Source organism: Ovis aries, chromosome 3, assembly GCF_016772045.2.
Source record: "Ovis aries strain OAR_USU_Benz2616 breed Rambouillet chromosome 3, ARS-UI_Ramb_v3.0, whole genome shotgun sequence".
Taxonomy (NCBI): domain Eukaryota; kingdom Metazoa; phylum Chordata; class Mammalia; order Artiodactyla; family Bovidae; genus Ovis; species Ovis aries.
In genome coordinates, this window is record NC_056056.1 from 206666090 (window position 1) to 206734170 (window position 68081).

Here is a 68081-nt window from a genome sequence, read left to right on the forward strand (position 1 = left end):
TGCCATGTGGGCCCTCTCCATTCCCCAGAGGAAGAAGAGGCAATCTATGTGGTAAAACCCTTGTCATTCTCTCCCCTCCAACCCCACCTAAAAGAAGATGTCCTGGCCTAAAAATAATCCTTTCTTTTCTTTTGCTAATTTCCTTTTGTACAGCTCTGAATATTCATTGGAAGGACTAAGGCTGAACCTGAGGCTCCAATACTTTGGCCACCTGAAGCAAAGAGCTGACTCACAGGGAAAAAACCCTGATGCTGGGAAAGACTGAGGGCAAGAGAAGAAGGGGGCAGCAGAGGATGAGATGATTAGACAGCATCACCGACTCAATGGACATGAATCTGAGCACACTCTGGGAGATATCGGAGGACAGAGGAGCCTGGGGTGCTGTAGTCCATGGGGTCGCAAAGAATCAGACAGGACTTAGCGACTGAACAACAATAATGCCTTGGAGCATCTTTCTGGTTGCTAGATGGAGTGCTGCCCAATTCATTAATCACCTCACAGAGTCAATTCAATCATCAGTTTAACTTGGTTACATTTTATTTTTTAACAAGAGAAATCAAATTGTTTGACTGAATGAGTTCTGCTTTCAGAGACAGCAGAATGCTGTTCCACGACATCATGGAGGATTTCTTTAGTCTCTTTCCAACTTCTCTCCTGGGGGAAAAACAAAGACAGAAGATATCATGATACTCGGAAAGTCTTCACAGTTATAGAGGAGCTTTTTTCTGTCTAGGAAAAAAAAAAGAATCTCACAAAACACGGGATGGGATTATTAGCAAGAGTGTTATCTCAGGGAAGTAGAATCAGGTCATCTTTACTTTAGCTTTAGTATTTTTATCTAAAAAGATATATAATTAATAATTAGAAGATTTTTCAGCTAAGAAAAATAAAACCAGTGGTTTTAAAAATCACATAGAACCCCTTCACACAACTACCACTATTAACTTTTTCTGGTGTGAATGATAGAGATGATTACTCTTTTTTCCAGGAGTTCAGGACATGGTGTACAACTATACCTCAATTTTTTTAAATAAAAGAATTCAGGACAAAAAAGGAAAGTTCATTTTCATCAAATAGAAGCTTCCAAAAGATAATACTAGTAACTCAGAGGGACTCCTTATCTTTTAAATCTTACCACCCAACCCCCAAAGCCCACCCTTCTCTCTTTTGGGCTTACCTCATTCACAGGAATCAGAATACTGAATTGTTGCCTGTTCATCTGTAAAATTAAATAACATATATCAGTATATTGCAGACCTCATACATTCAGAGAGAAACTACATGAAAGTTATCGGTTTAGGACTCCCTGGTGGTACAGTGCATAAGAAGAATCTGCCTGCCAATGCAGGAGACACAGGTTCACTCCCTGGTCCAGGAAGATCCCACATGCCAAAGAGCAGCTAAGCCGGTAGGCCACAACTACTGAGCCCGCGCTCTACAACCCAAGCTCCACAAGAAGAGAAGTCATCGAAATGCGAAGCCCACACACCACAACAAAGAGTAGCCCCTGCTCGCCGTACCTAGAAAAAGCCCACACACAGTAATGAAGACCCAGTAGAACCAAAAATAAAATAATTAAGATAAACAAATTTTAAAAGCTACTGTTTAAAAAAATCCATTTAGAACAAAAGTTACCGCTTTAACCCTTTCCAAAAGATTTCTATAGGTTATGAGCATTCGGGCTTCCCTGGTGGCTCAGACGGTAAAGCGTCTGCCTGCAATGCGGGAGACCCTTGTTCGATTCCTGGGTTGGGAAGATCCCCTGGAGAAGGAAATGGCAATCCACTCCAGCACTCTTGCCTGGAAAATCCCATGGACGGAGAAGCCTGATAGGCTACAGTCCATGGGGTCGCAAAGAGTCGGACACGACTGAGTGACTTCACTTCGACTTCATTTCATGAGCGTATTCAGAATACAGCAAGTTTTCAATGACTAATATTTGCATGCTTGCAGTAAATTATTCATCTAAGCAAACATATTAAGAATGGTTTGTCCTTAGAGAATATTGTTCTTTTGGTCTATGGACCACATTGTATAAAATATGTCTAGTTCAGAAGACTTTTTAAAAATGGCATATAACTGAATCAAAGTGTGTTAGGAAATCAGATAATGATATGCACTTGGCTTGGGAAAGAGAATTTGGAAAATTAAGAGAGAGATCGTGAAGAAGGAGGCAGAAATATGTCAGGAGATGCAGGTAAATCTCGGGCCTCACCTGGCAGGTAGTAATCATAGACTTTGATGGTTGCTGGTTTGAGGTTAGTGACCAACACACTTTGGCTGATGGTGAAGGTATAGGTCTGAGTTTCCTTCCCGAGCTGTAAGACAGACAAACATCCCATTAATACAAAAGTGAAAATAACATCTCTGCGATTGAAAAACTCTTGCTGAAAAAGACACAGATGTAAAGAACAGACTTTTAAACTCTGTGGGAGAAGGCGAGGGTGGGATGATTTGAGAGAATAGCATTGAAACATGTATATTATCATATGTGAAATAGATCGCCAGTCCAGGTTCAATGCATGAGACAGAGTGCTCATGGCTGGTGCACTGGGATGACCCTGAGGGATGGGATGGGGAGGGAGGTGGGAGGGGGGTTCAGGATGGGGAACACATGTACACCCATGGCTGATTCATGTGAATATATGGCAAAAACCACCACAGTATTGTAAAGTAGTTAGCCTCCAATTAAAATAAATTTTAAAATGGAAAAAAAAAAAAGACTCTTGCTGTCTTCACATAGATTTCCTGAAACCCTTCTACCTCTGCTTCTTGCCACTCCCAAAATTGCCTCTTGCTGTCTTTCTGGCTCTTTCTTCTCAGCATCTTACAGTTTCCTGGTCCTTCTGTAAAATGGGTCCACTCTTGGTCTGGTCTAAGCTACAGCTCCTCTACTAAATTAAGTGCAGTGGCCAAAGGAACAGAAGCTTCCATTATCCTTCAACAGCTTTATACACACAATTGGTTTTCTCTCTTCATTCAGCTCTCTGATCCAATGATATCTCCTCACAGAGGCCTTTCCTGACCACCTGACTTTAAAACAAACAGTCACACTGGACTTCTCTGATGGTCCAGTGGCTAAGACTCTGAGCTCCCAATGCAGGGGGCCTGGGTTCGATCCCTGCTCAGGGAAGTTGAAGTAGATCCCACATGCCTCAACTAAGAGTTCACATGCCGAAACTAAAGATCCTGCATGCCACGATGAAGTTCAAAGATCCTGAGTGCCACAACTAAGACCCAGTGCAGGCAAATACATAAAATAAAATAAAAGTCACATCCTGGCTTAGCCCCACCACACTCCTACATAGCACTGATGACTACTAAAACTATTCCTAAATATGTATGTTTGTGCATACATATGTATTTTTTAATTTTCATATTGTTTGTCTCTCCATTAGAATATCAGCTCCATGAGGACAGGAGTCATTTCTATGACTTTAATTGCAACATCTCTATCATGTTGAAGAGTATCTGGTATATGTTGATTGCTCAAAAACTGTTTGTTGAATAAATGAATGAATGAAGAGTTCAAGACAATTGTATAAATTAATCTAATAGAAAAAATAAGATTTATGTTATAAATTTAGACGTGAAGTTATAAATACTGAAGTGGAAGAAATTTTGAAAGAGATTTTTTACGTATGTTCTCTGTATTTAGTCATTCAGTTCTGTCTGACTCTTCAAGACCTCATGGACTGTAGCCTGCCAGACTCCTCTGTCCATGGGATTCTCCAGGCAAGAATACTGGAGTGGGTATTGCTGCTGCTGCTAACTCGCTTCAGTCATGTCCGACTCTGTGCGACCCCAGAGACGGCAGCCCACCAGGCTCCTCTGTCCCTGGGATTCTCCAAGCAAGAATACTGGAGTGGGTTGCCATTTCCTCCTCCAATGCACGAAAGTGAAAAGTGAAAGTGAAGTCGCTCAGTTGTGTCTGACTCTGTGCGACCCCATGGACTGTAGCCTAAAAGGCTCCTCCGTCCATGGAATCTTCCAGGCAAGAGTATTGGAGTGGGTTGCCATTGCCTTCTCTTGGAGTGGGTACAGAGCTTCTAAAAACATCGTCTGGGAATTCTCAGGAATGCCCAAGACTATCTGGCAATTTGTGAGAGCAGAATTATTTTGGGAATAATACTAAGACATTATTTACTTTTTTCATTCTCATCCTCTTTCACTGTACTAGTGGAAGGGGACTACTTGATGTGTGATATTTCGACAGATTGAATGCCAAAGCAGACTGGAGAATTTCACTCTCTCTGATTAAGCTAGATATTAAAGCAAAAATGTAAAACAATCTGCTAGTCTCACTAATTTTTTTGTTGTTTTGGGAAATACATTTTTCATGAAATGTTATATTAAAATGTTGTGAGCTTATTACTATTGTTTTTAAATAGCTTAATAAATATTTTAATGTTTTTCTCATTTTTAGTTTCTAATAAGATAAATGTCTAATAAGATAAGACGTTATCTCTTCTAATAAGATAAATAGATGTAACCCACGCTATCATCAGCTCTTTGAGATCATTTAAGCTTATAGAGGACTCATTATCAGAGAAATGCAAATCAAGACCACAATGAGATACCATTTCACACCAGTCAGAATGGCTGCGATCCAAAAGTCTACAAGCAATGAATGCTGGAGAGGGTGTGGAGAAAAGAGAACCCTCTTATACTGTTGGTGGGAATGCAAACTAGTACAGCCACTGTGCAGAACAGTGTGGCGATTCCTTAAAAAGCTGGAAATAGAACTGCCTTATGACCCAGCAATCCCACTGCTGGGCATACACACCGAGGAAACCAGAATTGAAAGAGACACATGAACCCCAATGTTCATTGCAGCACTGTTTATAATAGCCAGGACATGGAAACAACCTAGATGTCCATCAGCAGATGAATGGATAAGAAAGCTGTGGTACATATACACAATGGAGTATTACTCAGCCATTAAAAAGAATAATTTGAATCCGTTCTAATGAGGTGGACAAAACTGGAGCCAATTATACAGAGTGAAGTAAGCCAAAAGAAAAACACCAATACAGTGTACTAACACATATATATGGAATTTAGAAAGATGGTAATGATAACCCTGTATGCAAGACAGCAAAAGAGACACAGATGTATAGAACAGACTTTTGGACTCTGTGGGAGAGGGAGAGGGTGGGATGATTTGGGAGAATGGCATTGAAACATGTATACTATCATGTAAGAAACAAATCGCCAGTCTAGGTTCGATATAGGATACAGGATACTTGGGACTGGTGCACTGGGATGACCCAGAGAGACGATATGGGGACAGAGGTGGGAGGGGGGATCAGGATTGGGAACACGTGTACACCCGTGGCAGAGTCATGTCAATGTATGGCAAAACCAATACAGTATTGTAAAGTAAAATTTAAAAAAAATTTTTTAATGAAAAAAAAAAAAGAGTATAGAGGGGTCCTGAAAAAACATCTTTGGTACCACTGTTCTCATCAATCATTTAGTTATCATAAAGATTTGAAGCAAATGACTAATATACACCAAAAGAAAGCTGGGATAGCAGACTTAATATCTGATCAGATAGAATCTAAGGCAAAGAAAAAAGAGTGCACGTGTGTAGAAATCTAAGGCAAAGATATATATAATGTAAATGAAGGACAGTATATACTAATGAAAAGGAAACTGAAAAAAATATGTTCATAAAACATACAACCCTAATTATATAATCAAAAAAAATATCAAGAAATGACTGACAGAATAGCATAGCTAAATGGATAAAGGACCAATCAACCACTGTAATTGCAAATTTTGACAAATTTCCAAAAACTGATAGATGGAGCAGAAAAAATAAGCAGGGATAACAAAGGCATGAACAACAGAAATAATCATTTTGGACTTTTAGATCTAGATCAAATCCGTACGCAAGAGAAGAGAAAGAAAAAGAGAAAGTGATGTCACTCTGTTGTGTCCGACTCTTTGCGACCCCATGGACTGCAGCCTACCAGGCTCCTCCATCCATGGAATTTTCCAAGCAAGAGTACTGGAGTGGGTTGCCATTTCCTTCTCCAGAGGATATTCCCGACCCAAGAGAAAGGACCTGGATATTCTTTTGTAGCACACAATGAACATTTCCAAAAACAGACCACATATTAGGTCACAAAAGAAAACTCAGTGCATTTTAGAAGCTCACTATCATGATCTCAGACCATAGTGGAATAAAATTAGAAATTAGTAACAAAAAAGTAGCTTTAAATATCCCATGAATTTTCAAAAAATTAAAATATAAAGTAAGTAGTTAAGGAAAACAATGAATGTCAAAAATCATTGGACAATGAATATACTTAGAGGGAAACTTATAGTTTAAATTAATCAGAAAGTGAGAGATTAAAAATAAACAAATTTAGCATTCAATTTAAGAAGTTAGAAAAAGAATGACAGAAAATATCCTTTTCTCCTGTCTTCAGCCCAAAACAAAAAAGGAGTTCCCTGGTAGTCTGGTGGTTACAACTCAGCGCTTTCACTACATGGACCCGGGTTCAATCTCTAGTCCAGGAGCTAAGATCCCTCAAGCCTTGGGCCCCAAATAATAATAATTTTTTAAAAGGAAGAAATTAATTAAACAGAGCACCAAAACCAAATAATCAAATAACAAAGAACAACAGAGAAAAGATATAAAGCCAAAAGTAACTTTTGTCAAACATGAATAAGAGTGCCCTCTGATGATACTGGTAAAGAGAAAAGGGGAGAAGATACAGAAAAAAGGAAATGGTCACAGATGTAATCATGATTGGCTTTTAGACCATCGGACTTGATGTCTCGAGTTAGAAGCTGACTGACAAACCTGGCTCGGTACCCAGGCCATCTGGCCACTGCAGTCTTAGGAATGGTGTTGTGGAAATTAGTGTCCCCAGGTTCAACTCCCACCTTGACTCCTGACAAAAAGGTTGAGTTGAGAAGCACACCTACTCGGTCACTTCAGCCTCAGTCTCCTTACGTAGAAGGAGGGGTGGTATGTGAGACTCAGGGAAGGTGTGTATGGAAGCATCATTTAAACTACAGAATGATGATTTCAGGGTTGTTCCTGATACGCTAAGCAGTGCGTGTGTATGTTAGTCTCTCAGTCATGTTCAGCTCTTTGTGATCCCATGAACTATAGCCTGCCAGGCTCCTCTGTCCATGGAATTCTCCAGGCAGGAATACTGGAGTAGGTTGCCATTCCCTTCTTCAAGGGATCTTCCCAATCCAGGGATCAAACTCAGTTCTCCTGCATTGCAGGCAGATTCTTTACCATCTGACCCACAAGGGAAGCCCCAGAGTTGTTCACTCACCAGAGTTGTTCCAAAAGAAACTATACAGGGCTTACAAGTGGTTGTGAACACTTACCCTCTCAGGTTGCTCAGCCTCATGTGTGTGACACTAGTGTATGTACATTGGAAGGGAAGCTGAAAAGACACATAGCAATTAAGCACTTTGGTTCAGTTCCTGACCCCATACCTCTTCCAAGTAGATGTTGAGTGTGTCAATTTCAGATTCAACCTTCTTCACCAGTGGTTGCTGGAGAAGCTGAATAAGAAAGGATGGGAAAAAAGAGAGAGACTGAGAGCCAGAGCCTTTCTTATCCTCTAGGGTCATCTTGCAAAGCTCTGCCATGGTTACAAAAGCAATATATGTTTTCTTAACGTGGAAAAACATAAGAAAAAGGAACCAAGACAGTAACTGGCTCCATATCACACTGTTTATGTTCAGGCACTCAGTCATGTATGACTCTTTGCAATCCCATGGACTGCAGCATGCCAGGCTTCCCTCTCCTTCACCATCTCCAGGAGCTTTCTCAAACTCTTGTCCATCGAGTTGACGATGCCATCCAACCATCTCATCCTCTGTTGCCCTCTTCTCCACCTGCCCTCAATCTCATATACTCAATGCATCTTTGTAGCCCATTTAGAAACTATAATCATGAGTTAGTTGCATGTATAAACCATCATGCCCAACTCAACAGCTTTTTAATGATGATTAAATGCTATGATCATTAGTCCCCCTTCAAAACTAGAAAACAGAAGCAACTTACTAACTGATTGGTGCCCTCCACAGGACTGAATCCAGAAAGCATTTTGACCTCCACAATAGCCATATTGGAAGAGCTGCGACTCCCCACATAACTGAGGGCAGAAAGGAGCAAACCTGTGTCAGCCCATTGTCTTCCCTCTCAGCACCCTGTGTATTCACAATACACACACACACACACACACACACACACATACACACACACACACATACACACACACTCCAGCTCAGCCACCCCATCCTAGATGCCCCCCAAACCCTCTCTGCTCTCCTCACCTGGTTTGGATCGTTAGCACCAAGGATCCAAGTGAAGTATGTTGCTTACACTGAGTGTTCCTTGTTTTCACACTAAGACTAAAGGCCTTCACACTTATCGGACGGAGGATATTATATCTCAGCACTATCTAGGTGGAGGAAACAAAAAACAGTTGGAGAAATCAGGGTTGGGGAGAATTTTTAAAGATTGTATGGTTTGAATGACTTTCCTTACAAGTAAGATAGAGAAGGTTCTGCTGGAGGTCGAGATACTCTCAGACTCTCCTCTCCAACTCACACTAGTCCTGCTGGAGCTTGGCTTTGTTGTTGTTTAGTCTCTCAGTTGTGCCTGACTCTGTGGCCCCAGGGACTATCGCCCGCCAGGCTTCCCTGTCCATGGGATGTTCCAGGCAAGAATACTGAAGTGGGTTGCCACTCCCTTCTTCTAGGGATCTTCCCAACCCAGGGATTGAACCCATGTCTCTTGCATTTCAGGTGGATCGTTTACCACTGAGCCACCTGGGAAGCCCAGAGCTCTGCTTACCTGCGCATAAACACAGCCCTCGCCTGAGGCCTCCAAGGTGTACACCCCAGGGATATGGGGCAACATCTTCTGCTGAAACACCAGACGGTTGGCAGCTTGAACATTGAAGGTGTGCTGGAAATTCTGAGCGGATTTCACTGCCACGTTGACTTCCTTTGACTGCACGTAGGCAGTGGCGGCATACTTGGCAAGAGCTTGGAGTGCCACCACGGTGTCCTGACAACAATAGGCACGTACTTACTGTTTTGTGAGCCACTGGAAGTAACTTCCAACAACCCTCAAGCCTAGACACCTGATTAGTGCTTGCTAGTTTGAATGATACCTCCTCTCAGACTCTAAGATCCACATTCAGCCATGCTAGGAAAGCTCATAGAGCTTTAGAAATCTCATAGAGCTCATAGAAATCACATCTTACCTGCATAGAAAATCACCATTAAGTTATTATCAGACATCATAGGTTGTTAGGCTTAATTTCATATATTCATACTCAGCAATGAAGCCTAGCTTCAGAACAGGTTATTATTAGGAGTGAGTGGATCATTGTTTAATATCGGTTTTGCAGTCTCCTTATTTGGGGGGGTGGGGGGGAACAGCAGTAGCTTGATAGCCCTAAAAATCGCATGTTCTTCCAAGTTATTAAATTGCATGAAGATCTTCTGTGACACAGGGTATCACAGGATCCTTGGAAAATCCATCCTTGAAGGACAAGCTTTCTTAGCCATTGTGTGTGTGTGTGTGTGTGTGTGTGTGTGTGTGTGTGTGTGTGTTAGTCATTCAGTCATGTCTGACTCTTTGCCACCCCATGGACTCAAGCCCGCTAGGCTCCTCTGTCCATGAGATTCTCCAGGCAAGAATACTGGAGTGGGTTGCCATTCCCTTCTTCAGGGGATCTTCACAACCCAGAGATTGAGCCCAGGTCTCCTGCACTGCAGGCAGATTCTTTACCGTCTGAGCCACCTGCGTCCCTTAACCATTATGGCATGTGACAATCTTTTCATCATCTGGGAATCAGGCAGATCCTACTTTGTAGTATATACAACTTTTCCTAGCTTTCCTTCTAGATGGTAAACTTTTTAAAGACTATGTCTTACCAGATTTCCAGTACCTGAAATAGAAGAAGGAGGTATGCCCATAAAGTCATGCCTTTATGCTTACAGACCCCATAACTGGCTTTCCAATTTGTGACTATGTAAATTTAGCCATAATTAAACATGTCCTCTTTACATGTACAACATGGATCTTGTGATGTTCCATACTCTACAAAGTAAGACTTAAATACGTATAGTACTATTTGTGTGCCCATGTGACTTAATTTTATGAATTCTTCTATGTCTTTTTCAAACATGATTTTCCCCCTTGCTGTACAATGATTAGTCCCCAGACCTAGAGGGCAAGGGTTATTGTTTTTCCTCTCTCTCCATGTGGGATCCAATCCTACCTGATAAAGGGCAGAGGACCAAGCTATTTACCTGAGTGGAAGAGAAACCCCCATATGCATTTTGCTGCTTGCTCAACCAAGCCACTATGCTGGTGGCCTTGACTAGCTCCTTTTGAGTCAGGTCGTCTTTGCTAAGCAAGGTCAATAATACATAGGCTGTGAGTTCCACATCGACAGCCTCAGGCTGAGACCAAGGGCTGGCATCTGAAGTCGGAGCAGGTTTCTGGCTCCAGTGAATGGATTCTCCTGAGGAGAAAAACGCATGATTAGCAAAGTCTTGGAAGGAAATGACTCCCATTTTCACTTTGTAAATGTGTGTGCACCAAGTGTGCCAAGTTGCTTCAGTCATGTCTGACTCTGTGTGACCCCATGGGCTGTAGCCCACCAGGCTCCTCTGTCCATGGAATTCTCCAGGCAAGAATACTGTAATGGGTTGCCATTTCCTTTTCGAGGGGATCTTCCCCAACCAGGGATCGAACCCGTGTCTCCTTCATTGGCAGGTGGATTCTTCACCCCTGAACTACCTGGGAAGCCTCAAATCAGAGAAAGTAATAACCAAAAATGAATCACCAGTCAGAAAAAAATATTTCTCAAACCTTCTGACTTACTGGCCATAATGTATATGCAACAATTTGTGTCTGTGTGTGAATGTGTGTACACCCACACATAATTCCCTTGGGTAAAGCTGGGAGCATCAGTAAATGCCTCCAGCAATGATAACATATGGGAGAATATGCATAAAAACACTGAGAAACCACAGAAGAAATGCTAATGAGAGCAAGCAAGTAGATGATGAGGTCAAATCCCATCTCTATGACAGCCACAATGGTAAACTGAAGATAAAGAACAGCAAGTAGAAATGAGGAGTGGAAGCTAGAAGTCTTATTAAATATAAGTTTAGGGACTTTCCTGGTGGTCCAGTTGTTATGAATATGCCTTGCATTGCAGGGGACAAAGGTTTGATCCCTGCTCAGGGAACTAAGGTCCCATATGCCACAGAGGAACTAAGCCCACATTGCAACTAGAGAGTCCGTGAACCTCAATGAAAAATCCTGCATACAGCAACTAAGACCTGACACAGCCAAAAAATAACATTTTAATATAAATATATAAGTTCAGAGATAATAAATACATAGCCCAAAGGAGGCAATCTAAGCGGAAGAACAAAAGAAAACATGTGAGCCTACAAAGCAAGCTAATGAGGAAGAGACAGTCACATTAAGTTGATATATGCCTGAGCGGATATAACTCCTCCCACGGTCTGAGATCCCCATTCCAGGACTGGAGTTGCTTATACACAGGCCAAAAACCTACCCAGGGCCCTGATGAGAGGGCAGTTCAGCAATGACATTTGTATAAATGAAAGCTGAGATTAAATTTCTGCCTGGCAGTATAATTTTAAATAAAGAGCTAGGTAAATAAAATGCATTAATATTTTATTTACAAGATCTGTTAGAATATCTAATTATTTTTGGCCATGCCACAGGACTTGCGGGATCTTAGGGATCTTAGAGTAGTAAAAGTGTGGAGTCTTAGCCACTGGACCAATAGGGAATTCTCAGAATATTGCAAATTATTCTTAAATATATCCAAAGTTTGAGAAGGACCTCCAGAAATCTCTAAGTTCATCTTACCCCATCAACCTCAGTGGCTTTACACCAAAGAACTGTTAAACTGGGGATTCTCCAATGCCAGTACATTTTCTGACCAGCTTCTACCATCTATTTTCTCTTCATGTTAAAAATATAACATGCTTATTGAGGACTTTCAGGGGTTTTCCCACAAAACTCTTAGTAGTGATTTCATGACTTAACTTTTACTAAAATGAATCCTAGAACTGAACATATGTGGGACTATGGAGACTAGGGAAATTTTTCACATCTTTTCACAATTTCAAAAAAACTGGGACTTCCCTGGGAGTCCAGTGGTTGGGACCCAGAGCTTTCACTGTTGTAGACCTGGGTTCAATCCCTGGTCAAGGAACTAAGATCCTGCAAGCCATATGTCATGACAAAAAATAAAAAGGACTTCCCTGGCATCCAAGGGGGTTTGATCCCTGGTCTGGGAAGTTCTGCATACCATGCAGTGTGGCAAAAAAAAAAAAAGCAAAAGCTAACAGGACCAACATACCTGAGACAATAGCCTGTTGATCTAGCTTTCCAAGAAGAATGTTTCTGATGTCTGTGTCCCCAGCCAGAGAGAATGTATAAGCAAGGAGGGCCTGTGTGTACAGGTTGGTGGTAGAGGAAACGGAACTCTTGAGACACTGCAGCCCCTGACTCACCATTGGATCCTGAAAAGTAAAGATGAAGAACTGAATTTAGAAGGCATTCCTTTAAAAAGTGGAGGTGATAAGGAATATCCTCTTTTGAGTTTAAAAGACTCTCAGTTCTCAGTTCAGTCACTCAGTCATGTCTGACTCTTTGCGACCCCATAAACCACAGCACGCCAGGCCCCTCTGTACATCACCAACTCCTGGAGTCCATCCAAATCCATGTCCATTGAGTTGGTGATGCCATCCAACCATCTCATCCTCTGTTGTCCCCTTCTCCTCCTGCTCTCAATCGTTCCTAGCATCAGGATCTTTTCAAATGAGTCAGCTGTCCGCATCAGGTGGCCACAGTATTGGAGTTTCAGCTTCAACATCAGTCCTTCCAATGAACACCCAGGACTGATCTCCTTTAGGATGGACTGGTTGGATCTCCTTGCAGTCCAAGAGACTCTCAAGAGTCTTCTCCAACACCACAGTTCAAAAGCATCAATTCTTCGGCACTCAGCATTCTTTATAGTCCAACTCTCACATCCATACATGACCACTGGAAAAACCATAGCCTTGACTAGACGGACCTTTGCTGACAAAGTAATGTCTCTGCTTTTCAATAAGCTGTCTAGGTTGGTCATAACTTTCCTTCCAAGGAGTAAGCATCTTTTGATTTCATGGCTGCAATCACCATCTGTAGTGATTTTGGAGCCCAGGAAAATAAAGTCTGACACTGTTTCCACTGTTTCCCCATCTATTTCCCATGAAGTGATGGGACCGGATGCCATGATCTTCGTTTTCTGAATGTTGAGTTTTAAGCCAACATTTTCACGCTCCTCTTTCACTTTCATCAAGAGGCTGTTTAGTTCTTCTTCACTTTCTGCCATAAGGGTTGTGTCATCTGCGTATCTGAGGTTACTGATACTTCTCCCAGCAAACTTGATTCCAGCTTGTGCTTCCTCTAGCCCAGTGTTTCTCATGATGTACTCTGCATAGAAGTTAAATAAGCAGGATGACAACATACAGCCTTGACGTACTCCTTTTCCTATTTGGAACCAGTCTGTTGTTCCATGTCCAGTTCTAACTGTTGCTTCCTGACCTGTATACAGGTTTCTCAAGAGGCAGGTCAGGTGGTCTGGTATTCCCATCTCTTTCAGAATTGTCCACAGTTTATTGCGATCCACACAGTCAAAGGCTTTGGCATGGTCAATAAAGCAGAAATAGATGTTTTTCTGGAACTCTCTTGCTTTTTCCATGATCCAGTGGATGTTGGCAATTTGACCTCTGGTTCCTCTGCCTTTTCTAAAACCAGCTTAAACATCTGGAAGTTCACATTTCACGTATTGCTGAAGGCTGGCTTGGAGAATTTTAAGCATCACTTTACTATTGTGTGAGATGAGTGCAATGGTGTGGTAGTCTGAGCGTTCTTTGGCATTACCTTTCTTTGGGATTGGAATGAAAACTGACCTTTTCCAGTCCTGTGCCCACTGCTGAGTTTTCCAAATTTGTTGGCATATTGAGTGCAGCACTTTCACAGCATCATCTTTCAGGATTTGAAATAGCTCAACTGGAATGCCATCACCTCCACTAGCTTTGTTCGTAGTGATGCTCCCTAAGGCCCACTTGACTTCACATTCCAGGATGTCTGGCTCTAGGTGAGTCATCACAGCATCGTGATTATCTGGGTCATGAAGATCTTTTTGTACAGTTCTGTGTATTCTTACCACCTCTTCTTAATATCTTCTGCTTCTGTTAGGTCCCTACCATTTCTGTCCTTTACTGGCTGGAGAGGGACAAAACTAGGTAAGTTTCTCTAGAAATAGGCATGATCCAGAGAGTATCAAGCAGAGGAGCTAGAGAAACTCACATCTGTGGTCTTGCCCATCTCCAACAATGCAGCCGTGATGTAGGCAGTCAAGGAGACCTCATCATCAACTCCACCCTGGAGGGAGACAGGGAGACAGGAAGTCAAGGCCGCAGCCAGCACGTGCAAGAACTGTGTGCAAACTACAAACTACAAAAAGGTGTCCCCTCTAAACAGATGAATTAGCAGATGCAGGGAACAGACATGTGGACACAGGGGTGGGGAAGGGTGGGATGAATTGACAGAGTAGCATTGACATATAATACACTGGTTTGTGTGAAATACATAGCTAGTGGGAAGCTGCTGGATAGCACAGGGAGTTAGCTCAGTGCTCTGTGATAACCTAAAGGGGTGAGATGGAGGTAGGAGCGTGGGAGGGAGGTAGAAGAAAGGCTCAAGAGGGAGGGGGACATATATACTCATGTACCTAATCCCACTGTTGTACAGCAAAAACTACCACGACACTGTAAAGCAATTATCTTCCAATTAAAACAAAATTATTTATTTAGTATTATTTTTTACCTGAAGGATAATTGCTTAACAATATTGTGTTAGTTTCTGCCTTACATCAACATGAATCAGTCATAGGTATACATATGTTCCCTCCCTCTTGAACCTCTGTTCCACCTCCCACCCCATTCCACTCCTCAATTTTTGAATTAAGAAAATAAAAAAGTGCTCCTTTCCAGAGGCTGACTGGACTTCAAGACTCCAGGACAAACAGTGGGTGGGGGCGGGGAGGAGGACTGGAGGGACATCAGTGACCCCCAACCTCCAACAGTGACCTTCAAGTAACCTTCAAGAAGTAACATGAGGTCTTCAGCTCTGAGTGGTATTTAGGAAACCCAAGAGAAGGGGTTAGGAAGCATAACAGATTTAAAAAAAAAAAGAAGAAGGAAGCAGGGGATAAGAAGAATCTGAGAATTTCTTATTCTCAGGTTTTTACTGAATCTGAGCCTCCCCAGATGAATGTTCCCCTCAAGTGGCACAAAGCTCAGCCTCTTTTCCAGGAGACATTAGGTGACACCTGTCCTTGATTAATGACTTTCACAGAATATTGGTTTTTTCTTTAAAAAATATGTAATCTAAATTATGATCTTTGCTCAATAGATAAAAGAACAAACACTTAAAAAGGTGAAATAGTTTGTTCAAGAATATACAACTAATAAGCTGAAGGGCTGGGATTTGAGCCCAAGGAGTTAAAGTCCAGAGCTCCCACTAAGGACCAAACCACCAAACTTGACAAGACAAATGATGTGTTTCTTGACAGACTGGCCAGCTCTGGTAAGACAGGAGGAGGAAAAACCTCTGGAATCTTGTTCTAGTCACATCCAGGCTTGTACTATACACATGGGGGACACTGCAAGGACCTTGCGTAAGGAATACTAATGAATCATACACAGCTTTTGTTTTCAACACTCAAGATTTTTAATCCAGGGCCTGGAATAGCAATAATGATTCCTTCAGGAAAGTTGGTTCAGTCTTTCTTTCACTGGGTCTGTTCTGAATTGAACAAGAGCTGCTTACACCACAGCACCTCACCCTGTGTTGGGAGGGGTCAGGCAGTGCAGTGAATGGAGGTGAGAAATGCCCCTGGAGTCCAACTGCTGGGGTTCAAATGACAGTCCTGTGCCCACAATCACCTTGGGCACTTCACTTAACCCCCGCACCTAGTTTCTTCATCTGTAAAATGGGATTAAAAATGGTATGCCAGGACTTGTATGTGCATGCTCAGTTGCTTCAGTCGTGTCCAACACTTTGTGACTCTATGGACTATGCCCCACCAGGTTCCTCTGTCCATGAGATTCTCTAGACACTAATACTAGAGTGGGTTGCCACGCTCTCCAGGGGATCTTCCCAACCCGGGAATCAAACTCACATCTCCTGCATCACAGGTGGATTCATTACCCACTGAGCCACCTGGGAAGCCCCATGCTAGGACTCAGCGTATTGATTTGTTGTAAACATTAAATGGGCTTCCCAGATAGCTTAGTGGTAAAGAATCTGCCTGCCAAAACAGGAGATGCAAGAGACACAGGTTCGATTCCTGGGTCAAAAAGATCCCCCAGAAAAGGAAATGACAACCCATGGGAAATCCCGTGGATTGAGGAGCCTGGCAGGGTTGCAGTCCATGGGGTCGTAAAGAGTCAGACACGACTAAGCAACTAAACAAGAACATTAAACATCAAATAAACGGAGTACATAGCGCCTGGCAGAGAGTAGACCCCCTTGCAATAAAAACTGGGCTGGGGACTTCCCTGGTGGTCCAGTGGTTAAGTATCTGTCTTCCAATGCAGTGGACTTGAGTTTGATCCCTGGTTGGGTAACTAAGATCCCAAATACCCTGAGGCAACTAAGCCTGTGCTGCAGCAAAAATCCAGCCCAGCCAAAATAAACAAATAATTACTTTTTTTAAATAGAAAAATTATTTTTAAAAGAAAAAAAAAAAAAAGAGGTATTGGGCTGCCTAGGAATCCCCACCAGAGCAAATGGCTTTGCTTCAGACTTAGGGAGTTAGTAAAATGCTCAGAGACCTTCTAGTCCAATGGTCCTCAAACTTTAGCAAGTATTTGAATCACCCAAAGGGCTACGTTAAAATACAAATGCTGGCCCACATTCCCCAGAGTTCCTCTGACTAGGTCTGGGGTGAGAGCTGGAATTAGCATTTCAAACAAGTTCTCAGGTGGTGCCGGTACTGCTGAACCTGGGGAGTGCACTTTGAGAACCATGTCCTAGTACATATTCTCATTTCACAGACATGGAAGCTCAGGCTCAAACTGGCTAAGAATATTGACAAAGGTCACCCCTTAGCCAGGCCAGAGACCTAAAAAACCAAACCCCGGGCCAGCACTCTCTTGATTCTGTGCAATCAAGTTCTGTCAAGTTCTTCTCAGGGACTCCAGGCCCCTGGGCAGGCCGCACCTTCATAGCTGTGTGAAGGAGATTTCCCACGTTGTCGTAGCAGCCACTGGAGAGCTGGTTTCCTGCCATCCACTCAAGAGCATCCTGGATGTTCTTGTCGTCAATGAAGATGAATTGCTGAGCCTGGGCAAAGCATTTGGTGACAAAGGCTGTCAGCCTATATGGGTAAAGAGGGAAATGTACATTAAGGCAGATTTCTAGGTGAGGGTTCAATGTGTTAAGTCAATTCAGTTGTGTCCAACTCTTTGCCACCCCATGGACTATAGCCCACCAGGCTCCACAGTCCATGGGATTTTCCAGGCAAGAATACTGGAGTGGGTTGCCATTTCTTCTTCCAGGGAGTGCAACAGTTCTACAGTTTGTTCTGGTGTGTAGTTCCAGAAGAGGAGTTGAGAAAACATAATGCCATAGGAAGCCTGGAAAAGGGAGGTCTCACTTGGCCTTCATGGGGACAAAAACTGGTAGGTACAAGGTGAGGGAGAAGGGTAAAGGATCTGACCATACATGAAGCTGAAATAAATAGTATTAAAGTGGTAGAGGAGGACTTCCCTGGTGGCACAGCAGATAAGAATCCACCTGCCAATGCAGGGGACACGGGTTCCATCCCTGGTCCGGGAAGATTCCACATGTCACAGTGCAACTAAGGCCCATGTACCACAACTGCTGAGCCCACACCTGGAGCCTGTGCTTCACAAGAGAAACCCACACGCCACAAGAGAAACCCCACACCGAAACTAAAAAAAGCCCACAGAGCAACAAAAACCCAACACGGCCATAAATAAAAAAATAAAATTAATTTAAAAACTATGTTTAAGTAGTAAAGGATAGAAAGCAAGAATGGGGTGCAGGGGAGGGTAGAGGAATAATTCCAAAGGGTTCTGGAATTATTCTCTGGGGAGCAGAACTCACTGAGAATTGGGCAACATTACCATGTGTTTCCATTTCCATCTTGCTCCCCAAAGGCGCTGTAGGAGCCATTTCTGTGTTTGTACATCAGTTCCCTCTGGTACCCTGGGAAGCCAGACGTGGTTTTAGAGGAGAGTGACAACTTCAAAAAACACTCCCATGGCTTGCAAGGATGAGGGACACTTCAGACACCAAAATTCCCTGTGTCTTAATAACCCACCCATAGGCCCCAAAGCAAGTGTCTAGGAAGAAAGGGTGAGCCAGCTCACCCAGCTTCAGGAAGCCCACTGCTCGAGACCAGATTTCCTCCGTCAGCAGCTCTGTCTTCTCCAGGTACTGCAGGACATAAATGATAGGCGCGAACAAGACCATGTTCTGCTCCCCACAGCCACTTGGCATCTGCACCAGGTTGTCCAGGTTCTGCAGGGCTGTGCCCATGACGTCTCCTGGGGTCCAAAAGGAGAGGGAGAGAAGATGGTGGGAGAAGCAGGGACCCTGAAGAGTTATCATTCAATGAATACGTGTGTGCCAAGTCACTTCAGTCATGTCTGACTCTTTGAGAACCCATGGACTGTAGCCCACCAGGCTCCTCTGTTCATGGGATTTTCCAGGCAAGAATACTGGAGTGGGTTGCCATGCCCTCTTCTAGGGGATCTTATCTACCCAAGGATGGAACCCACGTCTCTTATGTCTCCAGCACTGGCAGACGGGTTCTTAACCACTAGCACCACTTGAGAAGCCCTCCAAAGAACACATGTTACTTACCATTTTGTGAGTCATTACTCTTGACCCCAGGTACAACAGTCTCCACCTCGAAGTGCCCGTAGTCAGTGGGGCAAGCAATTACAATACACTGCAATTCTTTTGTTTTGGCTTTTTCTTTCTTTCTTTCTTTCTTTCTTTCTTTCTTTCTTTCTTTCTTTCTTTCTTTCTTTCTTTCTTTCTTTCTTTCTTTCTTTCTTTCTTTCTTTTTTTTTTTTTTTTGGCTATGCTTTGGTTGTGGCATGTGGGCTTAGTTGCCCAGAGACATGTGGGATTTTAGTTCCCTGACCAGGGATTGAACCCAAATTCCCTGATAGCTCAGTTGGTAAAGAATCCGCCTGCAATGCAGGAGACCCCAGTTCGATTCCTGGGTCAGGAAGATCCCCTGGAGACGGGAGAGGCTACCCACTCCAGTATTCTTGGGCTTTCCTTGTGGCTCAGCTGGTAAAGAATCTGCCTACAATGCAGGAGACCTAGGTTCCATCCCTGGGTTGGGAAGATACCGTGGAGAAGGGAAAGGCTACTCACGCTAGGATTCTGGCCTGATTGTATAGTCCATGAGGTCACAAAGAGTCAGACATGACTGAGCAACTTTCACTTTCACGTTTCACTGTCCCTGCACTGAAGGTGGATTCTTACCCACTGGACCACCAGGGAAGTCCCACAATTTTTTTTTAATATTAATATTTACTTATTTATTTGTCTGCTCTGGGTCTCAGTTGCAGCATTCAGGATCTTTAGTTGCAGCATCTGAACTGTTAGTTACAGCATGTGGGCTCTAGTTCCCTGACCAGGGATCAAACTTGGGCCCCCTACATTGGGAGCTCTGAGTCTTGGCTGCTGGACCACCAGGGAAGTCCCTACATCACTATTCTAACTTATTATAAGCAATTATAACATAGTACTATAACATTAGGTATGTACAAGGTACTAGAGTAAACAGACAGGTCCATAGGCCACCTGAAGGAGTACAAGGCTTTAAAACGCTGATGAGGGATGTAACAAAACCTGCAATCCTTAGTCTCAGTCTCTAAGTGCCTCCACTGCAGATAACTACATCACCTTTCGAATCACCACGTCTCACTCAGACAGACACATCCTCCTGGCACGCTTTTCCACGTTGAATTTCCCAACCCCTCCATATACTTCACAAGCCAGGAAGCCTGATGTAAGTGATTCATGAACATCTTCATTTCAGTCACTGAGCTCAATTTGAATGTATAAATATGTCCTGAATGTCAACTGCAAGAACTGCTCCAAGAACAAAAATGAAAAAGACATGGCCTTTGGGACTTCCCCGTGGTCCAGTGGTTAAGAATCCGCCTGCCACTGAAGCATATACATTACCATATGTAAAACAGAGAGCTAGTGGGAAGGTGATTTATAACACAGGCTGCTCAAGCAGTGCTCTGACAATCTAGAGCAGTAGGATGGGGTAGGGGACGGGAGGGAGGTTTAAGAAGGAGGAGACATATGCCTAGTTATGACTGATTCACATTTTGTATGGCAGAAACCAACACAATGTTGTAAAGCAATTAATCTCCACTTGAAAAAAAAAAGAATCCACCTTCCAATGTGTGGAATCGATCCCCCTGATATGGGAAGATTCCACATGCCACGGGGCAGCTAAGACCATGCACCACAACTACTGAAGCCCGGGCAGCCTAGAGCCCGTACTCCGCAACAAGAGAACCCACCACACTGAGAAGCCTGTGCACACTTAGACAGTAAGAGAAAGCTCGTGCAGGAATGAGGATCCAGGGCAGCCAAAAAATAAATAATAAAAAAATTTAAGTAAATAAATAGACAGGACCCTTATCCTCGAGGAGTCCTCGATGCAGTGTGGAAGACACAGAAAGATAGTGAGTTGTAATTCAGGATGCTGAGTGCTATACTAGAATCAAACGCAGAAAAAAATGGACATTTTAACCTGGAAGGGATCAGGGAAGGGGGTAAGAGTAAAGAAAGAATAACACATATAGCCTTTGACTATATGCTAGATACTGTGCCGGGAACTTGATATTATATTATATTTAATCTTTATACCAATCCTGAGAGGTAGGTTATTGTCCCTGTCTTACAGAAGGGAAAAGAGGGACCAAAATCCTTCACTAACTTATCCAAAGTCACATGGCTATTAAGTGGCATAACTGAGATCCTAAACCAGTTTGATACAATTTTACAATTTTCAAGCTCATGTTTTCCTATTTGCTCCCTCTCCTTGCCCAACGAAGTGGCATGCCCTTTTAAACATGGTTGAATCTTTCCAAAATTATATTCAAATGGATAAAGTTCTTATTCTTAAATGGTTACCACAAACATTTTGTCTCCCCTGTACTCAATTTATAGACCTAAACCTAAATACATATAAAACTTAATGAGCTTTAACTTCCTCTTCGCAGTCTCTTTTCTGTTTTTTGTCTTTGTTTCTCTGTTTCTTGGGTCCTGGCTTATGGCATGTGGGATCTTAGTTCCCTGGGCAGGGATCAAACCCAAGCCCCCTGCAGTGGAGGCAGGTTGTCTTAACCACTGGACCGCTGGGACAGTCCCTCATTTCTGGTTTTAACTGGGCATATGTCTGTATAATCCCATCCACACTGCACAGGCTGTATGCGCTCAGTTTGTAAGATAAGCTCTTCTTCCTTTGTCTCTTCTAGCCCTCCACACCTTCCTTCAGGTAGGTCCATAGGCTTCAACTCACACCACACCTTGAGAGCTGCTGGCCCCACTTTTTCCTTTTTGAGCTAAGAATCTCTGGTTGCTTACCCAGAACAGTGACATAAGCCTTGGCTGAATCAGGAACAACATCCTCAGGGACCTCCAGGGAGATGGATTCTGAAGCCACTTTTCCTGTGAGGGGCAGAGAAAGGGTAAAACACTAGAAAGGAGGAAGCAGCGGCGCTTCCCGAGCCCAAACCATAGGAAACCTTGCCATCACCCAGGATTTTCCGTAACCACTGCTTTCTGTGGGTTGGAGGTAGATTTTTTTTTTTTATTACTATTCATAGCAGTCTTTGCTAAAAATAAATTCCAGCCAGCACCATAATGTACTGTATGATTTCTCTTCTTTGCCTGCCTCTCTGCTAGTTGGCTCCCCTGGGAATGGCACCCCTAGACTCTCCTATTTTTTCCTTGTCCTGTAGATTCCTCCTTTTGCCTAAGAAAATCTGTTGCTAAGGGAATTCTCACATCAACCCCTCTCTGTGTTCACCCACCTCTTGGGCACAGCAGTGAGCTGTGTGTCTTCTCCACAAGGACTCCTTCCGGCTGACAGGAAAAGAGACAAGGATGGGTGAGAATAACTAGATGAGCATCAGGGCAGGTGGCCCTGGAGGGATAGGAAAGGGAAGGGAAACGGGAAAAAGAGGCCCTGCTTGCACCCCGAGGGCTTCGCTCACAACTGGAGGGAAGAGAGCTTCTCTTTGACATTCAGAAGGACTCCTTTTCAACCCAGGGAGGGGCCTCTCAGTAAGATTCTTTCTGGGCTAGAGCTAAAGACAAGTTTGGGACACTTCTAGGAGACAGGACGGGCAATGGAATTCATGGTGATGTGACGCAGCTAATGCTGACATAGGGATTTTCATAGGAGAAACTAACATTCATTGAGTGTCTCCAAAGTACCAAGTATCAGAGGGGTGGGAGGGAGGAGTCGGAAGGAGGGGATGGTATACATACAGCCGATTCGTGTTGCTGTACAGCAGAAACTAACAACGTTGTAAAGCAATTATACTCCAATTTTTTTTAAAAAAAGATAACATTCCTTCTTAATCTTATAAGGGGTCACATGACCTGCTATGATGACCCTTATATCCAGATTATGTAGATTGTCAATAATGTATCATTTGATATACAGTCTTCTGTCTCAAAGAAAAGTCATGCAACTGTGCCCTGACTTCCAAAGTGCAGCACAGTTCTCAGGGCTTTCTGAGAAGCTCTTCCCAGGGTATAATCCTCAAATCTGGCTTGAATAAAATTTTCCATTTCTTTCTTAAAAAAAAAAAAAAGTGCAGGTACTGTATTAGACACTTTCATAGGCCATCGGTGTGGGTTTAGCAAGTATTTAAGAGCAGAAACGGCTCAGGGAAGGATAAAGGTGAGCTACCTGATGGCAGCTGGACTTAGAATGCTGCAACAGACTCACTGATGTGGTCAGACACATGCTGAACATCCCTGGCTTCGTAGCTGCCTTTGCCTCTGAAGCTAGACCTGCAGAAAACTCACCTTGACCAGAACTGGTTTGATGAGTGTGTCACTCCCACCCTCTAGGGGAACAAACGCCTTCTGGCCCCCACAGAGTTCATTGCTGTTCAGAATCTTTGTGCTGATAGTGAAGTTTACATGACCTGAGAAGAAAGAGGGAGAAAGGAAGATATTGGCCCCACTGGCACAGGTACCAGTGAGGTCTCTTCCCCACTAGACTGTTGCTTCTTAAACTTGATGCATGCAAGTCACCTGTGGCTCTGGCTTGTTACAATAAGAGCTCTGCATCAGTGGATCTGGGGTGTGGCCCACAGTCTGCAGTTCCAAGAAGCTTCCAGGAGTCACTGATGCTGGTCTAGTGTGGTAGGCGGCCTCTAAGGGGCCCTGACAACCCCTGCCCTGATATTTACACTGCTCTGTCATCTTCTCCCCTTGCTTGTGGAATGAATTTAGTGATTCACTTCTAAAGAAGAGGATAGAGCAGAAGCAGTGAGATGTCACTTCTGAGATTGGTTAAAAAAAGACTGCAGGGACTTCCTTGGTGATCCAGTGATTGCGAATCCACCTTCCAGCGCAGGAGACGTGGGTTCGATCCCTGGTTGGAGAATTCAGTTCCCACATGCTACAGAGCAACTTAGTCCGCAAGCTGCAATGAAGATCCAGCACAGCCAAAAAAGGACTGCAGCTCTGTCTTGAGTTCCCTTTTCCCCTTGAGCCACTCACTGTGGACGAAGCCAGTTGTCATGTCAGGAGGCGGTCCAGTGGGAAGAGCCATGGGTTAGGAAACAGAGGGAGCCCACCAACCAACACCTGAGGCCAAGAACTGCAGCCTTCAGTCTAACAGCCCATGAGGATCAGAGGCTCTGGAATGACCCTAGATGTAAGTTCTCTCCTGGGCAAATCTTTGGAGGAGAACACAACCCTGGCTGAACTTCATGAGAGACCGTGGGCAAGAGGCACTCAGCTAAACCATACCAATCACTGACCTATGGAAACTGTGATAATAAACATTCTTTAAGGCTGCTAAATTTTAGGGTAATTTGTTAAGCAGCAGTAGATCACTAATTCACCCAAAGATCACAATTTGAGTTGCAAGGATTTAATCTGAGAGCAAATGACATCTGAAAGGATTATTGTGATGATTGTGTGTGTGTGTGTGTGTGTGTGCCCACATGTGCACATGACCAGTCAACTCTTTGGGATCCCATGGACTATAGCCCACCAGGCTCCTCTGTCCATGGAATTTTTCAGGCAAGAATACTAGAGTGGGTTGCCATTTCCTTCTCCAAGGGAGCTTCCTAACCCAACGATAGAACTTGGGTCTCTTGTGTCTCCTGAACTGGCAGGTTGATTCTTTACCACTGCCCCATGAGGGAAGCCCAAATTGTGATGATTAAATGAGTTAATTAATGTTACACAATTAGGACAATGCCTGGCCCATAGTTAATGTCTGACTGGTAACATGAAACTATATCCCTTGTCCTGGCATAAATATATTTTTTAAAATATTTATTTGTTTGGTAGTACTGGGTCTTAGTTGCTGCACCTGGGATCTTTGATCTTTGTTGTGACAGGCAGGACACATGGGGTATTTTCTTAGCTGTGGCGTGTGAACTCTTAGCTGCAGCATGTGGGATCTAGTTCCCTGACCAGGGATTGAACTTGGTCACTGGGAGTGTGGAGCCTTACCCACTGGACCACCAGGGAAGTCCTTGGTGTAAATTTTAAAAGCTCGCCCTTTCACACTTGAAATAGTCCGATGTGAATAATTTGGAGTCATCTATCAAAGAATATTTGCTCATTTATTTATAACCTAGACTTAAGAGGGAGAAAAATAGAGGCAAATATACAGAGAGGAAGGAGAAAACAAAGCAAATGTAGTAGAGGAAAGGGTAGCATTCCTAACCTCTGTTCTCTCCTTGCCTACCTGCCACGTCCTGCTCTTACCCAGTTTGACAGCCGTGATGTTCCAGTGATAGGATTTTGCTTCGTCAGCACACAGACAGGTGGAGGCCTGAGGGTCTGTCTGCTTTTCCACTCGGTACTCCTCTGACTTAGCTAGGCTAGTCTGAACCTAAAGAGGATATTTGAAAGATAAAGGATATAAATAGGACTTCTCTGGTAGTCCAGCAGTTAAGAATCCGCCTGCCAATGCAGCAGATACAAGTTCGATCGCTAGTCTGGGAAGATCCCACATGCCGAGGGGCCACTAAGCTCATGCACCACAAACCTGTGCTCTAGAGCCCAGGAGCCACAACCACTGAGCCCACGCGCTACAACTACTAAAGCCCGCAGGGAGCCTGTGCTCCGAAACAAGAGTGGCCACCACAATGGGAGGCTCACGCACCACAGTGAAGAGTAGCCCCCACTCACAGCAGCTAGAGAAAGCCTCCCAGAGAGAGCCCAAGAGGCAACAAAGACCCAGCACAGCCAAAATAAATCAATTAACTAAAATAAGTTTTTAAAAATAATAAAAGATATGAGTAAAGCAGACAATGCCCAGAAGGTTAGGAAGACGGGAGAGCCAAGACACTGATGTCTCATCTTTTTCTCTGGGGAGATGGGTATGCCTCCAGTGTAGGGGCTGATACCTGCTTCCTACATCCCCAGCTCTTACCCTGATGCACTTCTTCAGGTAATTGAAGATGGTGGCAGTCAGACGGAAGGATTCACCACGAACCACTGAGTAAGGGAGCGTCAGATCAACAAAGAACGGCTTGAAGGCAGTCACTCCAACAGTGGGTGAGAGGCCAAAACCCTTGGACTGGGAGGTGCAGAAAGTCATGGCCTTCCACGTGGTGATGGTGTCAGGAATGGTGATGTGGACAGACTCCTGTCCTGAGTAGCTGCGAGGACACAAGAACTCAGCTACAAATTCGCCTACAGAGGTGACTATTTTGCTGCTCTTGTGCATGGTGGGGGAAAGCAACTGGACTGGAGGCCTAAGTGAATCTCAAGACTGTGAGTCTTCAAGTGAGGCTGTACAAGTATGGGAAAAGCGTGTGTCTGAGGATTGGGGGAGGCGGTATGTGTGTAAACATATCTGTAAGATAGCCCAGTGCCCTCCGAATCTGTGAGAATACGCATCCTTATGGTTTGTCAGGACAAGCAGGAAAGGAGTGAACACAAACTAAACTAACATCAAGATGTGCCTTTCTGTTGGTGTGGCCCTGCCCTGTCTGCACTGTGCAAATGTGAAGATGTGTGGATTTGTTTTGAATGATTGTATACACTTGTTTAAGAATCCAGGGAAAGAAAAACATTCTCATATTTCCATTAAACCTTCTTGGCTTGAGACTTCTGTTTATTCTTGCCACCTCTGCTTAATCTTTTCTGCTTCTGTTAGGTCCTTGCTCTTTCTGTCCTTTATTGTGCCCATCTTTGCGTGAAATGTTTCCTTGGTATCTCCAGTATTCTTGAAAAGATCTCTAGTCTTTCCCATTCTATTACTTTTCTCCATTTCGTTGCATTGTTCACTTAAGAAGGCTTTCTTATCTTTCCTTGCTATTCTCTGCCTTGAGACTTAGGTTCATTAGAAATTATCTGAGTCTGAGATTTCCCTGGTGGTCCAGTGGCTAAGAGTCTAGCTCGCAATGCAGGTAGTTTGGGTTTGATCCCTGGTCAGGGAACTAGATCCCACATGTTGCAACTAAAGGGCCCACATACCATAACTAAGACCCAGTACAGTCAAATTAATTAATTTTAAAAAATTATCTGAGTCTGGGTTCTCTCCTGACTCCACACTGTATATATATAATCTTGTTATACCTTTGAGGTATCACTTACCCAACAGGAAACAGATCCCACAGCCAAGTCTCTGGAAAGTACTGGCGAACCTGAGATTCCAGCTGGCGAACCTCTTCCAGCCGAACTGATGGAGTTAGCTTGAGAGCCGTTGGACTAACATCATTCACTGCTAAGGAGACAAGGAATAAGGGAAAAAGCAGAAGACTTAAGTCACACAATAAGTCAAAGTAGAGGGACTACTAGCAAGACATTCAGAGGGAAGCGGAGAAAATGCAAGTCATAGATGAGGAGGAAGGACCACTGAGGAACTAACTGGTCACAAAGCTACTGGGGAAAGTGACAGGTGGGGATGTTTGGCCAGAGAATGAATAGATAAGAACTTCAGGCTTCAAAAGCCCACCCCGTAGAAAGAGAGTGAAATCCTTGGGGAAACTGCCTGCATCTATAACCCACAATCCATTATCATCCTGGCTAGAGGCTCAGGGCAAGAAGAGGAGGCAAAGAGGGAGCTTTCAGAGTTCCGTGATTCTAAGTGATTCTAAATATTTCAGTGAATCAGAGGCAGCTTACCTTCAGCTATCGTAACTCTGTGTCTTAAATTCTGGTGACTGCAATCTATTGGCCTCTTGATTTTGGCATTGGACAGTATTTTCAGGCCCACATTCTGATAGGCACCAAAGGGACCAGAGAATGAAGTGTTAGAGGGGGTCCTTTCCCTTACTACAAGGGCTACTGCCTAGAAATTTCACCCTCAAAGGATTGAACCAACACATTCTTTGCCTATTAATTGTGGGACCTATACTCAGCCACCAAGACTGGTTCACTTCTATTCGAGTCAGTATGAAAGTCTCTCAGTGAAACTTATTTCATTGTATTTATATATGTATATATGCATGTATTATGCATGTGTATATACACACATATGCATACGTTTTTGCAGAATGATCATCACAATAAGTCTAGTTAACATCCATTACCATATATAATTAAAAAAAATTATTTTCTTGTGATGAGGACTTTTAAGATCTATTCTCTTAGCAACTTTCAAGCCCAATATCATTGGGCTTCTCCAGGGGCTCAGAAGTAAAGAATCCACCTGCAATGCAGGAGCCTCAAGTTTGATCCCTGGGTCAGGAAGACACCCCACTTTAGCATTCTTGCCTGGGAAATCCCATGACAGAAGAGCCTGGCAGGCTACAGTCCATGGGGTCGCAAAAGAGTTGGACTAAACAACAACTAAACAACAAGATACAGTATCACTAGCTATAGTCACTATGCTGTACATTACATTCCCAAGACTCGTTTATTTCACAACTGGAAGCTTGCACCTTCTGACCACATTTACCCATTTTGCCCGCCCCCTATCGCCCATCTCTGGCAACTACAGTCTCTTTTCTGTATCTATGGGTCGGTTGTTAACTGTTGCTTTTAAATACCACGTATAAGTGAGATCATACAAGGTTTGTCTTTCTCCATCTGACTTATTTCACTTAGCATAATGCCCTCAAGGTCCATCCAGCTTGTTGCAAGTGACAAGATTTCATTCTTTTTTTGGCTAAATAGTAGTATTCCACGTACTTCATTGTTCAATATGTTTAATACTTCTTCCGAATATTAGTCACTGTATCCTTATTATTTGATTTGAAATGAATTTTCTGAGGGCAGAGACCATATCAACTTGATCAATTCAATAAAAATATATTGAGTGGATCAGGCTCAAAAATATATTGAAGGATAAAGTATTAGAGAGAACGAAAAGATTGAACAAGACGTGCTTCCTGACCTCAGAGAACCAATGGCCAGACATGGGCCAAAGCATCCCAAAACTTTGCTGATAAAATAAATGTAAAATCTTTTGTAATAGTAGGAGACTTCTGGTCTACCTTACCTTGTGGTTTTGTTTTTGGTTTTGTTTTTTTTCCTTCTATACTGATCCCATGAAAGTCAATGTTTGCAGACCCCAGAGAGAGGATAGGTGTATAGCCTCACATGTGGGAAACTTCTTCAAGCATAAGAACCAAGAGAGGCTCCTTGCCCACCAGAAGTTTCTTTCAAGATTTTGCCCCTGTCAGTGCCCACCTAAGCCCACATGCTTTTGTCGATATGGACTTTCCTTTCCCCCTCCCACCAACATTGTTTCTATGAGAACAAAATGGGTAAGAACATTGACCTGGAAAAAACTGAAAACGTCTATTTTTTCAGAGAGCCGAGGCCTCCACACGCCAAGATGGTTGTTCCAACGCTCCTCAAGCGCGGGCTTAATAAGGGGCTGCGGAACGTTCCAGTGATCAAACCCTGGACACTCGTCGTATTCAGCCACCTGATAAGGGTAGTGATTGTACCAGAATGGGAACATCCCATAGACCTGAGAAAAGACAGTAAAGAAAATTAATCTTTTTCTCTTAAGCAAATGAAATATTGACACAGTGAAATCACTTCTCTCAGCTTCTGTGGGCACAGTTTGCTATCTTTGTATTCTTTGTCCTCAGTTCAGTTCAGTTCAGTTCAGTTGCTCAGTCGTGTCTGACTCTTTGCGACCCCATGAATCGCAGCACGCCAGGCCTCCCTGTCCATCACCAGCTCCCGGAGTTCACTCAGACTCACGTCCATCGCGTCAGTAATGCCATCCAGCCATCTCATCCTGGGTCGTCCCCTTCTCCTCCTGCCCCCAATCCCTCCCAGCATCAGAGTCTTTTCCAATGAATCAACTCTTCGCATGAGGTAGCCAAAGTTACTGGAGTTTCAGCTTTAGCATCATTCCTTCCAAAGAAATCCCAGGGTTAGTCTCCTTCAGAATGGACTGGCTGGATCTCCTTGCAGTCCAAGAGACTCTCAAGAGTCTTCTCCAACACCACAGTTCAAAAGCATCAATTCTTCGGTGCTCAGCCTTCTTCACAGTCCAACTCTCACATCCATACATGACCACAGGAAAAACCATAGCCTTGACTAGATGGACCTTAGTCGGCAAAGTAATGTCTCTGCTTTTGAATATACTATCTAGTTTGGTCATAACTTTTCTTCCAAGGAGTAAGCGTCTTTTAGTTTCTTCCATCCTAAGCCCCTTCCTCTAGTTCATCTTTTCTCATAATCTGATCTTTATCTTCTATTTCATCTTTCCTGATCCCTATGATCATATTAACCATGCCCTTCTCATATCATGTTTTTTGGGGCTCGGGCATGCCAAGTAGCTTGCAGGATCTTAGTTCCCTGACCAGGGATTGAACCTGGGACCTAGCAGTGAAAGCCCTGAGTGCTAAACACTGGATTTCTAGGAATTTCCCATATCATCATTTCTACCTTCATGTCCACACCAACTTTGCCTCCACTGTTTCCCTGAGACTCTCTTTCCTGCTCCCTGGAATCCATGTTTTATCCTGATGCAGCTAGACTATCTTCTCTGTCGACCCCCTCTTGCCATGTCAGCAGGCCACTCACCGAACGATTGCTCAGTTCGCTCTCTGGTCTAAGCAGCAAGACACTCTCATCCACGGCCCGGACTGCACACAGGGACCCAGGGGCTGCCCGCAGCTGGAGGTCCACATCTGCTCCTGGAAGCTGCTGGGAAGGTGAGAAGTCAAGGGAAACCTGGGGAAGAGAAAAGGGCAACACGGGGATCAGGTCAGGCTGGAGAGGAGGAGAAACAGTCATCAGACATATGCCCTAAGTACGGTCCCTAGCCCACTCCTTCACTTTTTTTTTAGAGTCGCTTTGTCTTTTTTTTTTTTTTTGATCCAGATCATTTTTAAAGTCTTTATTGAATTTGTTACAATATTGCTTCTGTTTAATATTTTGGTTTTTTGGCCACAAAGAATATGGGATTTTAACTCCTTGACCCAAACTCCCAGCATTGGAAGATGAAGTCTCAGCCACTGGACTGCCAGAGAATTCCCCCAAGTCCTTCACTTTTATACTGATTTTTCTTTGTAAAGCCTTGCCCTTTAGAAGCAGTGTCTTGTGATACGGTTGGAAAAAGTAAGCAGCACAGTAAAATAATACAGAAAGTTCAAAAGATGCAAAGTAGAAAGGGAATTTATGGAATAGGTCCACAGAACATGTGACTTCCCAGCATGACCTTTTAAAAGAAGCAGGAGAGACAGTTCAACAAACCATGCTAAAGATACAGAACATGACATCCAGCTTCAACGTTCTCCCCTGCCTTTCCCAGTGGCCCTGCCTTATCTCCCTCCACCCCCAGGACACACAAGCTCCCTCTCTCTGCCCAGACCTTTCCTTCACCCGCCTTAACTGCCATTTTACCTGATTGTCAAAGCACATCTCCACAGAGAACTGGGTTTTGTCCGCTATGACACCTCCACTGGGAAAAATGGCATAGACCACCAGGGAAGGATCAGGGGCTAATCTGGAGTTGAAGACCAGTGGGAGAGAGAAGGAGCCTTTCAGTCCTGAAAGAGAAGAGGGGATATTCAGGCATGAGAGTACATGCTCACCTACCAGTGACATCCAACCCTGTGTCTGCACTTCTCCCTGAGCCAACCATGGGCAAATTGTTTCTCATTTTTCCGATCTGTGGTTATTGTTCTGTTCTTGCTATTCCTGCTCTTGCTTCTAGTATAAGAACTGTTTCCTAGAAGTTTAAAGTTTTTTCTTGTCTCTCTTCTTTTTTCTGTCTTTTTTGTTTGTTGAATCAATGTAAAAACAATTTTACATTACAATGTAATGTAAATTTACAGGAGACTTGGAAAACACAGAACAAAGTTACATGTAGTTCCACTATATATTACAATTATTTTTAAGCAGATAAATGAAGATTTTCAGTTGGTGTTTCAATATCAAACTCTCAAAAATTAACAGAATGAATATACAAAAAGTAGAAGGAAACTACCACAAAGGAGATCTGAAAAGCATTATAAACCAATTCAACTGGAAATTTAAAGTTTAAGTCTTCCAAGAGATTCATGAACAGTCACCTTGCATCCTGGACTTCAGGTGTTTCTGCCCCTCCATCTCCAAATTTCCTTTCCCTATTAACTAAAGAAGAGAAAAAATAAAAACCATCAACAACATAGAAGTTAGAGGAGTTCAGCCTTAGTCCAATGCTTACACCTCTCTGTAAGGAGAGGCTTCTTTCATAGTTCAGGAGTCCAGGTAAGTACTTTGTGGAGCATCCTTCAGCTTGTCATATGTCTGATGGTACCCAGAGTTCTGATGACTCTTCCTCCAGTTGGGGGTCTGCAAAGAACCAGGGGGTGGGTGGAAGGAGACACAGGCCACCATGGCTTTGGAACCAGACAGAACAGAAACCATTCTTCACAACAGATAGCTGACACCATTTCTTGAAGATCTCTAGGTTTTATTCTTTTATGATCCTTGTAACATAATGTCCACTAAAATCCATCCTTACAACCTTTTTAAAAAACATTTTTTTCTACTGAAGTATAGTTGATTTATAATGTTGTGCCAATCTCTGCTGGACAGCCAAGTGACTCAGTTATACACATATATACATTCTTTTTTTAATATTCTTTTCCATTATGGTTTATCCCAGGAGATTGGATATAGTTCCCTGTACGATACAATAGGACCTTGTTTTCTATCCGTTCTACATATGATAGTTTGGATCTGCTAATCCCAAACACCCAATCTATCCCTCCAACAAGTCTCTTCCCCCTTGGCAACTACAAGTCTGTTCCCGCTTTCTGTGAGTCTGTTTCTGTTTTTACAACTTAAAAAAAATTATCACTCAATTCAAAATTCAGTGGAAGTTAAAGGTGGGGGGGGTGGGGATAAATTGGGAATTTGGGATTAATATATGCACACTACTATATATAAAATAAATAACCAACAAGGACCTACTGTATAGCATAGGGAACTCTACTCGATACTCTGTAATAACCTCCAAAGGAAAAGAATCTGAAAAAGAATATATATACATATATGTGTGTGTGTGTAATTAAATACCTGAAAGTAACACAACATTGTAGATCAACTATACATAAATTAAAAAATTTTTAAAGAAGTCAGTGGAAATGAATGCATCTTGAACTGTCTTGAGTCCTCTGACATTTGACTCTCTGGCAAGAAATCTCTTTTTCTCTCTCCCTTCCTGTTCACTCTCCCTTGAAAATGAACTCAGTGCAATGGTTTCTAAGTAGGCCAGCTCCTCAGGCTTCAGTCAAGTCTGCACTGATCTGCTCCAATTCCACTTTTCTCGTAAGCCTCCCACACTTCTGTCCTGAACTCAGTACATATATTATAACTCTACCTTATTATTTCCCACCCACCCCTCCTCATTCTGTTATTTGGATGATTGTTTTAGATTGATGGAGACACTGAAATGATTTAGGGGGAGAAAATCTCTCAGAGGCTTTAAGAAGGTGATAAAGGAATAAAAAAACTCTGGACCATCAAACCCGAGGTTCACATGAGTCCAGTTCTTGAGGACTTCCTGAGGAATTAGACTCATGGTGACCAGTAAAACTGTTAGTCTTGGTTTTTCTTTTTGGTTTTTTCGGGGGTTTTTTTGGCCACACAGCAGGGCATGTAGGATCTTACTTCCCTGACCAGGGATCAAACCCATGCCCCTTGCAGTGGAAGCTCAGATTCTTAACCACTGGACCACCAGGCAAGGCACCAAACTGCTTGTCTTTATACATTTTTTTTCAGACTACAAGTTGTAATCACATTTCTCCAGAAAGTTGCTATCAAAGTTAACCCTATATTATCTATTTTAAAACACTGACCAATGAAACATACAGAAATTTATTCTGAGTCCCCATCCTCTCCTCAGTCTCCCTCCCACCGACCCACCCTGCTCCCTTTCAGCCCGTGTCCGCAACATTTTCTCATTAATTCCTAGTATTATTTCCTCACACATTATTTCCCTGGACTCCTGTTCAAAATCTCCTTATTACCCATGTCCTCCCATCTTCTATACCTATATCAACACGGTAGCCACTGGGCACATATAACTCCTGGAGCCCTTGAAATGTGACTTGTCCAAACTCCTTTAAATATAAAATACATACTCTGAATTTCTAATGCATACTTTGCTACACGGTTGAAACAAAAAAATGTAAAATATTTATTGATAATTTTTAATGTTGATTTCATGTGGAAATGATCATATGTTGGGCTAGATAAAATATCCTTTAAAAGTTAGTTATCCCCATTATTTTAATTTTTTAATGTGGCAAATAAAGATTTAGAAATTACCTATATGGCTTGCATTACAGTTTTCTACAAAACTCTTTTGGTTGTACTTCACAGCCTGTGGGATCTTAGTTCCCCACCCAGGGACTGAACCTGCACTCCCTGCACTGGCAGAGCAGTCTTAACCACTGGACCACCAAGGAAGTCCTGTCTTATATCTCTATCCAGTCTGTTCACTTGCTCTGACTCACTGTCCTTATTCCCTTTCCTTCCAGCCCCCGTCTCCCAGTCTCACATAGTAGGAGAAGGTGATATCCTGGTCAGGGTTTGCATCAGCCGGATGGATGTAGTAATCCACCAGCACTTCCTGGGGCCGGCCACATTCCAAGATGCCACTTGATCGACGGATGCCAAGGAAGCTGCGAGTCGTGTTGTAGAAAGGCTGCAGATGCAAGTAGGCATTTTGGTAGTAACGAGGCTCTTGTTTTGGATCATATGTTTCTTCCAATTGGAACCTGCCCTGAGAAAGAGAGAGAGAGCGAAAAAAAGACCTTTAAAGGCTTGTACCCCAACTATATCAACCCGGTAGGGCTGTTGTGATTCTCAAATAGGTACTGCCTAAGAGTGGCATGTAGATATTTCGCTAGAGGTCCAACCAAGAATGTCTGAGGACTCCATAACAGTGGTTACTTGAAGCAACATTGTGGTATGTCAGGGTGTAAAGTAAGAGCTGAATGATAGCTGTCAGGTAATAGAAAACTGTCGGTGATATACCTTCACACACTGATGCAAAGGAGAGACAAGTTTGACTAAGAGATTGAAGAATGTATCTCAAATCTAAGAAAACTAGATACAGAGGATAATAAGACTGAAAAGCAATCAATCAATCAATATCAGGCTACCCTGGTGGTCCAGTGGTTAAGACTTCATGCCTCCAATGCAGGGGGCATGGGTTTGATCCCCGGTCAGGGAACTAGATCCCACGTGCCAAACAATCACACATACAAAAAAAGACTGACAATAATCGTTTCTAAGAGGAGTGATTGAGTGATGCCTAGAGTACAGAAATAGGCAAATTAGTCACAACAGAAATAGTACGTATTTGCTTATGGGCTATAGTTCTTCCTCCTTCCCCATAGCAACATCCTCTACCAAGGAATCATAGACTCTTTTGGTCTAACTGTGGACCCACCAGGTGACTTGTTTTGGGGAATGGATATTCAAATATGTGAGCTAACTAGAGGCTCAGAAAAGTCTTTGTATGTCTTTTGCATCTCTTCACTGCCATGAGAATGGGTATGTGCTTAATTACTCAGTTGTGTCCGACTCTTTAAGACCTTGTGGACTGTAGCCCGCCAGGCTTCTCTGTCCATGGGATTTTTCAGGCAAGAATACTGAAGTGGGCTGCTATATCCTCCTCCAGGGGAATCTTCCTGACCCAGAGATCGAACCTACATCCCCTGTGTCTTCTGCATTGCAGGTGGACTCTTTACCCACTGAACCATTGGTATACCTGGACTGTCTCAGCAGATCATGAGACATGTGGAGTGCAAGCCTACAGTCAACTGGTCCACAGACATAAGGAACTCCACGAAGATGGGCAGAGCTGCCATCAGATTACCCAGATACAAGACCAGTAAATACTTCCTGTTGTGTAACACTGAAGTTTTGTAGTTTGTTTTTTTGTTTTGGTTTCTTAGTTCCCCGATCAGGGATTGAACCCGTCACCCTCAGCAGTGAAAGCACATCCTAACCATGGGAAAGCCAGGGAATTACCCTGCAGTTGTTTGTGAAGCAGCAATTGATAACTGGTACAAATAACCTTCCAAGTTGTGCAAAATCTAGAATTCTCTTTGCTGTTTTATGAGTAATAAGAAGGAAAGGGGGAGTGAGAGGAAGAAGATGATTCTGAAACATTTTTTCTTCCCTAATTTGACATGTGAAGAGTTGACTCATTGGAAAAGACTCTGATGCTGGGAGGGATTGGGGGCAGGAGGAGAAGGGGACAGCAGAGGATGAGATGGCTGGATGGCATGACTGGCTCGATGGACGTGAATCTGAGTGAACTCTAGGAGTTGGTGATGGACAGGGAGGCCTGGCATGCTGTGATTCATGGGGTCGCAAAGAGTCGGACACGACTGAGCAACTGAACTGAACTAAACCTGATTTCAAATAGAGAACCAGATAGAGAGGCAGTTAAGTTATAAAATGAATTAATAGAAATAGCAATTTTTTTTATTTGAAGGGTCATTTATTTGATGAGAATTAAAAATGGTGGTGTCTAAGAAAAACTTTCTGTCACAGGGAGGGCAGAACTGGTGAGTAAGTGAGGTGATGGACTTACTGGGAGAGCAGAAAGAGAAACAAGGACTTTCTGAAGTTTTCCTTCAGATGGTCTTCTGTGCTGGAAAGGGGAACTCCCAGTGCTTACCTCCAGAGAAATGCTTTTCCCGTTCCAATTAGCCGTGTCTAGATTGAAGGCAGCGAGGCCATTGTTGTCAGTAGTTAGGATCTGGTTGACGTTTCCATTTTCTCCAGGAATCACCAGATACACTGGATGATGCTTGAGGAGGGAGCCATCGTGGCCCTTCACTCTTATCTGAGGGGTGAAGGTCACTAGAGTCAGGTTTGGAATACATTCAAAATTCTACGGAGACATCTCAGGAAAGAGTCCAGAGAAAGGCAAACGTGATGTGGAGAGTCGGAAATGAGGCTCTACGAGGAACTGAGAAACACACAGAAGTAGCTTGACCTGGAGCAGAGATAGACTTGCCACACATAGGATGGACCTGGATATTGTCACACTGAGTAAGGTCAGTCAGACAGAGAAGGAGAAATATCATATAACACCCCTTATATGTGGAATCTAAAATGAAATGACACAAACGCACTGCTTACAAAACAGAGGCTCACAGACTTAGAGGCTCACAACTTAAGGCTGTGGTGGGGAAGGAATAGTTAGGGAGTTTGGAATGGACATGTACACTCTGCTATATTTAAAATGGATAACCAACAAGAACCTACTGTATAGCACAGAGAACTCTGTTCAGTGTTATGTGGCAGCATAATGTAACAGTGGATGCGAAGGGGCTTTGGGGGAGAATGGATACATGTATATGTATGCCTGAGTCCCTTTGCTGTTCACCTGAAATTATCACAACACTTTTAATCAGCTATACCCCAATACAAAATAAAATGTTAAAAACAAAAAAACAAATGAATGAACACAAAAGAAGTAGATTTGCCACATGGCTTAGGAAGCATCAGGGCTCTTCTTTTTCATACCCTGCTGCCAAAGCTCTGTGTATTTTTTTGCTTTCATTTTCCTACAGAGCATCCTCTTCCACTCCTAAATTGTATAATCCTTAGGCTCTAAGACAGTGTGGACCTACTCTTGGTCTAAAGAAGAGATGACCAAGGAATAACGGATCTGAATATGTACAATAGTATGGTGTTCACCAATTATTTGGGAAGTGAAGAAGATAAGCTAGAGAGAGGGGTGGAATGCTAGGAATCAGAGAGAAGACACTACAATTTTTTAAATCTCTAAAGACGATGCTTAAGGAGCCATAAGTGGCTCTCTGTGGCAGGAAGTTTGATATTAACCTTGCCTAGATGCAGAAACTCAGACTAGATGATCTCACCAGGTAACTTGCAGCTCTAAAATTCAAAGACTGACACAGGAGGAGGGGAACCCCTGGCATTGGGAGGGTCATTGAAGTCACATTAGTATTTAAGGCACATCTCACGTGAGATTAAGGACACACAGTGCCAGGAGTTAAGCACATACTCTAGAGCAGGGGTCTCCAACCTCCAGGATCTAATGCCTGCTGGTCTGAAGTAGAGCTGACGCACTAATAATAGAATCAAAGTGCACAATAAATGTAATCCACTTGAATCATCCTAAGACCATCCCCCGCACATCTTCCGCAAAAGCGGTCCCTGGTGCAAAAAAGGTTGGGGACTGTTGCTCTCGAGGCAGGCTGCCTAGCTCTGACCATAATTACCACTTATGAGCTGTATAACCTTGGGAAAATCATCGAACTTCACTAACCTCTCTGTGTCTCAGCCTTTTTGTCTGTCAAATGGGGCCAATAATAATGTCTAACTCAGGATTGTTTTACAGATTAAAGTGAATACACATAGAATACTTAGAAAAATGCTAAGTTAATATATGTTCAGGCAGGAGTTGACAGGGTGGTTAAGCATTTTTTGTCTGAGCAGAGATGAGCTTCAACATACCTTTCCACTGAAGGGGAAATTGGGGTAATAATAGTCATTGGTGTCTTCGAAGGTCATGGATCCCATTTGTGAAGAAATGTATATATCCTGGGTGGTGTTGGCTTCCACTCCTGTAGAGGGAAACCAGATGTATGATAATCTAAATACCTAACATCCTCATCTTCATGTTTAACATAAGACTGCCTGAAAGGATGATGCCGCAGGAAGTGAGAAGATGACTATCATTCTGACCAAAGATCTAAACTAACTTCTCCTTCCCAAACTTTTGGGGAAATAGGGAATGGATGGCAGATGAAATCTGACATTTCCCATTGACTGTGAACTTAGAACGGAGTCCCTTCTAAGCACTGATGAAGGCGAGTCTTGCGTCGTCTGAGTTGTTGTTCAGTCACTAAATTATGTCCAGCTCTTTGCGACCCCACAGACTGCAGCACGCCAAGCTTCCCTGTCCTTCACTAACTCCGGGAGTTTGCTCAAACTCATGTCCACTGAGTAAGTGATGCCATCTAACCATCTCATCCTGTCAACCCCCTTCTCCTCCTGCCCTCAATCTTTCCCAGCATCAGGGGCTTTTCCAATGAGTTGGTTCTTTGAATCAGGTGGCAAAAGTATTGTAGCTTCAGCATCAGTCCTTTCAATGAATATTCAAGGTTGATTTCCATTAGGATCGACTGGTTTCATCTCCTTGCAGTCCAAGGGACTCTCAAGAGTCTTCTCCAGCATCACCATTTGAAATCATCAATTCTTTGGCATTCGGCCTTCTTTATGGTCCAACTCTCACATCCATACATGACTACTGGAAAAACCATAGCTTTGACTATACAGGTTCTCTCTCTTGGATAACTCTTTTCCCTTCCCTTTTCTTAATGAAGCAAGGAACATCCCACTTACCTGTCCCTTCCTCCACCACAGTAGCCATGATATTGATGTCTTGTCTGTAATAATACCCAGTGAAGTTGAACATGGACATGGCCACAGAAGTTGAGATGCATCCCGCTTTGTCAATCTAGTGAGGCAATCAGAGAGAGAGAGAGGAAGAAAGAGGGTGAATAACCTAATCTCTACTTCTTTTTAAGTTTATCTATTTACTTGGCTGCTCTGGCCTTAGGTGTGACACAGGAGATCTTTCATTGCAGCGCACAGGCTATCTGTTGTGATTATACAGGCTCTAGGGCACACGGGCTCTCTAGTTGTGCTGCAGGGTTTCAATAGTTACAGCTCCCAGGCTTAGCTGCTGAGCAGCATGTGGAATCTTTAGTTCCCTGATCAGGGATTGAACCCACATACTCTGCATTGGAAGGCAAATTCTTAACCACTGAACCACCAGGGAAGACCCTAATCTCTACTTCTAACTCATGATGTCCTGTAGAAGAAAATTATTTCTTATCTCTATACTTCAGTTTCTCAAATTTTTTGTGTGTGTGTGCCACGTGGCTTATGGGATCTTAGTTCCCCAAACAGAGATTGAACCTGGGCCTTTGGCAATGAAAGCATGGAGTTCTAACCACTGGACCACCAGGGAATTCCCAGTTTCTCCATCTTTAAGATAGAAAAAGTATTCCATAACATGAAGCATACACCCATACATGACTTGGAACTTCCAAGATATGAGGAGAAAAGAACCACCTTCAGAACAGGAAAATTGTATCTTCCAAAGGTTTAGGTTAATCTCTTGATCCCAAGGCAGATTCTAAAAGAGCTTTATCTTTGGAGGGATAAAAAGATTTCTGTGTTTTTAGAAATGAGGTACTAATCGCATGAAATTATTTCTACTCTGGATGTTTTTAACCACTTTTCTATATTGGTGCTTGCTTACTTACTCTTTAGGACATAAGAATAAGCTTCCTTTTCTACATCTTGTTTTACTCACGTGTCCAGAGACTTTCTTGCATCTGTCAGGTAAACGTTCCCGTTCTGGATCTGGATACCGGTAAATATATGGCTTTTGACACACTGATACGTGCACTACTCCTTGCACGGGCTTTCCATAGGTGTACCTAACCCAGAAAAACATGAGGAATCAGAGAGGGGCAAATCCACCTGTGATCCAGGCCCTCCTCCCCTAAACACTTTTCCTTTCTTCCGCATGCCCATCTCTGTAAGCGCTCTGACAGTCCCACCTTTCTCCAGCTCTCATTCACATCTCTGCTCTACTCAAAGCTTTAGAGTATTGCCGTTGCACAATAAATACCACCCAAAGGACAACAGTGTCTTTCTTTTTCCTTACTCCTTCTTCCCATGGGATTCAATACTGTGCTCTGCACAAAGTAGATTCTAAACCAATAATGCCAGCTGAGAAAGCAGAGGAAAGTAAGCACAAAAATGCAGATAATGTGTCCCTGGGATTTCCCTTGTGGTTCAGTGGTTAAGACTTCACCTTCCGATGCAGAGGATGCGGGTTAAACCCCTGGTCCAGGAATTAAGATCCCACATGCCTCATGGCCGGAAAACCAAAACATAAAATAGAAGCAATATTGTACCAAATGTCAATAAAGACTTTTAAAAAAATGGTCCACATAAAAAACAATTTTTTTAAAAAGTGTGTTTTTGCAGAACTTGTGACTCTGAGCCACATAAAACATCACAAAATTTAACCACTACCTCCACAATCCTCTCCTCATAACACTCGATCACGACATCTCTCAATATAGCTTTCATCCTCAATGGATCCAGAGCTTTATTCTTACCTACTACAAACTTTCACTAAGAAAGAGTCTTCCGCCATTGATAACTGCTTGGGTTCCACCACTTCCACTTTAAACTTAGGCAGCACTGGAAAGAGTAGAAAGAGAGATGGAAAATGAAGAGGAAGAAAGTTTGACTGCACAGGTAGTGAACAGAGGGGTATAAAACAGTGATAATAATTATCTAATTAAGTTGCTCAATCACGTTCAACTCTTTGCAGCCCCGTGGACTGCAGACTTCTCTGTCCTTGGAATTTTCCAGGCAAGAATAAACTGGAGTGGGGTGCCATTTCCTACTTCAGGAGATCTTCCTGATCCAGGGATGGAACCCAGGCCTCCTGTATTGGTAGGAGGATTCTTTACCACTAGGGCCACCTGGGAAGCCTGGCTAATTAAATTAATGGGGCATTATTAAGGGAAAATCCTCCCAAAGTTACTGATTTAGCACTAAAATGAATAAATAATCCCTTTAAAAAAAAAAGTAAGAATTAGATTTATTTAAAGAGAAACACATACCACAGACAGAGTGTGAGACATCTCAGAAGGGGAGAGGTGTGAAAATATGGGATGGTTAGTTTGTATGGGCTGGGTAATTTCATAGGCTGGGCTTCCCTGGTGGCTCAGCAGTAAAGAATCCACCTACTAATGCAGGAGATGCTGGTTTGATCCCTTGGTCAGGAAGATCCCCTGGAGAAAGAAATGGCAACCCACTCCAGTATTCTTATCTGGGAAATCCCACTGACAGAGGAGCCTGGAGGGCTATAGTCCATGGGGTCACCAAACAGTTGGACATGACTTAGCAACTAAACAACAGCAAAAATTTCATAGGCTAATGAGCAGGAAGAGTAATCCAACTATTTTGGGTAAGAGATGGAGATTTCCAGGCTGGTTCACAGCCCACTTTCTTATCTCTGATGGCCAGCCTGGGACCTGTCATGGCGCTAGTGGGTGTGTCACTTAGCTTATGCTAATATGTTACAATGAGCGTATATTGTTGTTGTTGTTCAGTCACCAAGTCGTGTTTGGCTTTTTGCAGCCCCGTGGACTGCAGTACACCAGGCTTTCCTGTCCCTCATCATCTCCCAGAGTTTGCCCAAGTTCATGTCCATTGGATTGGTGATGAGGCTCCACTGGAAGTAAAATCTTCTGCCATCTTTGACCTAGTTCCACTGTAAGTTTCACTTGACCTTTGCTGGTTCTTACACAAGATCATGTCCAACACTCTGATCTACTAACTCTCCCACCTACCATATTCTTCCACACTGAAGGTGCCAAAGGTCTTGCCATCAGCCACAGCCACACTGTAGGTACCCAGCGTTGCCTCTGGTGCCAGCTGGAAGGACAGGTCTACGATGCCTTGCTTGGGCACCACGTTCAGCCACTGTGCAATCCTATTGTTATTTGGATCCTGTGCTCAAGAAAAAGAAATCTCATGACACGCCTGCCTCTTTGATTCCCACCCTGCACTGCAGAAAGCAGGTAAAGAAGCAAAAAGCAGGTAAAGAATCCCACCTGCTGTTCATAACCCCTGTGGTCTGCATCCAGGAAGAAAAGAACCCTCTGTGGATTCAAATAGTTAGACTAGGTTCTTGAAAATGTTATCCAGTTTCAGAATGTTATCCAGGATAACATTGTTTATGTAAGATATTCTTTACAAAGAATGCTAATTCTTGGTCCCTTAAGACTGGTAACTCTGAAGGACTGACTACCTGAAAGAGAGCTAATTTGATGGGAAAATGGAGGGGGTATTGTGGGGAATTCTTGCCTCTTTCTTAACACTTCTCACAGGTATCCTTGTCATGTTCAGTGGCTGAGTGTCTGTGATATTAGCCATCCCAAAGACTAAGAGGAGTACAGAACCAAGTTCTGCTGGACTGACACAGCACAGAGAAAGAAGTTGCAGGAATCAGAATAGGGACGTTCATCACTGTAGAGGTTGCTGTCCTTATTTACAGAGGTTGAGGGGCAGGGTGGGCAGAGGCAAGAGAACAGGCACAGCTTAGGTGGAATCGCAGGCGCTTGGGGCCAGTGCAAAGTCTCAGGCTCTGGACCAAGATCCCACGATTGTTGCTGGTTTGGGGGCTTAGCATCAACCACCTTCTGCACAGAGGACAGCAAAAAAGAAAGAAACCTTTACTTACCTGCAGTTCCACAATGGAGTACTGAAAAAGAAAACCAGATAATAAGGGTTAAAGCAGAGCTAGCAATAAGGGTAGGCTTGCTGAAAGCAAAAAGTTCACAAAGGCCTCTCTCTTTCTCTGTTACCTACCCCTTCCTTTCTAAATGGCTCTTTCGTGCCTTGGTAAGAGTAACAACGAGGCAAAGCCTTATGGGTTGGGAGAGCAGAAAGAAGAGCTTTCCTAAAGGGATTGCTAGTCTCCAAAAACTTTGAAGAAATGGAACTTCTGACCCTCAGCATCCTTCAGTGCTCTGTGACTGAGTTTTTCCATACATGTCCTAAAGGAAAGTATTAGTATCTGGTGGTGATGGTGGTTGTTCAGTCACTAACTTGTGTCCGACTCTTTGTGACCGCATGGACTGCAGCACATCAGGCTCCCTAGTCCTTCACTGTCTCCCAGAGTTTGCTCAAATTCATGTCCATCAAATCATGGTGATGCTATCCACCATCTCATTCTCTGGAGACTCCCTCATATTTGAACCTCTTCTTGGGAGCCAACTATCTCCTAGCCTCCTCCTCTACTTTCTGAACACCAGTGGGCAAGAATCTTACTTTCAAGCAGTGCAAAATAATTTATTTTTTAAAAATGTTTGAAATAGCTCCATCAAAGGATCGTGTGTCATTTCCTCAAGGAAATGGACATGAAAACCCCTAAGTTTAATTGGAGAAGGAGTCCTTGTGCGAGGTGTCGAAGTGTCAGCCCAAATTACTTGTTAATTTAAAAAAAAGAACACACCTTACCACTGGAGAAATTAGTCTGTCGTCACCCTAACTAAGCAATCAAGCTCACCATCCACCCTAACTAAGCAATCAAATTCACCATCATTAATAACAGGGCAACCTGACATTATGTACCTCCTGAAGAGACATATTTGAGGTTCCCAACATTATCTATCTTTTTAACCAAATATCTTTACAAAAAGTTTAGTTTAAACCTAAGACTTCAGAACTGCCTTCAGAAGATAAAAGAACAAGTTATATTACACAGTGAGAAATAATCAGGCAAATCAAGAATATTGAATATTCCATAAGACAACTAAGCTGCTATGCTAAGTTGCTTCAGTTATATTCGACTCTGTGAGACCCTATGGACCATAGCCTGCCAGGCTCCTCTGTCCATGGGATTCTCCAGGCAAGAATACTGGAGTGGGTAGCCATTCCCTTCTCCAGGGGATCTTCCCAACCCAGGGAACAACCTGTATCTCTTTTGCCTCCTACATTAACAGGCAGGTTTTTTGGTTTTTTTCCTACCACTAGCGCCACCTGGGAAGCCCTGCCACCTAGGCTTCCTCAAAAGTAAATATCATATTCCATAATGGGGACATTCTATAAGTCATCTAGCCTGACATCATCGCTTGCTCTCTCTCTCAAAAAAGTCAAACTAATAAAAAAAATAAAGGGGATTAGTTTAGAATATGAGAACGTTTTTAAATGTAACAACCAAATATAATGCATGAATCTGATTGGAGAAGGCAATGGCACCCCACTCCAGTACTCTTGCCTGGAAAATCCCATGGACGAAGGAGCCTGGTAGGCTGCGGTCTATGGGGTCGCTAAGAGTCAGGCACGACTGAGCGACTTTACTTTCATTTTTCACTTTAATGCATTGGAGAAGGAAATGGCAACCCACTCCAGTGTTCTTGCCTGGAGAATCCCAGGGACGGGGGAGCCTGGTGGGCTGCCGTCTATGGGGTCGCAAAGAGTCGGATACGACTGAAGCGACTTAGCAGCAGCAGCAGATCAGAGATTAGTTTGGGGGAAAAAAAATGTGTTAGTTAGAAAACTTAGAAATTAGTATTATATAGATGATATTAAATAATTTTTGTTAATTTCTTCAGGTGTTATAATAATATTTTTTTAAGATATTCTTTTTAAAAGATTCAGGCACCTAAAGAAAGCAAGCATTAACAGACACAAAGGGAGAAATTAACAGTAACAACGACAGTGGGGGACTTTAACACACCATGTACATCAATGGACGAGGCATTCAGAGAGAAATGGCCTTTGGCAATTTATTAGACCAAATGAACATTCTATACAATATAGAATATTTCATCCCAAAGCAGAATATTCATTCTTTTCAAGTGCAAATGGAATATTGTGACATGATAGACACATGATGGAATACAAAGAGAGTCAGTAAATTTAAGAAAACTGAAATCATATCAAGAATCTTTTTCAACCACAACACTATGAGACTAAAAATCAACTACAAAAAAAAAACCCCACAAACACATTGAGTCTAACCAATATGTTACTAAACAATCGAACTGAAACCATAAAACTTCTAGAAGAAAATATAAGCAGTAAACTCTTTGACATTGGTCTTGGTAATATTTTATTGGAGATAGCTCCTCAGGCAAGGGGAACACACGCAAAAATTTTTAAATGGGATTACTCATCTCAAGAAAAAAACATTGTCTTCTACTTCTTTAATGTTGTATCTATATAAGATGAGTGTTGTTTAGTCACTAAGTCATGTCCAGCTCTTTCGCAACCCCGTGGACTGTAGCCTGCCTGGCTCTTCTGTCCATGGGATTTTCCAGGCAAGAATACTGGAGTGGGTTGCCACTCCCTCTTCCAAGGGATCTTCCTGACCCAGGCATCAAACCTGTGACTCCTGCATAGCAGGCAGGTTCTCATATGAGATGACAGATGTTCACTAGACTTATTATGGTCATTATTTCATGATGTATATCAGTCAAATCATTATGCTGTACACCTTAATTTTATACATTGCTGTACGTCAATTGCATCTCAATAAGACTGGAAGGAAAAAAGTTATCTCAGTAATAGGTCTTTTCTCAATGAACCCAGCCTTCAGCTCAAAAGAATCCACATGCCCAAGTGGTACATTTGGGGCTGGGGGATATGGTGGGGGGACATTCTGCCCTTCTTCCTAAAGGGAAAAATAGGACATGCACAAACCTGACTATATACATGATAAGAAGGCAAGTGTCACCGAGATTACTGCCATTGCTGTAAATCCTAGGGGGAAAACAACAGTTCCTTCGAGAACAAAATCATTTTTTTAGAGTCAAGAAGCAGCTTTGGACACCAGTAAGTGTTCAACCAGAAAGGTAACATTTTCGCTGGAAGCTACCTGAAGTTTCTGAATAACTAGGTAAGCAACAAAGCTATATACAATCAATTACTAGCATGTATACTTTTGTTGTTTGAGGATGAAATATTGAACTCTGTAAACTCACAGTTTTTGTCACTCCCCTTCTTTCTTTTTTTTTCAAAGTTATTTGGCTGTGCCGTGTCTTAGTTACAGCATGTGGGAATCTTTAGCTACAGCATGTGGGATCTTTAACTACAGCATTCAAACTCTTAGTTGCCACATGTGGGATCTAGTTCCCTGACCAGTGATTGAACCTGGGCCCCCCTGCACTGGAATCGTGAAGTCTTAGCTGCTGGACCACCAAGGAAGTCCTACCACTCCATTTCTCAGTAAAACATTTTTAGTTAATTGCAATGTTTCATTTGGAGTTCCAAATTCAGTGCTTCAGGTTTTCAGGGCTCCAAGTTGCAACTTGGAGTGGGGGCTGACTAGAGAAATGGTATGTGGAGGAAAGAGTAATTTGACAACAGAAAGAGAACACAGAAGTACGGAAATCAGAGTACTTGTAATTCAGCACAATTTGAACAGAGGCAAGACAATGTAAGAGGGGTAGCTAATGAGATCAACATCCAGGGGGCAGTAGAGTCTAAAATAACTCTAACTAAAAATAAATAAATAAAATAAAACAACTAACTGTGGCCACACTTTGACTCCTTTGTCTAGTTGGTAATGGACAGAGAAGCCTGGCATGCTGCAATCCATGGGGTTGCAAAGAGTCAGACACAACTAATCAACTGAACTGAACTGACCCTCATCCCAGCTCTAGAATCAAGGCTACCAAGGTGCTCAGTGGTAAAGAATCCACGCCAAACAGAATATTGGGATTCATCCTTGTGTCGGGAAGATCCCCTGGAAAAGGAAATGGCAACCCACTCCAGTATTCTTGCCTAGAGAATCCCATGGACAGAGGAGCCTGGTGGGCTTCAGTCCATGGGATCACAAAGAGTCGGACATGACTGAACAACTAAACAACAACTTAATATTATACCGAAGTGATAAGGAAAGCATACAGGCAATAGGAAGGAGAAACTAAAAAACCAATTCTAAATCAGGAAAGTAGTGGTTGGAGAAGGCTACTGATCAACAATAAACTTATAGCTTCCCTGTACATCAGGAAAGGAAACAGCAGCCTGGGAACATGGAGATGGAAATATAAGCAATGCTTTCTCCATGACTATCTTTAAATTTTTCATTTAACTACATGGGCTCTGACCGAAGGAGGAAAAAGGCAGCTGGGGGTGTCTGAGAGGTATTGGGTTGGGCCAAAAGTTCGTAAGATGGTATGTAAAATCCGAACGAACTTTTGGGCCAACCCAGTATTTCAAACGTGTAGAAATGACACAAGCCCTAAATTCAGAGCAAACCAAATCATATGACTTGTGATTCTAGTGATCCAATTGTTCGAGGAAAATTTAAGTATTCGCCAAACGTTACCGCATTTTTACCTTTGGCACAAAACGTTGCCTTAAGGAAATTGTCTATGCTATAAATCACCTTGCCTTGTAGTAAAAAAAAAAGAAGAAAAAGATCCTTATTTCTTCCTTTTGTTAAAAGTATTCCTGAATTCCTTCTTAGTATTTGAACTGCAGAGCCACTAGGTGTCACTCCTGGAGGGAACGTCTTGACGTTTGAAAAAAGCTCTTAACAGAGGCAAATGGAACCGTCTGTTAAGAATGTTAACCTAATTAATGCTTTCAGATGTCAAACCTGAGAGCGAGATGCCACTGCCTGCTTTCAGGCAGATGGGGGCTGGGAGATTTGACTAGTTCCCTGACTGTAGAACCCACAAGTGTTCTGCTTCTAAAGGGCCTCTCTCATTCTCCAGTCTGCCCTCACGCATTCCCTTGCCAGTTCCTTCTTCCCAGTGAAACTCTTACCTGGTCATTCACTGGAACAAAGGTGCTGGTGAGGGTGACTATACGGAAATGCACTAGAAGGAAATGGGCGTCATTAGCAAAAGGGATTTTCCCCTCACCTCAGAATCTTTCTTTTTTCCACCTTTTTGCTTCCTCATACATACTTCTGAGTCAGCAAAATCCTACCAGGTTTTACTTTTGAAATAAAACCTAGTCTGAGAGACAGCTAATGCCCCAACGGTCACGGCTCCTGACTTTGAAAGTCCAGGATGGAATCCGCTTCAAAGGAAGAGGAAGCAAATATAAATCCTAGGGCTTGGGCCAAATGCCCTTGATGTTTTCTGATTCTTACACAGGCAGCTTGCTATGAGACCCAGCGATCCAGTTAAACCTGCCAAATTCCTTTCCAGAAGAAATCTGTATTTTGTTTTACTTATTTACTTATTGGAATTTTTTGGCCAGGCACTGGGTCTTGTAGGATCTTAGTTCTCCAGCCAGGGATTGAACCCGGACCTACGGTAGTGAGAATGCGGAGTCTTAACCACTAGACTGCCAGGGAATTCCCTGTATTTTGTTTTATACACACACACAAACACACACACACAGTAGCAGCTCCACCCACTACTCCTTTGCTTGTGCAGCACTGCCTGCATTCAGCACCTGTAACCCTTTATCCCTCCAGGCTTCCTCCATGCCTCCACCTCTTCCTTGGGCCATGGGGCTACCACCAATCCGCAAAGTCGCTCTGCGAACGTGAGAAGATACTCCCTGTCTTTTGTCTCATCCCACCTCTGTGCCTCTTACCTTCCTGCCCTGGGCTGTAGACAGGTTTGTCAGTTTGTATAAAGATGCCATTCTGCTGCCTCTGAATCAGAACATTTTTCTTCTCCTCAATGTAGACATTATTTCCAGTTCCTCTCACCCGGACGGTGGCTACTTCTTCTGTGCCACCAGAAGGAAGTGGTACCTGGCCAAGACAGGGGAGAGCTCTGGAGAGGAACAGGAGACTGGGGGTGGGGTGGGGGAGGACAGAACCAACTAGTCTTAACCCGAGAGAGAAATTAAAAGGAAAGGAATCAGTTGATGGGGCTGGCAAGGTTGGAGCCAAGAAAAAGTTGCCGGAAGTCTGATATTAAAATTCCAAGTAAAAATCTTAATTTATCTACTTAAAAAAATAATTGTAATATCTAGTGGAACTCTATGTAACTTTGTTCTGTATTTTCCAAGTCACCTGTAAATGTGTTATCATACATTTCTATAATTTAAAAAAAATTTTTTTATAAAGAAAGAAAAAAAAGTTGCCAGAGAATAATATCTGAAGTTATGGCCAGGAATTGAAGTTGATGAGAGATGAGTTTAGAAGCCATGGCAAAAAGTAAGATAAGAAAAAACATACTTAAAGACAAATTATAGTGCATCCAGGGAGAATAGGAAAACTGAGGATGAGAGTTGGGCTAAGCCTGTACTTACCAAAAAGGACGAGCAGTGTAAGTGTCTCGTCTTTAGTCCAAACTGTTGCAGCAATGTGTGAGTTTTGCCCTTGGTCTCCAGAGTAACAGTGAATTTTACATTGCTGTACCCAGGACTCAGATCCAAGCAAACCCTCTGAGTAGAGGGGAACTTAAGATGGGCTGGCAATGCCACCAGATAGTTTCTACTAAAGAAAGGGAAAAAGTGTTGGTCACTAATTGTCTCCCTGGCTCTTTGCAACCCCATGACTGTAGCCCACCAGGCTCCTCTGTCCATGGGATTCTCCAGGCAAGAATACTGGAGTGGGTAGCCATGCCCTCCTCCAGGGGATCTTCCCAACCCAGGGATCGTACGCAGGTTTCCTGCATTGCAGGTGGATTCTTTACCATCTAAGCTCTCAGAACTATACTTCTACTAAAGAAGCAAAAGGATTTCAGGGCAGTAATGACTCATCTATTCAATGAAAAATTAATTAACCCCTCTCCTGAGTACTCAGCATGTAGCAAAGAATTAAAGAGACAAAGCACCTGCCATTATGACCCTTATTTTCTATAAGGGAGAAGGAGAAAAATAACAAATCAGCCTTATACTCACACCCTTCCCCCTGCCCCCCCACCATAGGCCACCATGGAGAACCTAGGCCCAGGGTACCAAGGAGGAAGTGAGTTCCATTTGGGATCTGCAAGCAGATCAAACCAGTCAATCCTAAAGGAAGTCAATCCTAAAAGATATCAATCCAGAATATTCATTGGAAGGACTGATGCTGAAGCTGAAGCTCCAATATTTTGGCCACCTGATGCGAAGAGCCAGCTCATTGGAAAAGACCCTGATGTTGGGAAAGATTGAGGGCAGGAGGAGAAGGAGAGGTTGAGATGGTTGGATGGCATCACCAACTCAACGGACATGAGTTTGAGCAAGCTCCAGGAGATGGTGAAGGACAGGGAGGCCTGGAGTGCTGCAGTCCATGGGGTCACAAAGAGTCGGACACGACTGAGTGACTCACACTTTCACTTTTCAGACATAAAGAAAGAGCAACAAGAACTGAACAACCAGAACAACAGAGATCAGGGCAGTGGGAGGCTACTATATTTCGATATTATCATATTTTTCAAAGTTTCTTCTTGGCGACTTAGCTTTTCTCTCTGGGTAAAGGAGAAATAAAACCAAAGAAAGAAAAAGATGAAAGGGCATTAAAATAAACCAAAAGTTATCTCCTGCCCCTCCATAGTTATGTCTTAGAAAGATGGACGAAGATGCCACCTGCCCTAAATCAACACTGACACACCAAGCACTTACGGGAGAAATTTTCCTGCCGAGGCTGGCAACAGGGCTAATATTCCTAGAAGGAGCTCAGCCCACATCTTTGTGGGTGACAGAGTCCTCAGGAGCAGGAGCCAATGGTTGGCTCACCCCCTGTAGCATATATATATGCTACTCCCCAGGTAGGATGGGGAGCAATGAGGATGCCACAGCCAATCACCTTCTGGGGCCTCAGGCAGAGGTGGTATAGCAGGGTAGGGCTTCTATTCACTTCTTAAAATTTATTTCTCCCTGAAACATTCATACTGGCTCAGCCAGTCTCAAAAACCTGTTTAGGGGAAAAACCAGGGCTGATGTATTCACAGCGGTAAACCTCTCAGAACACATTTGAGGTCCTTCCCTTTCCTTCTGATTTCCTTCCAAATTCCCATTTACATTTGATCTCTTTTTTTCCTCTTATTATTCTATTAAGATGTATTTGGAAACACAGGTGTGGGAGCAGTATCAATTCAAAGCAGTAGGCGTTTACCTAATGGTGGATTTTTTTAAATACTATTCATGATTATCATGACTGTATGAAAATAGGAAACTATACCCATCATCAGTTCAGTTCAGTTCAGTCGCTCAGTCGTGTCCGACTCTTTGTGACCCCATGAATCGCAGCACACCAGGCCTCCCTATCCATTACCAACTCCCGGAGTTCACTCAGACTCACGTCCATCGAGTCCGTGATGCCATCCAGCCATCTCATCCTCTGTCATCCCCTTCTCCTCCTGCCCTCAATCCCTCCCAGCATCAGAGTCTTTTCCAATGAGTCAACTCTTCGCATGAGGTGGCCAAAGTACTGGAGTTTCAGCTTCAGCATCATTCCCTCCAAAGAAATCCCAGGGTTGATCTCCTTTAGAGTGGAGTGGTTGGATCTCCTTGCAGTCCAAGGGACTCTCAAGAGGCTTCTTCAACACCACAGTTCAAACGCATCAATTCTTCGGCGCTCAGCCTTCTTCACAGTCCAACTCTCACATCCATACATGACCACTGGAAAAACCATAGCCTTGACAAGACGGACCTTAGTGGGCAAAGTAATGTATCTGCTTTTTAATATGTTATCTAGGTTGGTCATAACTTTTCTTCCAAGGAGTAAGTGTCTTTTAATTTCATGGCTGCAGTCACCATCTGCAGTGATTTTGGAGCCCAAAAAAATAAGATTGAAACTGTTTCCACTGCTTCCCCATCTATTTGCCAGGAAGTGATGGGGCCGGATGCCATGATCTTCATTTTCTGAATGTTGAGCTTTAAGCCAACTTTTTCACTCTCCACTTTCACTTTCATCAAGAGGCTTTTTAGTTCCTCTTCACTTTCTGCCATAAGGGTGGTGTCATCTGCATATCTGAGGTTATTGATATTTCTCCCGGCCATCTTGATTCCAGCTTGTGTTTCTTCCAGTCCAGCGTTTCTCATGATGTACTCTGCACCCATCATAGAGGAAACATAAATTGGACAATCTTTCAGAGAGCAATTTCACAATACTGGTTAAGAGCCTCACTGATTTGCATATTCTTTGACCCAATGACTCTTATTCTGAGAACATATTTTTATGGGAAACTAGAGCAGGCACATATGCAGAAAATATATCCACTGAGTTTCTTCCCAGTGCTCTTTACAATGGCAAGACTTGAAAGCCACCTAAAGTATAAATTAGTTAGGATATTTTCTAACAACAGTGACCAACCTGAATCAAGCCTACTTAAACAAAAAAGAGTTTTTAATAATTGGGGAGAATAAGACATTAAAAAAAAAAAGGGTTTTCCTGGTGGTTCAGATGGTAAAGAATCTGCCTGCAATGCAAGGGACACAAGTTCAATCCTGGGATTGGGAATATCCCTGGGAGAAGGGAATGTCTACCCTTTCCAGTATTCTTGCCTGGAAAAATCCATGGATAGAGTAGTCTGGCAAGCTATGGTCCATTGGGTCACCAAGAGTGAGACATGACTGAGTGAATTACACTTACACTTACGCTTTTCAGACATAAAGAAAGAATGAGAACTTCCCTGGTGGTCCAATGGCTAAGACTCCATGCTCCCAGTGCACAGGGCCAGGTTCAGTCTCTGCTCAGGGCACTAGATCCCAGATGTAGCAAATAAAGATTCTGCAAGCAGTTCAGTTCAGACCCTCAGTCGTGTCAGACTCTGTGACCCCATAGACTGCAGCACATATAGGCCTCTATCCATCACCAACTCCCAGAGTTTACTCAAACTCGTGTCCACTGTGTCGGAGATGCCATCCAACCATCTCATCCTCTGTTGTCCCCTTCTCCTCCTGCCTTCAATCTTTCCCACCATCAGGGTCTTTTCAAATGAATCAGTTCTTCTCATCAGGTGGCCAAAGTATGGGAGTTTCAGCTTCAGCATCAGTCCTTCCAATGAATATTCAGGACTGATTTCCTTTAGGATGGACTTGTTGGATCTCCTTGCAGTCCAAGGGACTCTCAAGAGCCTTCTCCAACACCACAGTTCAAAAGAATCGTTCTTCAGCACTCAACTTTCTTTATAGTCAGACCAGCAAGCAGTAACAAAGATCAAAGATCCTGAGCAACTAAAACCCAGAAAAATAAACAAATTAAAATATTTTTAAAAAGAAAGAAAGAACTGAACTAGAGAAACTCTGAAAACTTTATGGCCTGGAATTGGGGCCTTGATGCTGCCAGGACTCATTTCCCACACCCCCAATTTTTCCATCTTATTTGCTCATCTCCTGCCACACAGAGGATTTCCTTTAAGTGATGAGGAAGACAACAACTGTACGTCCTCAATCCATATTCCTTCAGCTCTAGGATTTCAGTGGACAAAAATTTTCATCTAAGTTACATAAATTTCTAAGGAAAGATTTTGTTCCTTCTTTCATACACTAATTTCTGAATCAGCTATTGTAGCCAGGATACTATGAAAGGGCTTCCCAAGTGGCACTAATAGTAGAGAATACGCCTGCAATGCAGGAGACTTAGGTTCAATATCTGGGTCAGGAAGATCCCCTGGAGAAGGGAACGGCTACCCACCCGAGTATTCTTGCCTGGAGAATTCCATGGACAGAGAAGCCAGGTGGGCTACAGTCCATAGGGTTGCAAAAGAGTCAGACACAACTGAACTTACTTACTTGCTTACTTATAGCATGATAGGGAGTTATTGGGTCATTCTGAGACCACATGGACTTGGAGATGAGAAACCCTCTAAAGAAAGAAGAGGGTTGGGGTAAAGATGCTGGGGGACAAAAAATATGATGTCTATTATAACACCCAATAATATGAGTTTGGTTGAAAACACTGCAATAGTAATATAAATTAATACAGTTCAGCTATTTAAAATAATGTTTTTGTGACAAAGAGAATCATTTGCAATACTAATTGAAGGGGTGGGGGGAGGAAATAACAAGACAAATTAATTTTTAGAAATTTCCACTTCCTCTATGGTTGCAAAAATGCCAATGAGGAAAAGCTAGACAAACTGCAAGATCAAAGCTTTTCTTGAACCAAAAAGCTGAATCAGAGAGCTGAGTCAAAGTTAAGTCAGCTAAACAGCCTGAAATCTAAGGAGGCACGGTTCCTCCAGAGCAAAGATGGGATGTTTCATATGTGTCAGTACATGGGACGTACTGGAGCCATCCCAGAAGCAGTAAGAATAATACAGCTAAAAGTTTTTATTTTTGTTTTATGTATTTATTTATTTTGGGCTGCACTGGGCCTTCATTGCTATGCATGTGATCTGGTCTAATCTAGTGATCGGGAGCCATTCTTTGGTGCAGTGCCTGGCTTCTCATTGCTTTGCCCTCCCTTGCTGCAGAGCATGGACTCCAGGACGCGAGGGCTTCAGAAGCTGGGGCACCCGGACTTAGTAGATCTGCAGCTTGTGGAATCTTCCTGGACCAGAAACTGAACCCATGTCCCCTGCGCTGGCAGCCAGATTCTGGACCAGCTGAAGTTTTATAATGAACTATCCCTTGTAGCTCAGTTGGTAAAGAATCTTCCTGCAATTCAGGAGACCCTGGTTCAATTCCTAGGTTGGGAAGATCTGCTGGAGAAGGGATAGGCTACCCACTCCAGTATTCTTGGGCTTCCCTTGTGGCTCAGCTGGTAAAGAATCTGTGTGCAATGCAGGAGACCTGGATTCAATCCCTGGGTTGGGAAGATCCCCGGGAGAAATAAAAGGTTACCCACTCCAGTATTCTGGCCTGGAGAATTCCGTGGATTGTATAACCCATGGGGTGGCAGAGTCGGACACAACTGAGTGACTTTTCACTCACTCACTCACATTAACTATTAAATGCCTATGTGGGCTTGAGTGCCATCTCCCCGATCACAGAACACGGCAAGAGTGAACATAGACATTTTAGGAATCAGTGAACTAAAATGGACTGGAATGGGTGAATTTAACTCAGATGACCATTATATCTACTACTGTGGGCAAGATTCCCTTAGAAGAAATGGAGTAGCCATCATAGTCAATAAAAGAGTCCAAAATGCAGTATGTGGATGCGATCTCAAAAATGACAGAATGATCTCTGTTCGTTTCCAAGGCAAACCATTCAATATCATGGTGATCCAAGCCGATGCCCCAACCAGTAACACTCAAGAAGTTGAACAGTTCTATGAAGACCTACAAGACCTTGTAGAACCCAAAAAAGATGTCCATTTCATTATAGGGGACTGGAATGCAAAAGTAGGAAGTCAAGAAACACCTGGAGTAACAGGCAAATTTGGCGTTGGAGTACAGAGTGAAGCAGAGCAAAGGCTAATAGAGTTTTGCCAAGAGACCATACTGGTCATAGCAAACACCCTCTTCCAACAACACAAGAAAAGACTGCACATGGACATCACCAGATGGTCAACACAGAAATCAGATTGATTATATTCTTTGCAGCCAAGGATGAGGAAGGTCTATACAGTCAGCAAAAACAAGACCAGGAGCTGACTGTGGCTCAGATCATGAACTCCTTATTGCCAAATTCAGACTTAAATTGAAGAAAGTAGGGAAAACCACTAGTCCATTCAAGTATGACCTAAATCAAATCCCTTATGATTATACAGTGGAAGTGAGAAATAGATTTAAGGGCCTAGATCTGATAGATAGAGTGCCTGATGAACATGGTCGGAGATTCATGACATTGTACAGCAGACAGGGATCAAGACCATCCCCATGGGAAAAAAATGCAAAAAAGCAAAATGGCTGTCTGGGGAGGCCTTGCAAATAGCTGTGAAAAGAAGAGAAGTGAAAAACAAAGGAGAAAAGGAAAGATATACCTATTTGAATGCAGAGTTCCAAAGAATAGCAAGGAGAGATAAGAAAGCCTTCCTCAGTGATCAGTGCAAAGAAATAGAGGAAAACAACAGAATGGGGGGAAAGACTAGAGATCTCTTCAAGAAAATTAGAGATACCAAAGGAGCATTTAAAGCAAAAATGGGTACAATAAAGGACAAAAATGATATGAACCTAATGGAAGCAGAAGATGTTAAGAAGATGTGACAAGAATACATAGAAGAACTATGCAAAAAAAAATCTTCATGACCCAGATAACCACGATGGTGTGATCACTCACCTAAAGCCAAACATCCTGGAATGTGAAGTCAAGTGGGCCTTAGGAAGCATCACTATGAACAAAGCTAGTGGAGGTGATGGAATTCCAGTTGAGCTGTTTCAAATCCCAAAAGATGATGCTGTGAAAGTGCTGCACTCAATATGCCAGCAAATTTGGAAAACTCAGCAGTGGCCACAGGACTGGAAAACATCAGTTTTCATTCTAATCCCAAAGAAAGGCAATGCCAAAGAATGCTCAAATTATCACACAATTGCACTCATCTCACACACTAGCAAAGTAATGCTCAAAATTCTCCAAGTCAGGCTTCAGCAATACATGAATTATGAACTTCCAGATGTTCAAGCTGGATTTAGAAAAGGCAGAGGAACCAGAGATCAACTTGCCAACATTCATTGGATCATCCAAAAAGCAAGAGAGTTCCAGAAAAACATCTACTTCTGCTTCATTGACTATGCCAAAGCCTTTGACTGTGTGGATCATAACAAACTGCGGAAAATTCTGGAAGAGATGGGAATACCAGACCACCTGCCTCTTGAGAAATCTGTATGCAGGTCAGGAAGCAACAGTTAGACTGGACATGAAACAACAGACTCGTTCCAAATCAGGAAAGGAGTACGTTAAGGCTGTATATTGTCACCCTGCTTATTTAACTTCTATGCAGAGTAATGCTGGATTGGATGAAGCACAAGCTGGAATCAAGATTGCCAGGAGAAATATCAATAACCTCAGATATCCAGATGACAATACCACTCTTATGGCAAAAAGTGAAGAACTAAAGAGCTTCCTGATGAAAGTGAAAGAAGAGAGTGAAAAAGTTGGCTTAAAATTCAGCATTCAGAAGACTAAAATCATGGCATCTGGTCCTATCACTTCACAGCAAATAGATGGAGAAACAGTGGAAACAGTGACAGACTTTATTTTGGAGGGCTCCAAAATCACTGCAGATGGTAACTGTAGCCATGAAGTTAAAAGATGCTTGCTTCTTAGAAGAAAAGCTATAACCAACCTAGACAGTATATTAAAAAGCAGAGACATTACTTCACCAACAAAGGTCCATTTAGTTAAGGCTACGGTTTTTCCAGTAGTCATATACAGATGTGAGAGTTGGACTATAAAGAAAGCTGAGCACTCAAGAATTGATGCTTTTGAACTGTGGTGTTGGAGAAGACTCTTGAGAATCCCTTGGACTGCAAGGAGATCCAATAAGTCCATCCTAAAGGAAATCAGTCCTGAAAATTCATTGGAAGGACCGATGTTGAAGTTAAACTCACATACTTTGGCCACCTGATGCAAAGAACTGACTCATTTGAAAAGATCCTGATGCTGGGAAAGATTGAGAGCAGGAGGAGAAGGGGACAACAGAGGATGAGATGGTTGGATGGCATCACCAACTCAATGGACATGAGTCTGAGTAAACTCTGGGAGTTGGTGATGGACAGGGAGGCCTGGTGTGCTGCAGTCCATGAGTCCCAAAGAGTCAGACACGACTAAGCGACTGAACTGAACTGAACTGTGGGCTTGAGTAACTCCAGTGAAAAATCTCTGTGTGCCAAAGAAGCAAAAGAACTTATATTTACTCATAGATTCTTTCCTGAGACTTTGACCAGGTGCTCGCAAGAAAGACTAAGTGAGGATGACAGAATAAATTAAGGCTCACTTAGTAGTATAGGCATAGAGGACAACATTATCTATCCCTGCCTGAAAGGGCCAGCTCCCCTTACTCTTCTCTCAAAAGTCTTAGGCCTCTGAAGGATAACAGCAAAAACCCACTGTTGCCAACAGATGGAATAAGAGGGAAAAAAATCTACCCTGGGGGAGGGAAAAGAAATAGTCCTCAGTGAAGAGTTCTGTGCCAGTGTTTTTATTCATTATGCATGTATGTACATGTATGTTATTTATTTTTGGCTGCACTGGGTCTTCAGTGCCACATGCGGGCTTTCTCTAGCTCTGCCAAGCAAGGGCTGCTGTCTAGTTGAGCTCGGTATTCTCATTGTGGTGACTTCTCTCGTTGCAGAGCTCATGTTCTAGGGCACCCAGGCTTCAGTAGTCATGGCACACAGGCCCAGCTGCTCTGAGGCACATAGCATGTTAGTTTCCAGATCAGGGGTCAAATGCTATTTGCCCCTGCATTGGCAGGCAGGTTCTTAACCACTGGACAGCCAGGGACTCTAAGCACTGTTGGTGCTTTTAGAGATCTCCTAAAACCGACAGAGGGGCAAGAAAATCCTTCCCACGCAAGACCTGCCACAGATAGAAAGCAGAGGTAGGCAGGAATGCCAAGAAACCTCATTCTCCAAGGCCCAGGTACATAAAAGCTATCTAAGATTGAAGATGAAGAGGACCACAGAGAACCACCCTACCCGCTTACCACTGCTCTAGCACTAGCAAGCGCCAAGTAACGAGTAGTAGCATCCACCACTGGCAGAGCAGCAAGAACAAGGAGAGAAACTACTTCTGTATAAGCCTACAAGGTACACAAAGAATGTTGAGAATTGAGGGTGGAGAACTAACATTGAGAAATCTTTCCATCATTTCAGACCCCACCCTAAGCCTAAGACACCATAAGAGGAATTTAAAACTTATGGTGCCCTAGAAGTAATCTTGGCAATAGCAAAACCTAATTCCACCTCACCTTTTAACTAGATGGTTCCATTCACCAAGCTAACCTGCCTGGGAAGAGGCACAAATAGTATTTACCTAAATCTCTCCTATTCTACACAAGATGTCTGGCATTCAGTCAAGAGTTATATGATCTGGACTTCCTTGATGGTCCAGGAGTTAATACTCTGTGCTCCTAATGCAGAGGACCTGGGTTTGATCCCTGCTCAGGGAACTAAATTCCACATACCACAACTAAGACCTGGCCAACTAAGACCTGGTCAAACAAATAAAAAAAAAAATAAATATTTTAAAAATATTATATGATCTATCAAAAGAAGAACAAAGAAGACAAACCCCTTGCCTTCTAGATACAAAACAATTGACAGAACCAGGTTCAGAGGTGATCTACATGTTAGTAATGCCAAAGAGGGAATTTAAAATGGCTAGGAGAAATTTTATAAAAGATCTAATGATAAGGACTTCCCTGGTGGTCCAGTGGCTAGGACTCTGAGCTCCCAACACAAGAGAATTGGGTTCAATCACTGGTCAGGAGACTGGATCCCACGTGCCACACTAAGATCCAGTGCAGCCAAAAAAATAAGTAATTTTTTAAAAGATCTAATGATAAAGGTGGATAGCATCTATGAACAGATAGGGAATTCTGAAAGAAAGACATAAGTGATAAAAGATAAAAATACTGAAAATAAAAACTATGGTATCAGAGATGAGCAACTCCTCTTAAAGGCTCATTAATAAACCTGACCGAGCTGAGGAAATAATAAATCAATTTTGATTTATTGACCCTTGAATCAATAGGAATTACCCAAACTGAAACATCAAGAAAAAAGAGGACAAACAAATTGAACAGAGTATCCAAGAGCTGTGGGAAAATATCAAATCGTTTAATGTACATGTTATTAGAATCCTAGGGGAAGAGAAAAAAAACAAGCAGAAGAAATGTTTGAAGAGATAATAGATGAGTTTTCCAAAAGTAATGAAAAGTATCAAATACTAAATCCAAGAATCACAGCAAGATAAATGCCAACATAAAACACACCTAACCCATCATGTTCAAACTTCTCTAAACCAGAGATAAATAGGGAGTCCTAGAGATGGCCAAAGCGGAGAAAAAATATTTTTATATATATTGCATATTAAAAAAAACAAAGGTCAGAATTACAGCAAGCTTTTCTTGAACAATATAACTATCCAGCAGACAATGGACTGACATCTTTAAAGCATCAAAAGAAGGGGCAGGGGGTGGGGATTCTGTACTCAGCAAATGTATCTTTTAATAAGGAAGGGGGAAAAGAGGTTTTTTTCAGACAAACAAAAGCTGAGAGAATTTATTGCCAGAAGATGTATTCTACAAACCACATTAAAGGGAGTTCTTAATTAAGGCAGAATAAATAAAAAAGGAGTTGATAAACTGGCCTGCTGTTCATATCCAGCCTTTCACAGGTTTTGCAAATAAAGTTTTATTGGAACACAGTAATATTCATTTGCTTACATATTATCAGTGGCTATTTTGTGCTGTAGTAGAGCTGAAGGATTATTAAGAGACTATGTGGCATGCAAAGCCTGCATTATTTATACCTCATCGTTCACAGAAAAACTGTGCTGACTCCTAGAATAAGACGTCATACAGAAACTGCACAAATAAATGCAGATCTCTGGATATGGTATCAAAATATAAAAGGCATATAGATCAATTTAAATCACTCTAAAAGACAAATGACTGCCTAAAGCAAAAAATAATTCATTCTGAGCTGTAATGTAGGAGTAAGGTACTTTTTAACATGTCAAAACAAAGGGACTGCAAATGAATAAATAAAGAGTACTTCCCTGGTGACACAGTGGATGAGAAACTGCCTGTCAGTGCAGGGGACACGGCTTCAGTCCCCTGTCCAGGAAGATCACACATGCCTCAGAGCAACAAAGCCTATGTGACAACTACTGAAGCCTGCGTGCCTAGGGCCTGTACCCCACAACAAGAGAAGCCGCAATAAGAAGCCTTTGCACCACAACAGAGAGGAGCCCGCCCTCCCCAAAACTAGAGAAAGCCCTCACCCAGCAACAAAGACCCAGCCGGAAAACGAATAAATATATAATGAAGAAAGAAACTTTACAGAATCTGCTTATCATAATCCCTCTGGCATGTATCTCTTCCTTCTTTCCTCCTACTTTGAATTTTCTAATTCTTAATTTTTCTCCACTTCTTCCCTTTGTAAGATGTCAGAGCCTACCACTATCCACATCTACTTCTCTCTCCTTTTCTAAAATCCCAGAAATACACCTTCATTCTCTTCAGCCAATGATCTCTTACTCTGGCCCTTTGATTTTAGTAGATAAATTCATTAACTGTGGGATCTTGTTGAACATCTTCTAACCCTGTGGATTTAAAAGAAAAATGAGAATGGAGGCGGGTAAGAAGTAAGAATGATTTAGCTGCATATCCAGTAAAATATTGACTGTGCAATGAAAACATAGTAATGCCTAGGCTAGGGAGGGGTTCTGATCTACACTACAAGTATTTGTTGTTTGCTTGTTTTTGGCCATGCAGCATGTGGCATCTTAGTCCCCCAATCAAGCCTGCAACCCCTGCATTGGGAGGCAAAGCTTTAACCACTGGACTGCCAGAGAAGTCCCTACATTACATGTATTGAACCTGGATACAGTGACAGATTGCATTTTCCTGGGCTCCAAAATCACTGCAGACAGTGACTGCAGCCACGAAATTAAAAGACGTTTGCTCTTGGGAAGAAAAGCTATGACAAATCTAGAGAGCATATTCAAAAGCAGAGACATGATTTTGCTGACAAAGGTCCTTATAGTCAAACCCATGGTTTTTCCAGTAGTCATGTACAGATGTGAGAGGTGGACCATAAAGAAGGCTGATCGCTGAAGAATTGATGCTTTAAATTGTGGTGCTGGAGAAGACTCTTGAGAGTCTCTTGGACAGCAAGGAGGTCAAATCAGTCAATCCTAAAGGAAATCAATCCTGAATATTCATTGGAAGGACTGATGCTGAAGATGAAGCACCAACACTTTGGCTACCTGATGCAAAGAGCCAACTCATTGGAAAAGATCCTGATGCTGGGAAAGATTGAGGGCAGGAGGAGAAGGGGACGACAAAGGATGAATGGTTGGATGGCATCACTGACTCAATGGACAGGAGTTTGAGAAAATTCTGGGAGATAGTGAAGGACAGGGAAGCCTGGCATGCTGCAGTCCATGGGGTCACAAAGAGCTGGACACGACTTAGTGACTAAATGACAAGTACTCAGTACAGCTAAGGAAAAAATTTGTTCTTGTGTGTAGGGAATTTTTAAAATTTATGTTATCCTAGCGTTCCCAATCCTTTTCTTTATATTTTATATTTTATCCCACACCCTTCTGCTCCAAAATATCCCTTTCTCATTTTGAGGTTATTTCCACTTTTTCACATATATTCTTTGATCTTCCATCTGCTAACATTTTCTTTGAAAATTTCGTTGTCCAAATGTGACCAGCTTTCTTTGCTTGCTAGTCTCCTAGGATACATGTTGGTACTATGGTATTCTCAGCGAGCTAGGTTTTGCTCTCCTCGTTTGAGAAGAATGAAGAGAGGGGTGTGTTTCTGTCCCACTGTCAGTCTGCTGAGCAGAGACTACCTCTGGAGATTAGGGACTAACTAAACTAAGTCCTGCTTTTGGGGAAAAAGCAGGGAGGAACCGCCCGGAGCTGGGCCACTCCTTGCTTGCTTCTGTGTCTCCTCCACCCTTCTCGACTAATCATAAGCTCAACTCTTTTCTTTTCCAAATCCGTTCTAGCAAAGGATGTAATGTGTCAAAGTTCAGATATGAATGCATCAGGGCAAATGTGGTTCCCATGCAACCCCACCCAAGCTTCGACAGTACCTAAACTAACATTTAGTTTCCTGAAGTGAGAAAAGAAAGAAAACTGAACGTGCCTATTACAAGAGGCAAAGGAGAAACAGAGATCACATGCTCAGATTACATATAGGAAAAGGGTTTTTTTTTTCAATAAATATCTATTGATCACTGTTATAGGATGAATTGAGCTCCCTCAAAATTTATATGCTGAAGCCCTATCCCCAGTCAGTATCTCAGAGTGTGACTGTGTTTGGAGATGGGGTCCAGTCTGCCAGCTGAACCTAAAGATTTTGGACATGTCTCCACAATCATATAAGCCAATTGTAAATCGTGTTTGAGTGTGTGTGTGAGAATTTGATTTATATATAAAAAAACATCTTCAGCATGTTAAACATAATAGGGAAAGTATTTGAAGACCTTTTCTTTGACTTCGAAGAAAATATCTCACATCGCACACATGAAAAGTTTAATAATGAATGAGAAAAGTACTAAAGAAATGCCTTGTGGGGCTTCCCTGGGGGTCCAGTGGTGAAGAATCTGCGCTTCCACTACAGGGGGCTCCCTCTCCATCCCTGGAATGATTTAATACCTAAAGCATGCTACTGATAATACTTGTTTAGAAGACAAATCTGTGGGCTGGGTTAGAGTTGAAAGGAAAAGTTCAAAGGAACACAGCGTGTGACTGAGAAGTTTCAGGGAACCTCTTTCATACAGGTTTTCACTGGACTTTTATGGCCTTTAATCTTTTTATATGTAATTTTATTTACTTATTTATTTTTTGCTATGCTGGCTCTTCGTAGCTGCTCGGGCTTTTCTCCAGTTGCTTCTCTCTAGTGGGCTTCTCACTGCGGTGGCTTCTCTTGTGTGGAGCATAGGCCTGGATGCTCTGTGTGATGAAGGGTCTTCCAGGATCAGGGAAGATTGGCAGGTGGATTCTTAGCCACTGAGCCACCCGGGAAGCCCTATCACTCTTACTTTTTAACTTTAAATCCTTTACCAAAGCCAAAAAGAAAGAACATCTTCCATTTTGAAAGACAGGACCTTCCTCTTCAGTCATAACCATATTATTTTGTCTATGAGGCATTGATTTACCTATATTAAGCCACTCTACTTGAATGTGATTTGGGAGAGTGGGAAGGAGAGAAAGGAGAAGTAAAACAGATGTAAGTGCTTCCAGTAAAGCATAACCTTCCTTCTGGAGGCGCAGACTATAAGAGATTGATATGAGAGTACAACAAACATTTTCCTAGAAAGTCAGCAATGCTGGGCACATAGGAAGCATTCAATATGTTATTGTCGACTACTGAAGTGAACCAATAGCACCTATACACTTCACAGCAAGATACCGGATACTCTACACCAGCCACCACTATTTTATTACTGTGGTTATGTATTAATAATATGTGAGCCCCAGGGAAGAACAGGCTGTAACCTCAGGCCACTTAGAACAGTGTCTTGCTGTGGGAGGTATTTAATAAATATGAAAGAGTGAAAAAAAAAAATGAGAGCAAAAAAAGTCCTAATTAAGGTAATTTCAGCAAAAATCATACAGTAAGACCCTCCAAAAATTTGTCCTTCCATAAAAGCGACCAAAACAGCCTGGCACAAATGGTAACGATGTATCCAAGGAACATTTAGTAAAGAAAAAGAGCCAAACCTGGTAACAGCAATGAACTTTGCAGCATTTTAACTTATCTTAACCCCACTCCCCACTCCCCAGTTCTGTGGCAGTCTTAAAAATAAAGCCTGCATTTCTAATACTGTGTGTGACTGCGTGCTAAGTCGCAGTCGTGTTGGATTCTTTGCGATCTTATGGACGTTAGCCCGCCAGTCTCCTCTGACCGTGGGATTCTCCAGGCAAGAATACTGGAAAGGGTTGCCACGCCCTCCTCCAGAGTATCTTCCTGACCCAGGGATCGACGGTGTCTCTTAAGCCTCCTGCCTTGGCAGGAGGGTTCTTTACCACTAGCGCCACCTGGGGGTGGGGGAGCAGAAAAGATCTTATTCCCAAAGAAATGTCATTATTTGATCTATTCGCTAGGGGTTCCCTGGAAGACCACTGGCAAGGCTCTTTAACTTCACACAAACTTGCCCAGAGCTAACCACCTTGGGGACCGAGGGAAGAGCATTTGCTGAATGTTTCAACATCACAGCTGCCTGAGATGTTGATACACACAATAGACTAACCGCAAAGCTTAAAAAGAAAAGCTGAGGAATGAGGTATCCATAGGGGCTTTGAAAAAGCTTGACATTGAAAAATTCTTTGGAATTATTTTTAAAAAACCACAGGACAAACAAATAACAAGTTTAAGAAGCACCAAAATGATAAACCCCAAGGAGGCAGCAGAATCTACTTTGCAGAGCTGCCCCGGATTATTATTTGAGATGTTTAGTTTCCAATAAAAAATTTCTGAGAAATAAATAAGTATCATTTATACACAGGGGGGAAAAATCAATACAAATAGTCCTGAGGAAGTCCAGATGTACTTACTAGGTAAAAACTTTGTGTTATTTTGTTTTTAATTGGAGAATTGCTTTACAATGTTGTGTTGGTTTCTACTGTACAGCTGTGTAAGTCAGCTGTAAGTATTGTCCCCTCCCGCTGGAGCCTCCCTCCCACACCCCCAGTTATTTTAAATGTGATCAAATCACATCTAAAGAACTAAAGAAAGTATGGGAATGATGTCTCATCAAACAGAGAATATCAATAAAGAGAAAGTTTGGGGAACTTCTCTGACTGTTCAGTAGTTAAGACTGTGGATTCTGATGCAGGGAGCATGGGTTTGATCCCTGGTTGGGGAACTAAGATCCCCTATGGTGCAGGGTGCAGCCACAATGAAAAAAAGAGAGAAAAGAGAGAAAAAAATTTTAAAGGATCTAGATAGAGATTTTGATGTTGAAAAACATATATTCTATCCTGGGAAATGTTTTACATGCCCCCTTTTTTTGTTTTTGCTAAATTGCTTCAGTTGTGTCCAGGTCTTTGTGATCCCATGGACTGTATAGCCCTTGAGGCTCCTCTGTCCATGGGATTCTCCAGGCAAGAATACTGGAGTGGGTTGCCATGCCTTCCTCAAGTGGGTTCTTCCTGACCCAGGGATCAAACCAGCATCTCTCATATCTCCTGCATTGGCAGGAGGGTTCTTACCACTAGTGCCACCTGGAAAGCCCCTGTGTGCAGTAGAGAAAATGTGTTTTGCTACTGTTGGGTGTTGAAGTAGTCCATGGATGTCTGTCAGATGTAAAGTTGGTCAAGTCTATTTCCTTGTTGATTCTCCTTGCACTTCTTCTAACCATTATTGAAAGTGGGGTATTAAATTCTACAGTCATTATTGTTGAATTGTCTATTTCTTCCTTCAATTTTGTCCATTTTTATTTTTCAGACCTGTTTTAGGTGTATATGTTTATAATTGTTACTTCTTCTTCATAAATTGACCTTTTTCATTACTTTTTTTTTTTTTTTTTTGGTCTCTAGTAACGATTTTTGTCTTCCAAGACTGCATTGTCTGATATCGGTATAGTTACTCACTCTAGCTCTCTTTTGGTTACTGTTTCACGGCATAGCCTATTCTGCTCCTTTACTTCTCATCTACTTGCACCTTTGAATCAAACATGACAACATATAATTGGATCATGGTTTTCCTTTTATATATCCATATGCCAATTTCAGCTTTTTGATAATTTAATCTACTTTCATTGGATGTATTAAAAGAACAGTTAGAATTTATGTCTGCCAGTTTACCATTTGTTTACTATTCTTTTTATTCCTCACTTTCTCCATTACTGCATTCGTTTTTGTTATAGCTTTCTGGTGGGCCACTTAAATGTTCTTGTTCCTTTACTATGTAATTTTATTTTTTTGGCCACAGAATCTTACTTCCCCAACCAGGGATGGAACCCAGGCCGTTGGCAGTGAAAGCTGAGATTCCTAACTACTGTACCACCAGGGAATTCCCTACAAATTTTTAAATTGTGTGTTTAATGGTTGCTCTGTGGATTATTATTGACATTTTAATCGGTTGCAATCTGACTTGGATTAATACAAATTCCATTTCAATAGTTTAAAGAAACTTTACTCTTCCATAGCTCCACTCCCTTTATCCTACATATTGTCACCCTGCTTATTTAACTTCTATGCAGAGAACATCATGCAAAATGCTGGGCTGGACAAAGCACAAGTTGGAATCAAGATTTCCGGGAGAAATATCAGTAACCTCAGATATGCAGATGATATCATCCTTATGGCAGAAAGCGAAGAAGAACTGAAGGGCCTCTTGATTAAAGTGAAAGAGGAGAGTAAAAAAGTTGACTTAAAACTCCAACATTCAGAAAACTATGATCATGGCATCCAGTCCCATCTGCTGCTGCTGCTGCTGCTGCTGCTAAGTCGCTTCAGTCGTGTCCGACTCTGTGCGACCCCATAGACGGCAGCCCATGAGGCTCCCCTGTCCCTGGGATTCTCCAGGCAAGAACACTGGAGTGGGTTGCCATTTCCTTCTCCAATGCATGAAAGTGAAAAGTGAAAGTGAAGTCGCTCAGTCGTGTCCGACTCTTAGCGACCCCATGGACTGTGGCCCACCAGGCTCCTCCATCCATGGGATTTTCCAGGCAAGAGTGCCATTGCCAGTCCCATCACTTCATGGCAAATAGATGGGGAAACAATGGAAACAGTGACAGACTATTTTGGGGGGCTTAAAAATCACTGCAGATAGTAACTGCAGCCACGAAATTAAAAGACACTTACTCCTTGGAAGAAAAGTTGTGACCAACCTAGAGAGCATATTAAAAAGCAGAGACATTACTTTGCCAACAAAGGTCTGTCTAGTTAAAGCTATGGTTTTTCCAGTAGTCATGTATGGATGTGAGAGTTGGACTATAAAGAAAGCTGAGCACTGAAGAATTGATTCTTTTGAACTGTAGTGTTGGAGAAGACTCTTGAAAGTCCCTTGGACAGCAAGGAGATCCAACCAGTCTATCCTAAAAGAAATCAGCCCTGAATATTCATTGGAAGGACTGATGCTGAACTCCAATATCTTGGCCACCTGATGTGAAGAGCTGACTCATTTGAAAAGACCCTGATGCTGGGGAAAGATTGAAGGCGGGAGGAGAAGGGGATGACAGAGGATGAGATGGTTGGATGGCATCACTGACTCGAA

General features: G+C 42.7%; 1 protein-coding gene across 4 annotated transcripts; it reads right to left on the bottom strand.

The window, feature by feature from the left end:
- Positions 1-515: 515 nt before the first annotated feature.
- On the bottom strand, positions 516-51002 carry A2ML1 (alpha-2-macroglobulin like 1). 4 transcript variants are annotated; one of them, XM_012175472.4, is made up of 36 exons: positions 50900-51002; positions 49604-49787; positions 48938-49100; positions 48155-48207; positions 43116-43136; positions 42223-42382; positions 40978-41062; positions 40161-40287; positions 39182-39296; positions 38291-38400; positions 36480-36647; positions 34344-34568; positions 31867-31927; positions 31196-31341; positions 30374-30523; positions 29109-29303; positions 27509-27602; positions 26978-27104; positions 25809-26037; positions 25139-25265; positions 23213-23334; positions 22207-22258; positions 21758-21841; positions 18499-18675; positions 18253-18334; positions 17324-17480; positions 14405-14479; positions 12408-12570; positions 10309-10523; positions 8840-9055; positions 8317-8444; positions 8045-8135; positions 7471-7539; positions 2216-2318; positions 1178-1219; positions 516-654 (listed from the first exon to the last, which is right to left on the bottom strand). In XM_012175472.4, exons 1-35 carry the CDS (start codon positions 50962-50964, stop codon positions 1179-1181), a joined length of 4380 nt encoding a protein of 1459 aa, XP_012030862.2. In that variant the 5' UTR covers positions 50965-51002; the 3' UTR covers positions 516-654; position 1178. The 4 variants fall into 4 exon arrangements, with proteins under 4 accessions (XP_012030862.2, XP_004006940.2, XP_012030861.2 ...); XM_004006891.4 differs by having other exon boundaries at positions 26978-27107; XM_012175471.3 differs by having other exon boundaries at positions 49604-49790.
- Between the last annotated feature and the right edge of the window lie 17079 nt (positions 51003-68081).

Excerpts from the sequence above, each read along its gene's own strand:
- A2ML1 (XM_012175470.3), bottom strand. The coding sequence starts at position 50,964 with ATGTGGGCTGAGCTCCTTCTAGGAATATTAGCCCTGTTGCCAGCCTCG. Across the intron at positions 34,569-36,479 it reads GGAAAAGCATTTCTCTGGAG|GGCAGGTTCCAATTGGAAGA; the intron begins GTAAGCACTGGG and ends TCTCTTTCTCAG. Across the intron at positions 18,335-18,498 it reads AGTGGGCTTCCTGAAGCTGG|GGTACCAGAGGGAACTGATG; the intron begins GTGAGCTGGCTC and ends CTGGCTTCCCAG.